We start from the raw sequence: 66,690 nt of genomic DNA, 5'->3' as shown, positions 1-66,690 counted from the left end.
CTCTGGTTTAAGCCATAAATATAAACAAATATTATAAGTCTAAAAGTCTAACTTTAATTTTTAAACAATAATCTTGAAATTATAATAAAGAAACACAAGTCAGAGTTTTAAGTTTTGCTGTTGTTATTCTTTATGTCAGCTAAAAAAAAAATTGGTAGTGAATTCATAACCTATTATAGCCTAATCATATTTTATTAACTTACTGAAAGTTTTTATTGAAGATTCGCAACATAAGTAAATAAATAAAGTATATGCACTGCTTTTGAACTAGAAACTACTATTTTATTGTTTATTAAACGACAAAAAAAAAACTCAAAATTATTGGTCCTAGGACCTGGTGCACGAAAAAATATTTTGGTTATTGAGTCGCACAACACATGTATACCTTTTAACGTCTTGTTAAGGACATGACGTTAAAACTTTAAAGTTAATTGCTAAAGTATAAATACACATACTTACTGGTAGATAATAAATTGTGTGATATTTTTTTGTTTGTTTTAAATTAAATAGCAATTAAAAGTCGGGTTTTATTAAAACAGATTCTTTCACATTTTTTATTATGATATTTCTGTACTACCATTTGATTTTTTTAAAGTTTCAATTCATTTAGTTAAGTAACACTGGCCATGGTATTTTAACTATTTAACCACACACTTTAAATGATAGAAATTTAAACATTTTCTATAAAATACTAGTTAACTAAAAAGGTTTTATGTTGTTTTATTCTTTAAACTTTCATTAATTTTGATAATTGAGTTTTAAACAAAACCACTTATATTTAATAGTGATACTTCAACCAATATAGATGAAATTTATTAAACTTAAATAATTAAAGTGGTTTTAATCAACGTTTAAACGAGCTTAGTTAAAAAATTAATAAAAATTTTCAACATATCTTTAACTCAACAAAAGATATACCCATTTGTTTACTTAAAAACTACTTTTATTAAAACTTGTTTGCGTTAAATGTCATGACTTATAATATAACTTCTAAAAAAAGTGACTAAAACATCACATCCAAAATAAATACAAAATATAACAAACGAAAGTTCACTAATTTATTTTACAAGAATTTTTTTCAAATACTTAAATAACTTATGTGTAGTTTGCACAGTTATAATTTTGAAGTTTTAATATTCAGTCAAACAAGGAGAAAACTTTGTGTAACAGTATTTGAATAATTTAACCTAGAAAAACTGTTTTAAATTAAGTCAAGCTGTTGAGATTCAACAACAGCAAAAGTGAAAGCAAAAGCTAGTTGACAGCCAAAACTATTGCTGTAAAACTTATATGAATAAACATTGATAATAAATTGGTATAAACTTTATAAAGACATAACTTTGTTTTTAATATACAAATGCTTAACCACATGAGTAGACATAAGATAATTTTATAAAGTGTTTTGTTAAAAGCTACTAAAGGAATACACTAATATTGAACAAGTAAGTTTGTGCTACCCCATTTGAAAAAGTCTGGAAACGCCCCTGGTTGAAACAAAATAAAATATAGATTTGTAGTACAATAACCAAAAATTCTTTCTTAACATATTTTAATGTACCAATTTATTGCTGAAAACCAATTTTTTTCCATTAAAAATTTTTATTTTAACCAGTGTTTTCAAAATTTAACTAATTTTTTTTTTAAACAAAATAAATACTCACAAGAGTAGTTAATCAAACAAAATACGAGTATAGTTAAGAAATAATCAATATAAAACTAATCAAATTAATCATAAAAACTAAAAAAGATAATTAGAACAAAAATCGACTATTTAAAAACGTTAAGTGTCATTCTAGATGCTTTATCAGGACCTAGTTGATGATTAATTTGATGGTTTGTCCTGGACATGACTTTAAACTGTATCCTGGTGTATGAATCGATAACCGAAAGGTTTTTCGTACACCATGTCCTTGGACCAAATATTTGAGCGCTTTTTTTTTCGTTCAATAAACAACAGTTTGAGTTTTTTAATCATAATTGCCTTTACTGCTACTGCATACTAAAATTATATTTAAGAATTCAAATCAAAACTTAATCATCAAATAGGTCTCGATAAAGGATCTAGCATTACACTTAATGTTTTTAAGTAGTTGATTTTTGTTCTAATTATCTTTTTTAGTTTACAGATTAATGTGATTAGTTTTATATGGTCGAAGTCAGTGACTATTTCCTATTTAAAAAATTGTACTAAACAAACATATTATAAGTATGTTTATGAAACTTGTCAAGTAGCAATTAAACTAAATCAAGAGCAAACTGTAGTACTAATTTCATGGTCTTATTGTTATACTTTTGGTTTTAGAGAAATTATAAACTTTTTTAATTAAAGTTTTACAAAAGTAAAGCAACCCGCGAATGTCTTAACGCCTATGTCGAACAAAATTGGCCTATTATGTACAAAACGCTACTACATCTTGCCCAATTGTGTCACATTTACACAAACACACTTTTGCACCAACGTCACTTTTGCACGGCGTCACTCTGCACGTATTCATCCTGACCTTGACATTGAAACTAAACCTAACTTCGTGAAAAAGTGACTACTCATGCAAAAGTGACTACTCGTGCAAAACAGACCCCTACTCTGCCCATTGACTAGAGAAAATTAAGAAAATATAAAAAAATTAGTTAAACTTGAGTTAATTTTCTTAATGTTTAAAACTGTACAATAGAAAAATATTGGTGTTTCATTAAAGAAAAGAAATAAAGTTACTATTAATGAATCAATGTGCTTTTATTCATACAATTATGAAAAATATAAGCTAATAAAGTGCAAGTTGAGAAAAATTTTTGTTATAAATTTACTATAAATGTTTTTGAAAGTATAGACTTTTTGTTTTTACAAAAGCAAATTATTATTGTTTATATCAGATTAACGGATCCAACTATTTTTCGAAAAAAGTTTGATGCCCGATTCTGATCTTAATATTAAATGCCGGATCTGGCAGGTTTATAACTTTAACATAAAAATAGGTAGCTTAAGTTTAACTACGCTATGTACACGAATATGATGTGAAAAACATAAAATATTTGTTTTCATTTACAATAGTTAATATAGAATTTATTGTTTATAAAATGTCTGTTAACTTAGTAGCAGTAATAGCTAAAATAAATAAAACACTATTCTGTTAATCAAAATTAATAATATAAAATACTAGCATCTATTTTATAAGTACTTTATTAAATCGCAATCTATAACTAAATTAATATGATAATAATTTTTAGAAAACCTATAATTAATTTTTCCCATAAAACATTTAGAGTGTTTCTAGTGTTTAATTATTACTGTTTAAATTTTGTTTAAACAAAGTTGTCATTAAACTTTATTAAAAAGCTTTATTTTATAAAGTAACTATAAAAAAACATATTCGACCGTAATTTTATTAAAAGTAACTGAGTTTTAATTTTTATTTGGTGTGAAATTGATAAAGTTCACGTCAAAACTGTAAGATATTTATTTTAGATTAACAAAACTAATAAAGAGTCTCTAAAAAATACAATTAAAAGTTTCGTATACAAAACTTTAAAAAAAATATATATTCTATAATAAAAATATTAAAAGATATAGTTTCTTGGATTTATAGTTAAAAAATCCTTACAGTACAAAAAAACATGTAGAATAATTGAGTTCTTCGGAAATCTTCCTATTAAAGTAGCTAAAGACTAAGCTTAATTACCTTATCGTATAGACTAAGAATTGGCAACGAACGACCCGCAACTTAATTTTTAGAACAAAATCAATTTGTGTAAAACTAATTATATTGAGCATTTTTGTAAGAATTTTTTAATTGTTATGATTTTTTTATTCAGAAGACAATATGGTAGTGCTGTCGCTGTGTTAGCTGTTGAATAAAGAAGCAATTGATAATTTATTATACTTTTCTTTGACTTTTACATAATATACATTTTTTTACTACGCCGCCCCGATACATTTTTTTTATAACTGTGGACTGCAAAATACTTTTTCTTTTAAAGATTGATTTATTGACATTTGGTTAAAGGAAGAGCTATTCTTTTGAGATAAGAGTGAATTATTGTTCGGTTAATCGCTGCCGTTTTAAAGTCAGTATGCCAATTGCCATTGTATTGGAGATAAAATTAAAATTTTTAAATATGCATTTAGTGCTTAATTATTAAATAAGTCTAGCCAGAACCAAATAAGTTAAAATAGTTTTTGAAAAGTCGTAATTAAAAGTCATAACTTTAAAAAGTTTGAGCTAGTTGCAAAATCCGATAATTAAAAAGACAGAATTAAAAAACCATTTGAAATAAAAAAACTGTAGTTTTAATTTTCTTAGTTTTTATTAACAACACTTAAGACTTCAAAATTTTGTTGTCGCAATTTTGATTTTAAAAGCTATAAATAAAATTGAACTTAAAATGTTTTAATTTGAACTGTTGGAATTTTGAATTTCGGAAAATATGTTTTAGGAAAGTTTACATTTTAAGGTATTAGTTGCTATGTAACTCAATATAAGTACAATAAAAATAAATAGCTTATACAAATGTTTTAATTTATAATTTAATTATTTTAAAGCTTGCAAAAATATATGAATCTAAAAGGTATAAATTTAGACAAACAATAAGTTTTCTGCTACACTAATTATACTAGTCTGATTTAAAACTAAGTTTGGTTAAATGATAGTATTTGATTTGATTATCTTTCAAGTTTTACTCGAATTAGGGGATTTATGAGGCTAAAACTAACTCCTTACTGATTATCATGAAACAGATTTTTCTTAAACGACATGCATGAGTAAGCACCAATATCTAAATATTATGATTGTAAGAAGTAAATTATAGCATGCTAAACAGAGGATAAATATGTATAAATTATAGACTGTGATGCTACAATTTTATATTGGTGTCTCTTTAGGCTTTACTTTTCTAAATATTTTAGGCTACTATGATTAAAAAATTAAAATATAGGTGAAGTAAAATAGTATCTGCAAAGTTTTAGTTGTGTATGTAAATAAATAAAGTTGTAGTACAGTGCTTACTCTGGACATGTTAGGCAAGACTTTTCTGTAAACATGTCCGGATAAGCAATTTTCCAGATAAGTACAAAACTTTTTTTTTTACTTAAATAGTATAAGTGCTGTGTATTATTCAATGCATAATAAATAACAAATGCTCAGTTTCTCTTTTTCTGCTTAAAACTTTTCTTTACTTTTCAAAATATCGACCTGCCTATGCTAAACTGCTCCATTAATACTTATAAAATACTTTAGCACATTGTTTTTTACCACTTTATAAACTTATAGTTTATTTTCAGCCATTATTGCAACTTGATTTTTTTTTGATGTCTTGTTTTTTTAAAACCTGGTAAGATAAGTATGTCAAACTTATATGATTTATAAAAATAAAAATCATGCATCTCATCTTAAACAAAAAGTGTTTGAATTAACAACATATATAATATACTGTAAATTAGAAATCAAACATAAAACAACTGTTATACATTCATTTTCTAAAAAAATTAGAATTTTATTAAAGATCAAAAACACTTTAAAAAATTTAAATATTCTAAATAACATTGTTTAAAAAAAAATTAAAAACTGACTTACTTAACATACAAATAAATTTTGATAGATAAACTAGTTTGAATATAAGCTTAAGTAGTATTATTATGTCATAATAATGAACTCAATTGCAAAGTTTATAAAATCAATTAATATTTTCTTACAGAATGAAAGCATTTATATCACACAAAAATGTTTGTGTTTAATATTGAATTTTTAAAAAATTTTCTCTTGACTGAAACTGTCTGGATAAGTGAAGTCCAGATAAGTGACAAGTGATAAGCACTGGATTGACAATTGTCATAGTACTTCTATGGGCTTTGAATTGTTATTTTATGTTGAATACTTTATAAAAATATGTTTGTGTAACTTGTTTTTTTTTACAAAATAGTTAGCTTTTCAAAAAAAAGTTGCATAGAAGCACTATGAAAATAATCAATTTAACAAACAATACTAAATAAATATAAACATATTTACTTATTGCTAATTGCCAGTTTTTGCGAATTTAATTATGGGTTTTTTATTGAACAAATTCTATGGCACCAAAAATATTTTATAATTCTTTATAAATCAACAACATTCTCAATAAAAACTTTCAAAATAAGTACTCTTATTATAAGTACCAATTATAAGTACTTTTATATACTTGATATTTTGCTTGTATCTTTTCAGAAAACTTTTTACTACTAGTTTCTAATAATGATTAAAAGAAAGAAGCAAAATTATATAAATCAATCAGCATGCTGATTAAGGCAATCAAATGCTAATAAAGTGTAAGCTGCGATTTTAATTATTGGTTTTTCATTAGACAAATTCTTTAGCACCAAAAATACTTTATAAATTTTTATAAATATACATCATTCTCAATAAAAACTTTCATAAATACCAATTCTAAGTACTTTTATATGCTAGATGTTTTGTTTATATCTTTTCAGAAAACTTTTTAATACTAGCTTCTAATTAATGACTTTTTTAGATGCTTTATTTCTTTAAAAACAATATAATATTGCTCTTTTAAATTTATTGGATCCAAACTAATTTTAAATTGTATGTATATATTTTTGAAATAGGATCAGGTCTTAGCAGAAAATTTAGATTTGCATCTTTGATTTGGTAGACCACTAATTAAAACTTAGAAAGAGTTTTTTCAGTCATCAAGAGACAAAAGCTTTATATATGTTAAAAAACTACACAAATATTAAACATTGTACAAAAAAGGCTCATAAATGAAATGAAATTTGTAAAACTTCATAAAAAAAACATTAAAAAAATTTGAATTTTTAGTTTATTATATAATGTACAACATTTTTTTAATAACATTATACATAAGTTTTTCAAGTTAGATTAAAAGTTGATTTTTTTTATTATAGTTATGTTTTGGCATGCTTAGAAACAAATGCTTAGAAAACTGTTTTTAATAAAATTATTTTGTAAAATTAAAAAAGCTTTAATCTTTAAGTTATTAATAGTTCTTCACTGATTAAAGACACTAGCAATAAGTATTAGTAAATTGTTATTATCCGTAATATACTAACACTAATTTATTAAACAGCTTTAAACATTATAGCTGTTAACATTTAAATGTTGGCTTAGATTAAAAATGAATTCATCAGAACAGGTCTCAACAATAAACAAGTCTTTGTTCAAATATTGCAAAGAGGGAAGTCTAACAAAAGTACAAAGTCTAGTAGAAGACGATGATATAGACTTAAACTTGAGAGATGAGTGGGATTCTACACCTTTATATTATGCGTGTTTATGTGGACACTTTAAAATCGTTGAGTACTTGCTTCAAAAAGGATCTAGATGCCCTGAAAACACTTTTGATGGGGAACGCTGCTTATATGGAGCATTAAGCGGTATTTTTACAATTACATTTAAACACAACTATATATAAAAAAGTTTGTATTATTATGAATAATTTACTTTTATAAATGTTATAAATTTACTTGAATATGCCACATAGTAATAGAGCAAGTTAGATGAAACATGTATACTTTCATTTCAACTATCATTTAAATGAAAAGCTTTTCTACTAATAATATATATATATATATATAAGTCCTTTTTTTAAACTAAGAAAATTTTAAGTACAAAAATAAATAAAGTAAAATAAAGCTTTAATTTAATAAAAGTTTAAGAAAAAGCATATATATAAAAAAAACTCATCTTATCTTGCTTTTATTTATGATTTGCACCAATTGCTTTGTAGTTTTTTGGGTTTCAATCAGTACTTTTTGATTTAATTCAAACTTAACCAATATAAAACTTATTAGAGTATTAATTCTTGATATGTCAAATTTTTTGAATGTTTTAAATGCAGTAATTTAATGAAAAGTATCCACTTTTAGATTATAACTAAAATTGTGAAGAAAATTACCTAAAAAAAAGCAAAATTAAAAAAAAATATTAATATAATTAAGCATACTATTAGTTCACAAATAAAAAAGTTTAATGGCTTAAATTAATGTTTTATTGTAAAAAATACTTTTAAAACAAGGTTATACTTTTATAATTTAAGAACAAATGTTTCTGTGGAAATAAGCATTATGTGTTTTTTAATTTAAATGAATAACTGATTAAAAGACCTTCTAAAATTAGCCTGTGTTTGTTAATTTTCAACATGATTACGCACTAACACATTACCTAGTTTGCAGTCAAGAAGTCCTGGTCTTGAACTTCTTACAAATATTATTGTGAAACAAACTATTCAGCTTTATGAAATGATCAAAAATCATCTAAAATAAATAAATGAATATATATATATATATAATCAAAATACACAAAATAAACTTTTGCTTGGAACAGCTGTTTCTGCGTTCAATAATACGTGTCTTCAGCCAAGTATTTTATTCAATGAAAAGCAAACTTGTAAATACAGCAATAAAATTGTACATAAGTAGGTATTACGTAATAATAGAATAGTTAGTTGATTTCAGACAAAATTATTAACATAGTTTTTAAATAAATAGTTTTTGATAATGTATACAGCCAGTTTGTAATTCATTTCTTTTGTTTAAAGATTCTGATTTTTTAACGTTTAAATTTTGATTTTTTCTGCATTGCATAATTAACGTCCATTTTTTAAACTGTATTTGCTTTTTGTTCTTGTTAATATTTTCCAGTGAATTTTAAAATTAGCTTTGTTATTTCTTAGTTTCCAAATGTACTGTGATAAAGTTGTTGCATTTCTATATTTTTCATGTTTAAAGCTGTACTTGTGTTTTTTGTAGCAACTCATAAACGATAGTCCAGTAGAGCCAACATAAAACTTAGCCTGGTTTTAGTTATGACAGTCTCTTTATATATAATATTTTCCATTAGGCGACTTCCATTTACCGGGCATTCTTGTTTTTTGTAGTCACACAGCCTCTCTTTGTCTTGCGTGTCTGACATCTTTCGATTGTGTGCTGTTATAAGTTGTTTCATGTTTGGCATACAGGAATAAGACACTTTTAGTGTCTTCCTGTTGAAAACTTTACAATATGGATGGTTTTAAGTAAAGTTTTTATCCACAATCTCTAGGAAGCATTTCCCAACCCGTGTTGCCACACTTTTGCAGAATGGAGCATTGAAATATAAAATATTTCTTCTTCTCCTTTTCTTGTTCTTACCCTTCTCGTATTTATGGCTAACTCGTGATTGTACCCACTTGCTGTTATAGCTTCCTGGTATTGTTGGATTGTTTTCTTGAAAATGCTTTAACTGCTAGAAATCTTTTGGAAGAGGTTATTCACTGCGACTGGTAAGTCTTTTAACACATGCTCTGGATGTTTTGACTTGCTATTCACATAGACTGTATGCGCATTTGGTTTTCTATACCCCTTGTGGCTTTCATTTTGTAGATCTTAAGTTACATCTAGGAAGGTAGCATCAAAGCCAATGTTTTTAAAAACCTTTTTTAGCTGTTTAACTTTTTTCTCCATATCTGGTCCCGGTAGAATGTCCACCACTGTTAAACTATTGTCATGGTATATGCCAAAGTTAACATCACTAAAGATCTTTTCCTTCTTTAAGATATCTAAGATATATAGACCATCCAGTTTGGGAATTTCTGCGCAATTGAAGCTTCTTATTTGTACATCAAAGCTGTTCTTGTTATGCTTTTTCAACCATGGTTTACCTTCGTGGAACAGTACTGATTTTTGTAATCTATATTGTTTTGCTACTTATATTATTCTAGAAGAAAAGTTGTCTTCAGCAGAAACAAAAGCTTCTTTTGGTTACAACTAAAGAAAGCTACAATTTACTGCATTTTTATTTGAAGTTTAAAGTATGTATGTACTGTCAGGGTTGCCAAAAAACCGGGTATCCTGGAAAAACCTGGAATTTGAAAATTTAGGTTGAAAAACCTTTAAAAACCTGAAATTTGAGAAATTTTGATAAATACCTGGAACTTTGAACAAAAATCACTAAAAAACCTTTTACATGTTAAGTAAAAAAATTTCGATTTAATACAAAAGATCTATCACATAGATAAAAAAGTTTAGTAGTCATCAAGAGTTTTTTTATTAAAAAAGATATTTAAAGAAGCTTTAAGGTGTCTTTTCAATGTCGTTATACTATTAAACCTAGTTTTTTTTTACCTTAAACTTAATTTTAAACTGAAAATAGACCCTTAAACTTGTAATTTTAAAAACCCAGAAGAAATTTTGAAAACCTGGAGAAAATTTGCAAAAAACCTTTGGCAATCCTGGTACTGTGTCTTAATTAGTATTTTCATATGAATAAAGCTTTTATATTTGTACTAATATTTAAAGTTTTTCTTTTTGTTTATGGTTTAATAAGTATATATGTAAGTGTCAATTACATCGTTTGTTGACCAAAGGGGTTAGCACTAGTGTTCTACCAGATAGAAACACCTGATACAGCTGGATCTGGCTATAGCTTGCCAAGGTATAGATCTAACCAAAACTTTACTTGAATAAAATATTTGTATCTGATCTGGACTTGATCTAGATTTGAAATTAGATTAAAGTTCTGGAGCCTGTATGGCTTATTCTCTGGCAATACAAAAAAAAAGTTCTACTGTTGGTCATACAATGTTTTTTTTACAATAGTATTTTTATTTTATGCAATAAAAATAATATAAAAATTAGAATTTAGTTGCTTAATAGATAGAGGAAATTATAGTTTTGTAATTAAATTTTCTCAGTTTTGTAAAAATTAACAATGAAAATCCTGTTTTCCAAACATTTTTATTTGAAAGTTTTTATAAAACTCGATAGACTAAATATTTAAAGCTAGTTATAATTTTAATTTTTAATCCATATAATATACTTTTAGTATATAATATTAGTTTTTCAAATTAGGGCCTACGTTAACTTTTGTAGAGAATATTTTGAACCCTCGTATGGCCTTAAATGTTTGAAGAATAATACAGAATATTTAACAAAATGCTAATATAAAAAAGCCAGACTACCTTTAAGCCATTCATTTTAAAAACTTTATGTTTATACTTTAGTTGTAGTTTTTAGTTTATTTTAAATGAAAATAGGAAAAACTAATTAATATAAATGTTATTTAATAAAACTTTACTATCAGGTAAGTGGCAAATATATAGAAATTTATCTTAGTTAAATTTTTTGAATAGGAAACAAATGTATAGTTTAAGTTACATTGATAGGTTTGCCACACAGTAAGACTTAATTAAAGCAAAACTTAGGCTAGTTTGATTATTTTTCCTTGATCTTAGGCTAGTTTTTATGACTTTAAATCTTACTTCTTGACTTTTTTTGTCATATATTCAAGCTGTCTTCAGCTATTTCATTGTAACTTAGGATGTCTTTTGTGTGTTAAAAATGGCAACCTGTTTTTTTTCGAGTCATAGTATGCTTTGTTTTTCTCAAATTCTTATTTCAATAACATAAAGTGTTAAATTTTTAATCAATATACATTTAATAGATGTTATCTAGTTGAAATTAGTGATCTTTCAATTTTGGCCTTTTTAGCTAAAATCTAAATTAGGCCAGATCCAATTAATTTAATTAACATAAATTTGTTAACCATATTCTTATTTCAATAACATAAAGTGTTAAATTTTTAATCAATATACATTTAATAGATGTTATCTAGTTGAAATTAGTGATCTTTCAATTTTGGCCTTTTTAGCTAAAATCTAAATTAGGCCAGATCCAATTAATTTAATTAACATAAATTTGTTAACCATAAGCATGACTTTCAATGACTCAACTTCTGGGTCTGAGTCTACTTGAGCTTGTGGTGTGATGGTTGAAATTTTATTATAGAAACTTGTTGTAAATAAAAGCTAATTTTAATAATTGCCAGAAATACTTTAAAATTAGTATTACCAGAGATTCTTGTAGGAGATGCAGAGTTGATCTAAAACAATTATTTTCTTTATTCAGTGATTTAACGTCTATCATCTATTAGTGCTTTATAGTACAAGCTTAAAGTAAATATAATACTTGTAATACTTTTCCAAATTTTATTTTCATTTTTAAGCAGGACATTTTGCTTAGAATATATGTTTTAGAGTTTTTCAATAAAAAATGTGCAGTTAGGTATAGTTGACAGTTTTAAACTAAGTATTTTAAAAGTTGATAAATTTGGGATCAGTATATGTAAAAGTAAATTTTTCTCAATGTAATTCTGACAACTGGGATAAATGACTTTCTATCCAATTAACTACACTAAGTAAGAATTTAGTGGTTGTTGACTTTAGAGCTTTGATAATAAAAACAATGTAAGTTTTAATTTAAAAACTACAAATAAAATCAACTTGTAAAAAACAAGGTGGATCCTAGTATACCCTTAAAAACTTAAATAACTTCTTAACTGTGTTTGTTACAAGCATAAAAAAGTGTATTTTGTAAATATATATTTAAATCAGTATATTTTCTAATGCTGAATAGCTTTTATTAATAAAAACTAGTTTATTATTTAAAAAAATGCTAATCACAAAATTTAGTATTTATTATTTTCAAACAATACAGAGAATTAGATCTACACCAAAAACGTTTAAATATATTTTATATTAGTTATTAAAACATCAAGAAAATTGCTTTGAAAATAATGATACCTGTCTGTTTTTTAATTTTCTTACAGATAAAAACTGCAAAAAAATTTAATTAGATTTATAAGGTTGTTTTTATTATTTTTTATTTTTGTTATAAATCGACAGAGGAAATTAAGAATTTAGTAAGAAACTGGAAGCAAGTAAACAAGTCAGGCTTAAGAAGGAACAAACACTATGAATTGATGACTGATCTGTTAGATAGGCACCCCTTTTCAGATGTCTTGTTTATTGTTCATGGAGATAGATTTTTTCTTCATAAATGTATTTTGGTAGCAAGGTCAGAATATTTTGCAACAGCATTTGCAACTAAGTGGTTAGGAAGAAATACTATAAATATAAAAAGTTCAAGGATTTATAAAGAATCTTTTAGAGCTACCATTCAGTACATTTATACTGGCCGACTTGACATTGATTATGGACTATTAGAAAACTTGAGGAGTGTTGCTAAAAATTGTAAACTATTTACATTATTGGAGGAAATTTCAAAGACTGAGACGAGGTATGACGAGTTGAAAAGATTGAAGCCTCATTTACAGAAAAGGGTAAATTTATTTACTGTTGAAAATTTAACTTGCACCTCCAAGTTACATAGTGACTTAAGAAGTCTTGTTGATCATATTATTCCTCCGTCAGCTAACGACTGGGTAGATCAAGGAGTGTTACCTTTTACTGCTATGGACAATAAAAAGACTTACTATGCTGATGTTTGTTTTATAGTTGAAGAACATAGCTTTTATGCTCATAAAGCTTTTTTAGTTACATATTCTGAGTACTTTCGTGCTAGATGTGATGATCATTTTTGCGAAAATTACCAACATGATACCATTCCTATTGTCTGTTTGAATGATATGTCACTAAATGTTTTTAAATCAATTGTTCTGCATGCTTATGCTGATGCTTTTGAGGTTTGTTGTAGTATTAGATTCATTGTAATTCTTATAATCACTACTAATTAAAAATTTAGTTCTTTAAATCAATTTTAAAAAATGTACATAAAAAAATCAAATTAAAGAAGTTTATAATAGTGATAATAAAGTTAGAATTTGGTATGAATAGTTTATTATAAAAATTGAAATAAAAATAAGATGCATGTTAACTCATTTAAGTGTTTTTTACTAGTAAAAAACTAGATTGTTCAAAATAATTTTTACACTGTGTATACATTTGTTTTTGTATGCCATTTTAACATTGCCTGTAAGTCTTATAAAATTTAAGTATTTGTAATTATAAGTTGGAAATTATGTTTAAATAATAAAATTTAAATATTTTCATATAAAAACCAACCTTTTATTTTTTAACTTTTGTAAAATATAGAGTTGTTATACATTATGTCCTAATGTTATTTTGTATTATTTGGTTCTGTAGTAGCAATTAATTTAAAAGTAGAACAGTCTAAAAAACCTTTTGTAATTTTTATAACTGGAGACATAACCTTTGTATATACAAAATATAAATTTAATCTTTTTTCTACCTGACACAAACACATAACTGAAAACTCTTTAGTATATTAATTAAACTTATAGAAACAAAAAGTAAGTTGCTTTGTGACACATAAAACAATGTTTTTTTACTAAAGACTCACTTTTAATTTTTTAGTACAGCGTTCAAACGCAATCTAAATTAGTTAACTTATATAATAGTCACAAGTTTGATATAAAAGAGTTATTTAAAGGTTCTAGTGCTTCATAGAATATAAAAAGTATTTTTATTTAACATTAGCTCATGTTATTGAAGTTAAATTGTGTTATTTAAATGGGTATTATAAAATTGAAAAAAGCAAAATAATATAGGTTTAAAACAGTTTTAAAGTAGAATATAGACCAGGGTTTCTCTAACTCATTTTCATAATTGCCCTAATTAGCAGAAATTTAAATAAAATTGTTTCCCCTTTATTATTTAAAAACCTAATTCTTTGCTTTTTTAGTAATTATTGCCCACTTTAGGAAACTCTGGTTTAGATAATCTCAACTCAGGATAATATATTAAAAAGCAAACTAAAATTATTAAAATAAGCAAAAGTAAAAACTCCATGGCAGTCCAAAATTTAAACATTTTCCCCTATTTTGCTCTTAGCTATTTATTGCCCTGACTTATTAAAATCGCATTAAAAGAGGTGATATCGTCTCCTCTGGTAAACCCTGATATAGACTTTCATATACTTCAACAGTTATTCAAATATTTTTCCATGCATAATAAAGCAATTTTTTATACAAACAACAAACTTTTTGTGCACAAGTAAAAAAAAAGAAAAAACACTGGTTTAGTTAAAATTATTAACGTAACAATATTAAAAAAAATTAAGTACTTCGTTTGATAAGATAAATGTATTTATGTTATAATAACATACCATATAAGTATTTATTCAATTTTACGATTTAAATAACTTACTACAGCTTAACTTAGCTTAACTACAGTTTTTATAGTTTTGATTAATTACAGTTAAGCATGTTTGATGAAACGCAAGAAGTCTTAGCATACTCCCATATGTTCATGATGTCAGGGCTTAGTAGAAGATGTGGATTGTTTTTGAGTAAACTAATAAACATTAGAAATTTCTACTCAATTTACAAGTAGTTATAGACTTTGTAAAATACATTTAATAATTTTTGAGTTTTAAAGAATATTCAGCTAGGAAACTGTTTAACTGTAAGTTTTATATTTTTAAATATTTTAATGTTTTTATTGGAAATGAAGATATTTTTTTAGCTACATTAGTACTCTACTTTATAAAAGTAATGTACAAATACTGTGTTTTTGTATCAATCAAAACTTTCTTCATAGGCTTTTCGATTTATATCATGTAAATTAAAGTAACAAGTTTAAAACTTTAGTCAAAGTGAGGGTTTAGGAAATACCATAAAATGTGAAAGTTTTGTTAAATTTGACATTTTTATCTAAGACTTAAGTTTTGTATAAATAAAAAAGTTGAAAAGTAGCATATAAAGTTGATTTTACAGTGAAATTTAAAGATAGTCCAGTTTTGATTGTAGATATTTTCCTTTAAAACTTTTCTAACTAAATATTTTAAAATTTTAACAGCTTATATAAATGAAAACACTTGGAGAAATAAACTTTTAAAAAACATTAGCTAACTTTATGATGAGAAAACTTTATTTTTAGTTTAAAAAGGTCTGGTTTTAAATAATTAAAACATTACATAGGTATATTAAGCAAACTAGAAATGTATTAAGTTTAAGTTCCAAACAAGATTAAGTATAAATAATTTTTTGTTTTACTTCATAGTTTTTCTGTTTTTTTAATTAAAAAAAAAAAACCCTTTATTTTGTGATTTAGATTCTAAAACTCTTCTTTATATTGTAAAATTTTAAAGAATCGTAAGTAAGTTGTTATAAATACTTTACAATTTTAGGATCAATTAAGTTTTGAACTTTACCTCAATGTTATAAATAGTATATGTTATAAATAGTTTTAAAATTTTAATAGACTTATTACAAATAAAAGGTTAAATATTAAATTAACTGTGCATATTTAAGTTCGTAGTACTAAACAGATCGTCAAAATACTTCGATTTATCGCGCTTAGAGGCTAAATGCACATGTTTTATGGCAAAAAATTTGGATAAAATAGTCAATAGTGAAGAGTTTTCGTCTCTCGTCCTCGAAGACGCAATGTCAGTAATGGAAAGACAAGAAACTGATTCTGTACCGCTTGTAGATGACATTAGACATCATTTGACTCAGGCAAGTAGCTTAGTTTAAGTTAAAAAATTATTTTAATTTCAAAAGAGAAAAACAATTTTTTGGTTTGATAGGGCTCTTATTAGTGTGTAATTTTCTTAAGAAAATTAAACTTACATTTTTGAAATAAAAAAAGAGTAGAATGTTGTTGAGGTTAAAAACTTGGTTCAGCTAATACAGGAATTAAATAAAATTTTTTTTACATATAATTGTTTTTTCATTGCAGGTTTGTCAGACAATTTCTGAGTATGAAGAAAACAAGTTGAAATTGCAATTGTTAGATGTCCTTATGTCAAGACTTGGGATTGATTGCTAACTTTATAAATAATTGTACTTAAAAATTATGGATATTATTATACAAAAAAGTTTAAACACTTGCCTTGTAAGAGCTAAAAATTTTTCATATTCGTTGACTTAAAAAATACGATACATTGGTTTGTTTATTAACCCAATACACATATATAAAGGTTTAAATAAACTAAGATATCCCTTTTTAAAAGTGTATCAATATTTTTGATTATAATTATTCATGTTTAGTTTTTCAGAGTAAATCTAAAAAGTATTTTTATTTATTAAAGTGTTTGATAATATATAAAGTTGATACTTCAAAAATATTGTTAATATATAATAAAACTTCATTATAAAATTACTTTATTGCCATATGATTAGTAAAAGATTATGCAATTGTTAATTTTTTCTTTGTGTTTCTATTGTCATTTTTTATATAAAAAAATACTTATTTTTTATACTTAACCAAAATAATAAAACTACAGACAATATAAAATAGTATCAATTTTCAGTGAATAATATTTTTTAAGTTTAAAAGGTTACTTAAAAGCTTTAAAGCATATATAGATTTCAGTAAAAAATGTAGTTTTTATTGAGCTCGTTTAAAAATATTTAACTCTTAAATTTTGTATACTTTATTGAAAAGCTTAATGGAAATGTGATTTAAAAGTAAATGATTGCTAGTGTGAATTAGTAACTAAGACCGTCAAAAAAATATAATCTTTCATGGGTTTAAAATAATTTTTTTGTAAATCTAGAATCATTTAGAAAAAATAGTTTTTTTATGACTACACATAATTACTTTTATATGTACTGCATAGCGTAATTGCCAGGCTTTGTTCAGCAAAAGGCCACAGTTACTCAAGTAAAACATAAAATAAACAATTGTTCGATAACAATTCAGTTAGAATTGTGTCATCTGAGCTAAATAGTAGATATTTAAAACAATCTTGAATTAATTTGTCAAGTTTTGTAAAAGCAACTTTTTATTACGAGAGTTACTTTGGCTCGAATAGCTTTTTTTGTATTTTTTTTACCAAACTTTAAAACCCATTATTTTTAATTTCTTTAATGCTAACTTGGAACTTATTTTTTATTCTAAAGAACGTTCTTTTGCTTTGCTTTTCACAAACATTTCCATCGATTTGGGTTTGACTTTAGTAGTGGGGGTCCTTTAAAAATTTAACATTTTTTTCCAATTTTTTATTTGTTTTAGCTTTTCTTTATAAAAAAAAAGAAGAGTTTTTTTTAACTTACTTGTTAAACTGAGTTTTTTTTTTTCAAATTTTTTTATCTTTGATTTTTTTTTTAAGATATCCCCAAATAAAATTAACCAAAATATTAAAATTTATCATGGCTTTACTGCAAGTATATAATATTTTTCACATAGTTTTTATTTTCAATATTCTTATTTAACTAAATTTTATACTAAGAAAATATTAATATTTTTATTGTTATTATATGACCTATGCAAGTTTTACATAAATTCATTTGAGCCAGAAATCCCTCGAATAATATAAATTTATGTAAAACCTGCATAGGTCATATGATAAAAAAAAACTGGAAAAATTAGTATATCCTTGTTATAAAATTTATTTAAACAATAGAATTGAAAATAAAAATTATTTGAAAAATATTATATATTTGCAGTAAAGCCATGATAAATTTTAATATTTTGGAAAACTTTATTTGGGGGCATCTTAAAAAAAATAAATCAAAGATAAAAAAATTTCCATCATGAAAAAAAAACTCAGTTTAACAAGTAAATTAAAAAAAAATATATATAGAGAAAAGCTAAAATAAATTAAAAATTGGAAAAAATGTTAAGTTTTTAAAGGGGCCTAACTACTAAAGTCAAGCCCCAATTCGATGGAAGTTTTTGTGAAAAGCAAAGCAAAAGAACGTTCTATAGAATAGAAAAAAAAGTTCCGAGTTAGCATTAAAGAAATTAAAAATAATGGGTTTCAAAGTTGGGTAAAAAAATTATAAATATTCAATAAATTACCTAGAAAACAACAAACCTATAAAAACATTGACACTAATGAAAAAGTTTTTTTAATTTAACTAACATAAATTGACATATTTTTAGATTTAAAAAGCAGTGGATAATATTATACGAAATTAAGCGGAGTATTGTTTAAATTCTTGATAAAACTCCAGCAGATCGTCTTTTTATTTGTTAAATAAAAAAAGTTTTGTCAAAGTAATATTTATAACACACTAAGTTATGTTATTACATTTAACTTAATGCATTGGAAAGCTTTTAAAATTTCTACCAATAAAAAAATATTTACAACTTAACATTGAAGTTAGTCATCAATGCGTCAGTTTGCGCACAATAATTAAAATGTTCAAACGTGTTCAAATTAATACTGCTTACTATGTAATCAGAAGTGTAAGAAATTTCAAATACAATTTACATACAGCTTACACTAACATACGGTCTTAAAAAAAAGAAAAAAATATTAGACTTCTACAATAAATAGCTTCAAATTTGTTATGTTTTTTTTTCATGTATAGATGTTTTTTAAGTAAGAGTAAATTAAGTACCTAAATTGTCGTTGTAGCGGTGAGCGTACTTACCAAAAACGCTCGAACATGGATTTTAAATTGAAAGAGACAAACGTACTTTTTTTTCTTCTGGCAATTCTGGTCGGTACCGTTTTACTTTTACTTATCTTTTAATACAAAAGTTTAAACTAAATAATTGAAAAATTGTTAAAACTAATTTTTCTTGAAGAGTTAGTGTTTATCTATAAACTTAAATTTAAGCTTCATAAAATTCTGGCGATTACAAGTATTATTTCTCAAAATTTACCTTATAAACGAACAGATGTTGTCAAGTTATTACATATATACTTTAGTGCAAATTTTATACTATTAATTAGTAAATAATTTTACAATGGATCCTGAAGACAAGGGTATTAACAATACAAATAAAAAGTTTATTTTGCTGGGGAGGCTTTACGCTTTTTTGCTTAGGTAGCACAGTCTTCACTTGATCGTAATACAGTATTTACTTTATAACAATTTATAAAGTAAGTATGTGCTTGTTGTTAAGTAAGCACATACTTTGTAGATATATATGTATATATATATACTAATATAAAATAAGGCTATTATTTAAACTTGGACACCTTCTACTGAGTCCACTTGAAGGGCTTTTAAATAATTTATTAGAAAAATAAAAACTTAAAAGTACTGGGACATATGTTTCATCACAAAGTATTTTATAGTCACTTAAATGTTATTTTTGTTAATTTTAGTTGTTTGAAAATTAGATGGTAGATCAATTTTTGTACTGAATTTTTGTAATGCACAATATTACGTCATAATGTTTTTTGTTTTTTTGTATAACTTTTGCATCTATGTTTAGCAAAGTGCTTTTTATTTGAAATTTAACTGGCTGATGATTAAGGCGTCTAGTCTTATGAAACATATGTCCAAGTATTTTTAAGATCTTATTTACATATATATATATATATACATTTGTTTAGTTGAAGATATGTTAAAAAATTAATTTATATAAAGATTTTATTTTCGAAAGAATGTTTTACTCAATCAAACAGATTATTAGTTATGAATGAAACCTAGATTTTTTTTAAACATCAACAAGACATAAAGCTTAAGTTAAATTTAAACTGTCAATAAAGTATGAAAACAAATGAAAACAAAAATTAAAACTAAGTTAAAAAACAAAAATACCTTGTAGTTTAGCAAAAATTTTAAAAGTATTAGTCTTTTTATCAAATTAAACTAATATCAAGGTTAGAAAACTATTAAAATAACTCTTTTAACTATCTGAAAATTTTATAATGATATTTCAATTCCAATTAATCAAACGTGCTTACAAGTTACTGGCTGATAAACTCGTAAAGTACAAATAAATTCTAATAAACTACAGACTAAACTATAAGCTATTAGGCTTAAATTAATACTAGCAGTAAGGTGAAGAAATAAAACAGCTAAATTTACTAGCAAGTTAACAAAAGGCTCAAAACTGTTAGAATGTTTTTCAAAATGATTTCATGTCAATGTTAGTTATATGAAAAGAATTACATAAATGTTAAAAATTTACACCATTCCTTATTTTTATGAAAAAAGGGCCCACTGAGTTTACAAGAAAAAATGCACAAATATGAATGGAAACGTAAAAGTAAATACATTTTATTAGCTTAAAGCATCTAAACATTGATTTAAGAAAGATTAAAGAATATGTGCCGAAGTATATTGAGTCTTAGTATTGTCCTGGCCAAGATTCCAAAAGGATTCCAAGCGGTGTTCGACTCGATAACCGAAAGATTTTTCGTGCACCAGGTCCTAGAATCAATTATTTTGAGCGTTTCTTTTTTCGTTCATTAAAATTAAAATCTTACTTTGTTAATAAACAAAAAAAAAATAAATACTATGAAAAGAGAAGAACATTTAATTAATAAACACGTGAGGGCAAATATAACTTTCAAAAAAAAAATGAAGGCTATATCTAAACACCTTTCATTTAACCAGAATTTTGACTCATTGAATAAAGTTTAAATTAGAAATAGTTTAAACCATGTATTTTTATTTATTTAACTTTCGCACTATCTATAGAAGTTAGCTGTTGATAGTTAAAAATATTTTTTTAATTAGTTTACTTTGTTTACTATTTGTAATTAAAACAATTAGTTTATCAAACTTTTCATGAATATAAGTTTTGTTTTATTGTAAGCTGTTTCAATTGAATTTTCATGAAAAAACTTTAAATAAATGTTTCAGAATAATTACTTAGAAGTTGTTGTTTTTTAAATTACATTTAAAGTTTAGTGACGTGATGTTCAAAAGTTGAAAGTAATTTAGTTATATAACTTAGGAAAAGTGCTTGAAAGCTTATTTAATATATTCAAATTTTTAACTTATGCTAGTAGTAATAACAAAAATATTACAATCCTTAAAGAATGTTTAATTGCAAACATTTTTTTTTCTTTTTTTGTATTTTTTAAATTGATGCATATGAAAAAGAAAGTTTTTCAGTTATTAGAATTTAATACTGTTTTATAGATTACAGTCGGTGCTCATAATATTAGAGTTTAAGAACTATCGGTTTAACTTTCTAAGTAAGGTAGCTTTAACTTTTTAAATACTCGTGTATTTTCTGTAGTAGCTTTTGATACAAAACGTTTTTAAATGAAGTAAGTTGCAACTTTTATGTTATAAAATATGTTTATTATAACTTAAATAAAAGTAAGTAATCACTTAACATTTATTACCTACATTACATAGATTACAACAATATTAATGTTTTCGTTTTCATTTACCTATACTTTAATTTAAAAAAAACATTAATCGTTATTTTCTTTCTCAATGAACTAATTAGTATAAATAATCTTGAAATAACATTAAAAACATGTAAAAGATTAGTAATAACTAATTGCTTTTGGCTAAAACTTAAAAAAAAGTTTTAATCAAGAACTAAAAACTTAAAGTATTTTAATAATTGTAAAACTTGTATTAGTGTTTGTAACTATTAACTAGTGATTAAATTTTTGAATTTAAACAAATTATAAGTTTAAAAAAAAACTAAAAAAACTCTAGGCAACTTCAAGTTAGTAAATTATAACTAATGGTAAAAAGTTTAAAGTTTAATTTAGTTAGTTAAAAAAATTTTATTATTAAAACTCGAAAATTTACTGCAACAAAATTGCTGGTTTTCGCATAAGTAGTAATAAAGTATCTCAAGCAGATAAAAAATAAAGTATTTTTATTTTAATTTTAATCTAAAGAAATGTAGAGTTTAATTTACTGATGTCAGTTGAAAAGTTGAATTGACATGGTTAGTTTTTATTAAACTGTTTAATCAAAACAAAAAAAAAATCAATAAAATTTATTTTAAAAGACATGCCGGAATCTGCTTTAAAATAATCCATATCTCAGTTGCTATATATGAACATAAAATAAAAACACTTTTGCTCATTTAAAAGTGATTGTTGTTAAACTTCAATAATTATATAAAATAAAGTAAACTAGCAATATTTAGTTCAAAAAAAAAGTGCATAACCTTTGCTTTTTTACTTAAACTAGCCATTTGACAACTTATTTAAAAGCTTTATGCAAACTATTTAACAGTTTCAGTTTAGAGTTAAACTCTGACATATTAGAAAAAATTCATAATGTCATAAAGATATTTTAATTTCAACTTTGTTGGAATTATATCAAGGCATAGTAGCCCGAGTTTGTGAGTTGCGTAAATCTAGTTGCTCTAAATACTGTTGTTTCTTAAACTTTAACAATCAGACTTCTAGTATAAATAAGTTAAGGTAAACAAGGTAGAGGTTTTATAGTTGTTAGATTTGAAGAAATACTTACAACTGTAAGATTTATAGTGTTGATAAATAAGATTAAAAAGGGTGGAAGTTGTATAATAGATACACAAAAAAAAAGATAGATATGTCTTAACTAATGTTTACACATTGTTATACCATTTGGTTGATGGTATAAAATAATAAAAAAATAGTAAAAATGCACCAGCAAATCTACTAATTTTAGGTATAGTTTTTGATTAAACAAAGTTTTTATTTATTTTTTCTAATTTTAGTTTTTAGGGGTAGCACAGTTTCTAGGAAACCAGTTTTGAACCACCCCTGATTGGTAGAAAGAATTATTTAAAACTAAATTCAAACTCAGATTTCTGAAAATTAATATACTTTTTCGTTTGGTTTAATGTACATTTTATTTTATAAGAAATTTTAAAGTTATGTATGATAATTTTGAGATTCGTTTTCAATCTAATATATATAAAAAGATTTTTTAATTTGTTTCTGTATAGTACATATAAATTATTTTACGACCCTATTTGCAAAAGCTTATTTTCAAACAGTTGTTTGTTTCAACCAAAACTTTATGTTTGAGCTATCATTGGCTAAAAGATCATCACCACAACAACAATAATGGTCGGCAGCTATTTATATGTAGTGAATTGGATTTCTAATAATAAGGTCACTGGCAAAATTTTATAAAAAATAACCTTTCACGGGTCGTTAGTAAAAGAAAACTTTCTGATCATTTGACTGACTACCATACCAAAAAAAAATCATTGAGTAAATACACGAAACAGTAAAAACAGTCAAGGTAACAAATCTTTAAAAAAATTATTAAAACAGTAATATACTGATTAAGGTTATATTACTCAACATTTGAATAACTTAAATAATAAGAAGTAAATTTTTAAGATATAGTACTAAATTAGAAATTTAGTGATACACGAAGGTTTGATCATACCACTTCAACCATCAGACCACAAGCTTACGATAAACTGAGAACCAGGTTTCGTTCTTATCCAAACTCTTCAGTCAGTATCAACCGAAAAAACTTGCATTCGTTATTCTACAAACGGTTTATGATGTTTTGATTAAAAATGAAGCTACTGTTTGCTGGTATGATCAGTGACGTCCGGTTGCGGCTGACTGACTAGTTTCAATAAGAACCAAACCCGGCTCTCAGTCTACCAAAGGCTTATTGATGGTATAAGTGGTATGATCAAACCTTTACGTAAACTTGAGCTTGCCTCACGGAAAAAGTAAGTCCAGGCTTTGGCAAGATATACTTTCGCCAATGTTTTCATTGAACTTAAAGATACATGTTATTGTTTATTCTTCAAAATAAATAAACTGTTTGCTTGAATAAAAAACATACGTGGAATTTAAGAAATATTGAGTTGATGAGGCAGGTAATTTTCTTTTTTATAGGTCGTATATCTAGAAACTTAAAAGTAATTCGCTGACCGGTCATATTTTCTAGACCATAGTTTAACAAGGCATTTAATTTATACCCTTATCACATATCTTCGTATAAAGTTTCAGTCACCTTTTGACACAAAAAGTGGTTAGCTGAACATTTTTTGCTATAATATGTACTACGTATGTTATAACTAGTATTTATTTCGACAATCATCTACAAAGTTTAGATGTTTCGCGCCATCAATAATAAATAATGAACTTCACCATACAACCAACACCAAAAGTATCCGAGACAAACTACGACATCTCAAATTTGTTGATAATGGCCGAAACAAATACTGGTTACAACTGTTCAAACGAGCGTAGACTTTAACATTGCAATAAGCTGAGAGTTTCTTAGACTTCGAGCTGTGAACGTTTTAACTGTATCATTTTTTTAAAATTTATTACAAACGGTCGCTTCAGTGCTTATGTGGTTTAGCCCACTTGGTTAGATCTCAACACGGTTTCTCACAAATAGGCCAATGAGTCTTTATAAGGACGAAACTGGTCATGGGTTGTCTCGGATACTGTTGTTGTTGTTGGTCGTGTGGAGAAGTTCATTATTTACTACTATATGATATTACAAAGAACATTTAAAACTATCAAGAAATAAAAAAAATGTTGCAAGAAAAAGAATGTGCTTATAAATTAACACGTTTTTCAAAAAATATAAAAACTTGCATATTATACTACTTATAACAATTTTATATTGGTTGTAAATATTACACTCTCAAAAAACGTGGTCAATCAGTTGTGCAATAAATCAAAATACAAAATACTTATACATTTTCGAAAGTTTTGAACTTTAAATAAAGTTTACTTCTGATGATTAATTAGTTTTATAATCATTGCTTAGCACACAGAAACTACAACTAGAAAGTAAACAACTAAGTAAATAAATGTATTTTTTGAAAAGTCAATATTTACACAGTTCTATTAAAGAGAACGGCTAAAAACTTTAAGATACTATAAATTAACAAATGATTATATAAAAGTATTTTGCTTTTGTTTGTTTTTTGAAGACAATAATAAAAGAGTTGATTGTGTATCAGCTAAATACTGCTTTATATATGTCGTTATCAATTAATAGGACTACATAAATTTTTTTTTTGTTATTAGTTAAGTAGTTAAAAAAATAGTAAATGCTTTTTGATTTTATATCTCTATGGATAACAAAACATTTTATAAATAGTACAAAAGTGCTTATTTTAAAAACAATTAAGACATGCTTGACTGAACTAATAAGGTAAACTAAGTTCAACTTATTAGAGACTTTTACGTTGCTTTATTTGCTGCTTTAACTCACAAAAAACTCTAACACTTTTAGGTAGTTTTTAAGATAAACTACTGTAGTGAAATAAAATAAAAATAATTAAATATTTTTTTGGTATATAACACTTTTCTTTTACAAAATACATAGTAATATTTTATACCTAAATTAAGCCTCATCTAATTTTATTAATATGACAAAGGTTTAGAGAAATATTTAAGTTGCAATTTTTTAAAATTGGTGTATAAAAATTTCGGTCCACAACGCAATAATTTTTTTATTGTTTTATTTTACGTGACCAAAAGTTCGATTAACTGCCTTTGTAGCTGAGTGTAATAAAGATTTTTCGTTTGTAATTTGTTAAATACGCTTTCGATTTTGTAAGCTAAAAGTCTCCGGTTTCGAATCTTTCACAACAATAGCTGATTAGTTTTCTCCAAGGAGGCCGCTAATACCATCCTTCTGTTTTCTTTTTCTCTTTCTTTTTTCTAGCATCATTAGCCTTACCAGCTCGTATCTCATTTTTCTTTTGTTATTAGCTGGTACACACAGTTTTTGTTAAGTTTTATTGAAGCTTGAGAGTAATTTGTTTATAGCTCATTAATATTTTTACTAAAAAACTTATATTTTATTCATAAAACAAATAAGTTTATAAGTTTATTATTATTATTATATAATTAGTTGTAGGAGTTACTTTATACTACTCATACTTACTCCCCAACAGATTCTTGAGTAAAAAATGTTATTAGCTTGTAATATTTGATTTAAAAAATATTAAATAAACTTCATATACTTGTTTGTTAAAGTTTAGTTTTAGATTATATTGAGAAATTTTAAGTTATATTTTTAGTTTACTTTCAAAGATTAAGTTTCAAACTGTCAAGCTTTAAAGTTTATTTACAAGTAATTAAAAACTTACTATTTTAAAAGTTAATTAAACAAGTCATGTAAGTTAACATTTAATTAAAAGATTTAATCATTTCTGAGTAATTAAATTTAGTAAAAATACTAGCTTTAAGTTAGTTTATTTTTACATAAAATTAAGTAACTCATGCTGCCGACAACTATCAAAAGCTTACGTTACTTTATTTAAATAAGTTTATGTTGAGTACAATGAAATGCTGCCTATAATAGTAGTGCTATAGTATTTATTTGAATAAATCTAAATATATTTATTAAAAAAAAAATTGAAAAGTATAATGCTAATTTGTCTGCTAAAAAAATACCGGGTAAAGCACCTTTACCTTTAGTACACAAATCGACTTTGTTGATGAAGTTAAGGAAATCTAACAGAATTTAATTTTATAACAGATTTATCGAAACGGTAATTTTTTTATATCTGAACAAATTATAAAAAAGTACTTACAATTTTTTTTTTTGTCAAAACTTTAACTTTTAATATTAAAAATTGAATAACTATCAATTATATACTTAGTTAGTTTAGAAGGTCATTTGTATTTTGTTGCTTTAAATTGACGTTAAAGTATTTTTATCATTAAATATTGTTTTATGATATTACTACAAAAAAATCAATAACATAAAGCCATAGCTCAAAAATGTTCGATTTATTCTCTCATATATAACATTAATAAAAATTGACATGCTTTCAAAGTTTTAATAGACATTACTTACAACGTACTAAATCGATAACTTCCAAAATATTTTATAAGCACTTAGAATTCTTAAGTTTTATAGCGTAATTTGCCTTAGGCAGGTAAACAATCGTTCTTTTTGATTGGTATGAATGTAAACATCGTCGAAGATAAAACAAGTTACAACTGTTTTACATTTTAAATATTTTGTATTCTAAAACAGACTTATTAATCCATTTGCTTAAAGTATACTTGATGATGAAATAAGCTCTCTAAATGAACAACATTGTTATGAAGCTTTTTTTGACTATACTGGTCACAGCGTGTATTGGTTAGTTTCATTAATTTATATATACTTTTTCTTATAAATTTGGAATTATTTTAAATAATAGCTAAAAGAATAAATATTTATTTATGAATCAAATCACTTGTTTATGTTTGAATATATTTAAACTGCAATCATTTAAAAGTATATATACTACATTTTTTAGGATCGTTTGGTATGAATGACCAGGAAAAGTTTCAAAAAGAAAAGAGAGATGGAACAAAAAAAAGTATATTTTAGTTTTAATGTATAATTCATAAATCAGAAAACTAATTAGTATATTTTTTTTATTGTAGACAAAGTATTGAAAAACAAGTTTAACTACCTTTTGATAGTGATAAAGTGTTTTTATAGAAAACTATTTTATTTGAAGAAAACTTCCGAATATTCAAATAAAATCAATGTAAAAAGTACCACTGCTAAACTAATTTACTACTCAGAGTTTATATTACAACGTTCAATCAGATCGTTATATTTTAAACTCTTGAATAACTGTGAACACTTAAAAATACTGATTAAAAATATTTGTGTGTATTTACAAAATTAATCTTTCTACTATATTTTAGACAGACAAACACAAAAATTAAACTGAGTTTTAAATGTTAATCTATACACCTAATTTTATGAAATAAATAAACTATTGTAGTTTATTTCTATTAGATTAGATATTAATGTTTCTTCAACAGTCTGCAAATCTTTGAAACACTATAAATAAAGAAATGTAAAATATTTTTTTTTGAAAACAAACGCTAATTAAAAGTAAAAACTATAAAGTCAAACAAACTTAAATATAAAAGTTTTGGTTTGTGTAAAAATTAAAACAGTTTTCTGTGCTTTAATTGGTTAATATACTTTAGTACTAAAAATCATTCATGTGTAAAAAGTTTAAAACTTCTATAGAAGTTATGTTTACTTTTTTGTTAAACAAACTTCTGCCAAATGAAAACCTAAAACTAATATAAAAAATTTAAATGCAAACTACATTAGAAGTATGTATATAAAATCAAAACAAAGTTAAATATATCAATTATTAGTGTATACCACTATGATTTTTGATATGCTTCGTTTATAAAATTGATAAAATTTAAACGACCTAGTTAAATATAAAATAACTAAAAATTTAAAGGAAGAAAGTATGCTTATATAAAACTAATTTTTAGTTAAAAAATTGTTGTAACTGTTTTAGTTGTATAAAATAGTTTTAAAAAAAGCGTTAATAGTACTTGTTTATTTTGCAGTTTTCAATAAACTGTACAGCGTATTTTCTACAAATTTAAATTTTACATTAAAATAGAAATAGTGCAGTTATAACTTCTTAACGTTGATTACTTTAAAGAAACAAAAGAAATAAAATAAAGTTGTAGTTTCTTACTTTAATTTGGAAAGTAAAATGATAAAGTGATTATTTTGTCGTTATATATTAGTTTGTAGGTCATTGTTTTACGATGAACATTTGTTTAGTTTACATAAAAAAAGTTAACTACAATTACAAATGTTGATTTACGTTTAATTAAAAACCTTGAAATAACTCTAATTTCAGCTGTTAATATACTACTCAGAGGTTTTATTACTACGTTCACTCAGATCGTTATATTTTAAACTCTTGAATAACTGTGAACACTTAAAAATACTGATTAAAAATATTTGTGTATATTTACAAAATTAATCTTTCTACTATATTTTAGACAGACAAACACAAAATTTAAACTGAGTTTTAAATGTTAATCTGTACACCTAATTTTATGAAACAAATAAACTATTGTTGTTTAGTTCTATATCATTAAAATTCTTAAAACTAAAATTAAATCTATTTGAAAAGTAAAAATTGAAGGTAACTATGCTATTAAATAACTTTTTAAATATTTTTTTATAGCTGTAATGATTAAAATAATCACAAATTTAAGTTATGTAAATTCGTAAAAAATGTTTTAATTGTTGTAATTACACATAGCTATAAAAAAGTTTTTATGCTAGGTATTAAGAGACATAAAACACAAGAATACTTTAAACAAGTTTTTAAATTAAATAGTTCTAGAAAAAGCAAAAAACGTTTATGTATAATGTTGTGCAAACTCCGAGATGCACTAGCTGAAAGCTTTTATTTTATTTTTTTAGTTGTATACATACTACGCTTAATTAACTGTAAAGTTGTTATAAAATAAAATAAAACGTGATAGACCTTTAAAGTATTTTAATAAACTAAGAAAGTACATTTTTTTTACTCTGCTTAGATGCTTAGAGTATAAACTGTGTTGCTTAAAAACAAAAATAATAAAGTTATCTTTTAAACATAATAAACATTTACATTAACACTTTAGGACACTAAAAATAATATTTAGCACTTTAAAATATTTTATGTGATATTTTCATTTTCTAATAAAAGTAAAAGTAATCTTTTAATTTATTTTTAAAGATATGTTTATAACAGTTTTGTTACAGATAATAAAGTACCAAAAGGATTTTGTTAACTAATTATTTTTTTATTTAGTGTTAATCCAGTCGGACTTGTTGTACTATTTTGCTTGAAGGTTTTATGTTTTAAAAAGACAATGAAAAGTAAAGGCTAAAATTTTTGATAGAGGTAAAAAACACTCTTGCGTGTCCTTTCCTTATAAGTACATAGGTGTAAAATAAACTAGTTTTTTTAGTTTCTAATAAAATTTGCGCAATAAAATAAACTTTTTAAACCTAAGAACACTAGTGTTCAAAATAAATTACAAGAGTGATTTCATAAAAAATTTAAAGTAATTTCTATTAGTAACAAAAAAAAGTGATCAATTTTCTTTTTCTGTATATAAATTTTTAACTAAATGTACAAACTTTAATAAAAGACAAAAGATAAAAAGTTTTACTTTGAAAGTTTTTATTATGATAACGAAGTTTATTTCTACATGTATTATTTTTTAAACTAATTTTCAAAATATTCAATAATTCTTCCAATAAACTTATAAAATTTTATCTAAACTTAAAAAACAGTGGTAAAATAAATAAAATACATGTATACAATTTGTATTAATCCAATAATGGAACTTGAAAACTTGTTTTTTTCTGTATACTTTTTCTGTTTATTAATTTTGCATATACCTTGAATGTTTAAGTTATTTTTAGTAAAATTATTGTAATATATTCAATTCTTAGAGTCAATATTAACAAACTGTAAAAGGTGATGTTTAAAGAACAAAGCTATTTTTGTAATAGTTTTATATATTTTAACAGTTAACTTAACCTTGTTTTCATGTTTTTTTTTGTCAACTTTAATCTGTATTTTCATTTAAAACCTCATACATGAGCTTTTTAGTTTTTGATTTAATAAGTAAAAAGTAAATGTTGCATAAACTTGAATTAACTGTTTGCATTCGACGTAAATATTTTTTACTGTTATTAAAACTTCATAATATACTTATTCTAATAGGAGTAATGTAAATGCAGAACATTTATACAAATGACAACATTATTTTTTTAAATTAAACTTCTCAGGTAAACTGTTAAAAAAATATTTCGTAAATTATAACATGGAAGGAGTGTATTAATAAACAAGTAACAAATCTCTACTTTAAAAGTCTTTTGTATTTAAAAAATGAATTTTGTTTTAAAGTAGGTTCGCGGGCATTTGGTGGTCGTACGCCAAACTTCAAAATTACAGTTCTGGCCATATTTTTAGTTTTTGTAGTTTATACTTTTAATTTGAAACCGCAGAATATCTACTGCAAGTTTTTAACTTTCCGCAAACTTACGACCTTTTTTATTTTTTGTTTTTTGCTTTCCATTTTGAACCTAGGAATATATAGTTAAAGTTTTCATTTTTTTTGCGGGCTAAACTTGCTGTTCGCTGGCCCAAGTTTTACCTTTAATTAGCCGCATTAAAAAAAAAAAAAGTACGCTTGCGGGAAGCAATTTGCTTACCCCTTGTTCTTAAGGTTGTAAATGAAAATAACACAATATTGTTAACAAAAAGCTATTTTAATATTATTCTATAAATCAAAATGTTCCACTTAATTAATGTTATTTAATTAATACAACAAAATGTTAAAATTTAAGTTGTATTATATCTATACTTTGTTATATTTACACTATCTGTTTTTAATTTTTTCTTTAAGTTTAAAAAAAACTTTCACTTTTTAAGGTTTTTTTCAGGTTTAATTTCAGCTCTAATTTTTTTTGAAGTTTTTAGCAAGAAGTACTCATAACTCTGCTTAAAAATGAAAATTAAAAGAGTATATATACATAAAAAATTTAAAAAAAGTTGAGCGAAAGCCGTTTAAATTGTATCTAAAATTAAGTTAAGCGAAAAACTATAAGCTTTAATTGTCAGAATTAAAAATTTTGAACAAATTGGTAAATTCACCAAAAAGTAGCTAAACGATACTGAGTTAAACAAGTAAAAATTTAAAATGTAGTTAATAAAGATCAAGTAAAATAAACTTATCAACTTGTAAAAGTAGAAGTTTTAAAAGATCAAGTTAGATAAGTAAAGTTTGAAATTAACTCAAAATAAAAAAAAACTAGAAACGTAACAGTAAGAAGTTGTAGTTTTTATTTGGTTTTATTATGTTTAAAAATTAGAACTAAATTTTAAAAGAAAACAGACTGTTTTTAATCATTTTAAAAGACAAAACCATACTAACTTATTAAAAAAGATATACTTTTTATTCAGAAACAAACTTCAGATTGGAAAAAATGAATGACCAAATACTTACTTCTGGTGATAGAGCAACATTCAAATGTAAAGTCGACCTTTACGAAAAACATCCTGTCAAAAATTTCACTTTTATATGGTAATTTTAGAGATTGATATTTATTTAAAGGAAGTTAAGTAATAGTTTTAGTTTAAATTAATAATTGTATTGGTAACTATAGTTATCAAATACAAGTTCATATATGTGTGTGTATTTCTTATTGAAATTAGAACTAACAATGCTAGTTGTTAAATGGTGTAAAAATGAGAATCCAAATGTTACATAAAACTTTTAGCTATATTTATTAATTATGTGTATTATGATTATGTATTAGTTTTTGTAATATACTTGCTTTGAGTTCAAAAAGTGAAATGAGCTGTAAAGCAATCTTTTCTACTATATATATAAAGCTTAATGTGGTGTACGACTAAATTATCAAGAAATCTTTTCGTACACCCATATCCTTAGACCAGAATTTTTGAGCATCCTCTTTTTTTTTTCAACTAACTTTTTGTTCAAAGCTGTTGTTCAACTAGCTTACTTAATTTATTTTATATTAATACTTTTATAAATAAAAATAAATTTTTATCTTAGAAGTTTAGCATTCATAAAAAAGTTTTTCAAAATCAAAAGTTGTAAAAGTACGCTAAACAACTAGTACTTATTTGGCATAAAACAGAAAGTCGAGTGAATAAACGTATTTTAAAATTACCGTTATTTCTGTATATAACATTTTAGTTTAAGTTTATGTAAACCATGAATTAAATAAAAAACATGATTCTTTAAAACTTACTTGTTTTTAGGTACAAGGATAATACTTTGATAGAGTCTGATTATGATAGGCTGACAATAAAGCAGAAAGTATGGGGCTCACAAATGAGAATTAGCGATGTCTACTCATCAGACAGTGGAAGTTACGCATGTGAAGCTTCTTATGGAAGTACAAGAGCTAATGTCAATTCAAAACTTAATGTTGGATTTAGTTAGTTTAGTTGATAAAGTGCTTTAACAGTTGTTTTTGTGAGTCAAAAGCTAATAAATTATGAATTTATTTATGAAAATTTAAGAATTTATTATAAATGACTTTGGACGTCGAAGAAGTTCAATCACTGTACAAATGCATGCAAACGATTTTAAAACTTTAGTAGAAACTATAAACTATTTAAGAGGTTTAAATGTCGATTTATTTATGTTGTACAATCAAACATTAATAGCTGAAAATATTAGTTTTTAGCAAATAGTTAAAATTGATTTATTAATTTAAAATAGATTTAAACTTTGAATTATTCAACATTAAACAATTAAAGCATTACACTACTAATTGTGCAGGTATCTATTTTATACAACTGAAGTTGTTATAAGTTTTTTAAAATAAGTTTATAATTATAGTATTTCATATTTACAGATCTTGTACCAGAGGATGCCAAAAAGACCGAAGTTGATAAGTAAGTAGTTTAAAAAAGATAAGTATTTTTATAACGTTAACTTAAAACTTTTATAGAGATAGACTTAAAGGAACGTGCGAAATATATAAGGGAAATGCTTGTGATAAGTATTTTGGAGGCAAATACGTTTATATTGAAGCGTTTAGCGATCAAATAGGGTTAGATGAAAGTGTAAACCGACTACCCGGAGTACTACGTTAGTTATGTTTCAAATTTTTGATAAAAGTTTTTTTTACACAAATTAGTTTTAATTCTTTAGCGCTTTATACCAAAAGAAACTAAGTAGTTTTATTATCAATTAGCTTAAAACATTAAAAAACTGTACTTTTTTTCCGTCTCAAAGTATTAAAGTACTTAATTAAAGTATAAACAAAGTGAAAACTTTTTAGATATGAAATAACAAAATATTTAGATAATAAAGCCTCTAGAGTTTCAGGTTTTGAATTTTCGATTTAGCTACCGCATTTTAATTGTCAGTTATGCTTATTTTTTGTAAAGTAAAACAGAGAGTTTTAAATAAACTTAAATGTTAGCTTTTTATATTTGTAGAAAATTGGCTATTTTATTTTTCTATTTTAGTTTTTATTTTAATTTTATCCTTAATAACTTCTTTTTATTGAATTTAGAAATGATAAAAATTAAGTTACAGCATTTATTTTTTTGTACTTGTTTTTAATTTTTTTAGTGAAGAGTTTTAAAAGGTTTTTCAGTTTATTAAAACACATATTCTATAATTCTTATATTTAATTGGTTTTCAATATAGTTGTTTTTAATATCAACTCTTTTTTAAACAAAAGTAATTGTTTTTTAATTTGAACCGCCCTTCTAGTCTTTGTACTTTCAAGATCACAAAACAACTGCATACTTTTTATTTGTTAAAATTCTTGTTTACTTATGTAGTTCTTAATGCAAGTTTCAAAGAACTTTCTTTATAAAAATGATGAAGAAAAATAAATTAACTTACATTTGTTCTTAATCTATATTTTATACAAAACACTTTGAGGTTTAAAAAAGAAAGTTAAACAAAATAAAGTTAAAAAGTTTTGAGTGTTTTACCTTATCTAAGAATTCTTTTAGAACATTATAATTATAAAATAATAAATGTTTTATTCGTAATTGATCTTTATATTAATATTTAATACCTATTATTGTAGAGGTGTTATTAAGTTATGTTAAACATTAAGTATATTTTTCAAAAACATGTTTATATGACATTAAGCTGTTGGTACATGAACATCAGAGTAGAAATAAATATTGTAGTTTATTTGTAATTTTTGATGTTAAAGTAAAAACTTTAAACACTTAGGAAACATGATTAGTTTTAGTTAGAAATTAAGAAAAGCTAACCACGTTGTTTAAACAATATCAATATAGTTTGATTTTTGTGCACGCAATCACGGATAAGCTTAACTGAAAATGATTGTTTTAGTCAAACAACAATGAAAATAAACAAAAATAATGATTTATATTTTTACCTGTATATCTTAACGTTTTTAAATTTTAAAAGCTATTAACGCTTATACTCTTTAAATAGAATCAATACTTTTTATCAAAACTAGTTTATCAAAACATAATAATAAATAATAAAAGGCCCGCTATCAGCCGGGATCGGCTGTGCGTAATTGTGCATAGAGAATAAAAATACATGATAATAATAAGTTAAAAAAACACAGTGATGTAAAAAAATACAAACAGATAATAAAAAAAGATACAAAAAAAAAAATAAATAAAAGTAAATAAAATTCATTCTGCTTCTTATTTCTTCATCTTTATCGGTTTCTTAAAGTATCCTTTTTCTCTTTTTTTCAATCTTTTGTTTACAGTAGATCTCCATTTGGCGCGGTCATTTGCAAGCAACTCTAACTCATCAGTTCTTATATTCAAGCTTTTTAGATCGCGCTTGCATACGTACTTAAAACGTAATTTTGGACGACCTCGGTTGCGTTTGCCAACGACCAATTCGCCAGTCAACAGATACTTTGGTATTTGCTCAGCACCCACCCTCAGATCATGACCGAGTCAGCGAAACCTGGGCTGACTGAGGGTAAAGTACATGGTGGTAAGACTAGTACGTCTCAACACTTCTTCGTTGGCGATTTTTTGTTGTCTTATAATTCTACGGATGCGACGAAACCATCGTCGGTGAAAGGTATTAATTTTCTTCTTCTGCACGCTAGACACTCCATGCTTCACTACCGTATAGCAGAGTACTGCATACTAAGGAACAATAAACGTTAGCTTTTGTGCGATTTCTTAATTTTTTATTATCCAAAATCTTGCAGTCAAACGAGCGAAAGTACCTGAGGCATTACCAATGCGACTATTTATTTCTTTGTCCAATGATGCGCTGGACACAACATTTGAGCCAAGATATACAAAGTTTTTTACACTTTTAAAATCCTTGCCAGTAATTTTGATTGATGGTAAGTTATATGTTCCTTGCCTTAGAACTTTAGTCTTCTTAAGACTTATAGTAAGGCCGAAATCAGAGCATGCCGATCAGACTGACTAAGTAGTGTCTGCAGGTCTTGGGCAGAGTAAGCCACGAGTGCAGCATCATCAGTAAAGAGAAGATCACGTATTGTGACAATCTTCAGATTTCGATTTGCTCTTAGATTTGCAAGAACGTCCATCAGTTCTTGTATGGAGCTTAATACCAAATGTTGATAAACCGTAGTTAGAGCAAGTAAGCAGCCTTGCTTACCACACTTCTAATTTCAAATGTGTCAGAAACACTACCATCATATTGGATGGTTGCCTTTGTGTTTGTGTTGAAAGACTTTACAACGTTTAATAAACTTGGAAGACGTCCAATCTTCAGCAGTACAGCAAACAGTCCTTCTCTACTCACTAAGTCAAAGGCTTTAGTAAGGTCAATAAAAGCGCTGTATAAAGGCATGTTCCATTCATTACATTTCTCTTGTAACTGGCGTACAGAGAATATCATGTTAGTGGTAGATCGTTTAGACCTAAATCCACATTGAGACTCTGGGTGAACTCTTTTAGCCAGCTTCTGGAATCGAGGAAGAATTAACAAAATATATACTATTACAAAAAACTCTATGCTTTTTTAATTGATATATGTAATTGTAATATATAAATTTTAATAAACTATTTAGAGTTTTTACTTTTTGATTATTAGATAATTATGATTTTACTGTAGAATAAATACTTATAAACTAGAATTTTATAAATTTTATATATTTTGTTTAAAAACTATTTATTTAACTTTATTTATACTTACTGCTACTTTTCAAGATACTTTAAAACTTTTAAAAAGTTCAAGCTTAATTAACTTAAGCTAACTATGACAATTCATTATTTTATTAAAGCAAGATTATTATACTTTATGGAACGACAAAAAAAAAGACGCTTAAAATAATTGGTCCTAGGACCTGGTGCATGAAGAACCTTTTGCTTATCGAGTCGCACACCACGGATACCTTTTAACGTCTTCTCCAGGACAAGACTTAGTATGCATACAAAAACATTTATATATTTTTATACTATAGTGTTTAAAACAAGCCAGGTAGTTGTTTTAATTCTTACCACTAGTTTTACATAATTAGTTAGATGTTTAAAAATGGTCACATGGCAATTCAATTCGAAAAAATCAAATTCTGACAGTTCAGATTAAAAAAGTTTTTTAAGGGCCACGACTCAAAAAGTGATACGTATTAACAAAAAATGGTTGTAAGTCTAATTGATAAGATCATGAAAGTAAAAAAAAAACTTGAAAAAAAAACTAAAACATAATTTTAAAACCTAATAAAGTATACGATATTTTAAAACAATTTGCACAGTAATTTTTTTATTGAACTACTATCTTTCGCACGTTGCTTGTGGTTGGTCTGATGGACCAGGTTGGCTACGGCGCGAAGAGTGTGGGTCAACACCCCTTTTGTTGATCCCTCTGTCAATGTTTCGCTGGCTACAGCGAGTTTCGGGGTTGTTGACCTTGTCTAAAGTATGATGTATGTTCTCTTTAGAGAACATACTATCCTTTTTGGGGGGCTTGGATCTATTACTCATTATGCTATACCAAGAGTTAGGTGTGGCCCACTAGTTATTTAATTAAATTTAGATATTTTAGATATTTAGATATTTTCAAACATTTAAATTAATCAAATTTGATTTGTAAATTTCAGAGATTATTAAGAGCACCAAAAAGCAGCTTGCTTCTTAATTAATCATCCACAACAAAGCTTATTTATTCAATTTTATGGAACCAAATTACAGATAACTTCAATATAATTAACTATTAACACCAAAGTTTATTTATTTAAATTTATGCAAAATCAAAAGTACAATTAACTTCAATTTAATTTTATCAACAGCAGAGTTTATTTATTCAAATTTATGCAAACCAAAAGTACAATTAACTTCAATTTAATTTTATCAACAGCAGAGTTTAGTTATTCAAATTTATGCAAACCACAGTAAAATTAACTTCAATTTAACTTTATTAGAAATTCAATTTAAGAGACAGAACTAGAAAATAAGAGATTAATGACAATACTCACAATTTAGCACATAGGAAGTTCAGCTTGAGCTTTTACAAATCTAATAATTCAAAACTAAGACGGCAATTTAGAAAGTTAACAAATTAATACAAAAAACCCCTAATTAGAGAAAACTCTTTTGCTGAATTTAATTTAAAGCCAGAGGCGTTACATTTTCCCCTCTTATTAAACATTTTTAGAATTTTAACTTAGGTTTTTTTAGATAAATATTAGTTTTAAGGTGTTAAACGTTTGTTAAACTGAAAAAAACTTTAAATATAGTCCAGGTGAAAACCATTATACACTAAAGCACTCAACTTAGAGATATATAAGCATGCAACATAAGTTTATAACTTTCTTTTTGTAATTTACATGTAATAATCAGAAATAATATTTTAAGAGATACTTATGATCATCAACTTTATGTGCTAAAAGGTACTTGCATATAACAACATTTTTGAGCTAATTCAAAATCTGGATTTAAACACTCTACTAGCTATTTTTAAAGTAAAATTAAAACTATAAGTATTTAAATGTAGTAAATGCTTAAGACACTTTTTAAGTGTGGTAAAAATGCTTTTTTTAACAAAATAAAAAAGAAATTCTAAAGAAATTGTAAAGAAAAGACTTTTTTTAATATAAATTTACAAATTCCTAATTACAATCATGAGTCAAAAGTTTGTTTAAAAGTCAATGTTTACCGTTCATGATGATGGTTCCTTACTCTTACACTGGAGGTTGAGGCTCGGCCTCTTCTTACTCGCCTTCTCCTCCTCTTCTCTGGTTGCTCCAGCTGCGGCCGCTCTTCTTGTAGTGGTTCTCCCGGAACTCTGGCGGGAAGTTTGGCTCCACTGACGTCCTTCTCCGCGAATTAATCGCTGGCGACCTGGCGTTGTTCACCATCGTCATCAACGCCAACGGATTTGAGGGTCTGCTTGACATCATCAGCAGACGGGTTGGCATTGCCCCCATGGGATCCGAAGGTGTGCTGCCATGTATGCATTTCCAGACGAATCGACATCGTCACTACCATTCTGCTGTACGTAGTGGCAGCTTGTTCTTATTAGAATGGTTCATTCTGAGGTCTCTGGGGTGTGGCAGTTCGACTTACCCCACCAAACTAGATGAGTGAAAGTTATTGAGCCATGATTTTTACAATTTGCTTGGCAAGCTTTCCCAGTGCTAAACAGGAGACAACCAAAACTCAATGCAATATAGAAAATTTTAGATTTTTATATAAAATATCACACAGTACCTATTTTAGCTAAGATAATTACAAAAAAAAAAAACATGTCTATAAGATACCAACTTTTAATGGTTGTACAAATAAATATAAAATCAAAAACCCCATTAATTTTAAAATTAAAAAATTTAAAGTTAAGTCATTTAACAGTAATATAAAAAATGCAAGCAGCTTCTAGGTGTTGTACAAAATAATCAGTGAAAATCAACTGTTGCTTATTTGAATAAGCCCTTAAGCAGTATTCATCTAAAAAGTACCAAATATCTTTCTATGCTTGTACAAAAAAACACCAGGTCTCCTGGCTTTGACCATGGCAGGCTTGTAATTATCCCATATTATCTCGAGCTCGTAGTTGTGTTTTGGCTTTGCGTGGTAGGTTGGCTTCCTGGTAATTTCAGGGAAGTCCATTAATAGTCTTTTGCATTTTTCTTCTAACGGAGTCGTATTCTTACCACCCAGATTGATGTGGTTGACTGAAGCGACTATAGGGGTGGGCAACTCAGCAGGTGCGAACAGTCTAGCTGATTCGTTTGACCCCATCTTGCATAGTTGAGAGGTAGATGGCAGGATCGCTAGTTCGTTCTTTCTTAACAGGTCCATGCCAATAATGCCAAAGTGGCGTGATTCTTGAATAACCCAGAACGAGTGGTTGATGGGTTCTAAATTCCCCAATTGAAGTTCGACATCCGCGCTACCAATAGGGTGGGTTGTTTTGTTACCAAACCCTTGGATTGTTCTACTTTGTTTAGGAAAATATTTGTCTATACCGTTAGTCAATTCCTTCGGCAGGATTGAAATTTCGGATCCGCTGTCAACCAAAAAGATAACATTTGTGTTTGAATCCGCTAAAAATAGTAGGCCCTGAGGGAGGTTCTTCGGTTTGGGTGCAGGGAATTTATTCAGTTGAAATGTCCATTTTTCTACACTTTTATCTTTGTTGTGATTGGTAGTGTCGAGAGATTTTTGTTGTGGTTCTGGCTGCGGTTGCGCTGACCGTTGGGACTGCCCGTTGTGGTGCTGGCTAAGGTAGCTCGGATCGTTGGCGCTTGTCGTGGAGGTGCTGGCTTCGGTGGCGCTGACCGTTGACGCTGGCCCTGGTGATGCTGGCTGTGTTTGCGCTGACCGTTGGGACTGCCCGTTGTGGTGCTGGCTAAGGTAGCTCGGATCGTTGGCGCTTGTCGTGGAGGTGCTGGCTTCGGTGGCGCTGACCGTTGACGCTGGCCCTGGTGATGCTGGCTGTGTTTGCGCAGACCGTTGGGACTGCCCGTTGTGGTGCTGGCTAAGGTAGCTCGGATCGTTGGCGCTTGTCGTGGAGGTGCTGGCTAAGGTGGCGCTGACCGTTGACGCTGGCCCTGGTGATGCTGGCTGTGTTTGCGCTGACCGTTGGGACTGCCCGTTGTGGTGCTGGCTAAAGTAGCTCGGATCGTTGGCGCTTGTCGTGGAGGTGCTGGCTTCGGCGGCGCTGACCGTTGACGCTGGCCCTGGTGATGCTGGCTGTGTTTGCGCAGACCGTTGGGACTGCCCGTTGTGGTGCTGGCTAAGGTAGCTCGGATCGTTGACGCTGGTCGTGGAGGTGCTGGCTTTGGTGACGCTGACCGTTGACGCTGGCCCTGTTGATGCTGGCTGCGGTTGCTCAGAACTTTGGTTCTCATCAGGTGTTTCTGCTGCACTACGTGAGGCTGTTTGCTTTATATGAAAAGTCATCTTTGGTTTGTTTGAAGGTGTGGACACTTCATTTCCTGGATGACTTATAGTGCAGTTTGAGGCATTTCTGGTTGATCTCGGTTGAGATGGGGGTTGCTGTCGAGGGGCGGTTTTATTTACAAACTGGACAGCTTGGGTGTGAGATAGTGTAGCCCCAATCACTCTCCCTCTCACTGCGGAGAGTTTGGGAGCTCGTTTTTTGCATGAGGCGGAGATATCACCCGGCTCCTTGGTAGGTCTTGAGCCTTTGAGGTGTGTGAAACCTGGTGGGGAACCTGGATTTGAGGATCCATGTATGTATTCTGTCTAACCTGAGTTGAGATGTCGTGATTTGTCCTTGTGGATGGATTTAGACTTCTCAATTCATGTAATTCTTCTTGTAATTTTCGAAATTCCTCTAGAAGTTTAGCCCGTCGAATTTGTTCCTTCAAATCTTTGATCCCCTGTACTAACTCCTCGGCACCCAGTTCTTGAGGTGGCACTTGAATAGGGGGTCTCCTGTTGTTTTGGAGGGAATAGTCCATGTTTAAGTGGTTAGGTTGGAGTTGTTGTTGGAATGGCAAAGGTGAAGTTCTTGCTGGAGGAATGGAGCTGTTGCTAGGTGGTCCTGTCACCCTTGGTGGAGGCCCATAGTTGCTAGGTGTAGAATTTTGTTGGGGTGGGTAGCTTTGTCTTGGCAGACCACTTGGATTAGGCTGGTCTCTAGGTTGTTGATAACTGCCCATTGCTGCCTGGGGCTCTTCCCCCTTTTGGTTATTTCCTGACTGATCCCCCCCTACGTTCATGTCAATCTCGGCACTGATTTCTATACTCTGTGTATCAATTAAAGCGTGTTCACTCACGTCGTGGTCACCATATCTTTCGCACGTTGCTTGTGGTTGGTCTGATGGACCAGGTTGGCTACGGCGCGAAGAGTGTGGGTCAACACCCCTTTTGTTGATCCCTCTGTCAATGTTTCGCTGGCTACAGCGAGTTTCGGGGTTGTTGACCTTGTCTAAAGTATGATGTATGTTCTCTTTAGAGAACATACTATCCTTTTTGGGGGGCTTGGATCTATTACTCATTATGCTATACCAAGAGTTAGGTGTGGCCCACTAGTTATTTAATTAAATTTAGATATTTTAGATATTTAGATATTTTCAAACATTTAAATTAATCAAATTTGATTTGTAAATTTCAGAGATTATTAAGAGCACCAAAAAGCAGCTTGCTTCTTAATTAATCATCCACAACAAAGCTTATTTATTCAATTTTATGGAACCAAATTACAGATAACTTCAATATAATTAACTATTAACACCAAAGTTTATTTATTTAAATTTATGCAAAATCAAAAGTACAATTAACTTCAATTTAATTTTATCAACAGCAGAGTTTATTTATTCAAATTTATGCAAACCAAAAGTACAATTAACTTCAATTTAATTTTATCAACAGCAGAGTTTAGTTATTCAAATTTATGCAAACCACAGTAAAATTAACTTCAATTTAACTTTATTAGAAATTCAATTTAAGAGACAGAACTAGAAAATAAGAGATTAATGACAATACTCACAATTTAGCACATAGGAAGTTCAGCTTGAGCTTTTACAAATCTAATAATTCAAAACTAAGGCGGCAATTTAGAAAGTTAACAAATTAATACAAAAAACCCCTAATTAGAGAAAACTCTTTTGCTGAATTTAATTTAAAGCCAGAGGCGTTACACTACTATGTAGTTATAGTTTATTTTAAGCTAAATAAATGCTTAAAACATTTGGTCCAAGGACCTGGTGAATGAAGAACCTTTCGGTTATCGAGTCGCAATCCACTGATACCTTTTAATGTCTTATCCAGGACACGTTTTTCTGTGTTTACAAGTTAACACAGTTCCACGGATTCCTGAAAAAATAAGTACTGCGAAAGAAGAACAGAAAAGCTTTAAATATTTATACTTAAAATAAGCCATAATTAATATGTATTAATAGATAACTATGCATCTAATATTGACTATTAATAAATAGTAATAGTGGTTTATTTTTAGTAAATACACATTAACTCTACTTTATTTTTTATTCTTTTCTGCAGTACTTTTTTTTACAGGACTTCGTGGAACTGTGTTAACTTGACAGTTCAGTAAAGTAAAATACGGTGCAAAATGTTTTTATTGTATATTACATCGAACTTGCTTCGCTAGGATCTTTGTTAACAAACGATTTGCTTAAAATTTTCACTATTTATGTTTTATTGTTTTACTTGCAATGATTTGTTCTGTGTATTTACTTTTTTTAAATTAACTGTATTGACAAAACTATAGTATATAAAGAAAATTAAGAAGAGAAACTATACAAAATTAAAATTTTACAATATCAGATGTTCTTTAAGTATGTCAACAGAGAAAATATTTTTAATAAGGTTACTTTATTTTTCTAACCAATTACTTGATATCATAATTCAGATTCTTACGAGTTATTCAATTTTTATTATAAAATTCTAGGTTTAAGTTTTTTATAAAAACGAGTCTTTCGAGCATTAAAGCAAAACTTTACCACCACAATGAAAAAAAAAGTGGTAAACGTTTATTCCAAAAATATAAAAAATTTTAGTATTTTAACTTTGACCTATTAGAATAGGGGTGGGCGACGTAAGTAAATTTTTTCACAGATGTACTTTTGTTTGAAAACTATTTGTGTATACAAACAAAACTGAGATTTTCTTTAACGATTATTTCAAATATGATATCAAACTAAACTTCAATACACATCAACGTTGGCTAAGTTATTATTGCGTTACAATACTACTCGTAAAGTTTCTTTTGAAAATTTTATGTGGTCTGCAAAGAATTTTTAAACAACTTCGGTCAGCAAAATATTTTTTTAAGTAAATCAAGCAGCCTAATAGAAATTTTTCCACCCCTGTATTAAAACAACATTGGTTTTCTTTTTTATTTGTATGATAGATATTTTTATAACTATTTTATCAAGAGTATCTTTTATATTTCTTAAAAATTCCCTATTTTGAATACAACGTCTACTTAAGTTAAACCCTACTAAAATAAAAGTTTATTCAAACAGATAACGCAAAGGTATCGTCAAGATGCAGCGAAGAGTTTATTCGAACTTCATGTTACTTTCTTTTCGCTATGTGTGATCCAAGTGTGGATGAACCACTTCCATTATGCAGAGAAGACTGTGAAATTCTTAAGTACGATATTTGCAGAAAAGAATTAGAAGCTGCAAAAAGCAACGATCTACTCAATGTAAGTTTAAATATACTATCAACCGTTAAAATAGATAAATACCGAAAATATTTTATAGATTAAATACTTTGTTTATACTAACTTTATGACTAGAAAAAAGCGAATTAGCAATAGTTACTTGTATAACTTCATTTTTTGTCAAGAACAATTCGTGATGTTTCTTTTATCTTTGATTATAATTTTTAAACAAAAATTTTTGATAGTTTTTCTGAAACTGAAACCTACAAATTATCTTAACTATGATCTGTTATTAATTTTTTGTTATAAAAAAATTACCTGATATATGTAAATTAAAAACTTGTTAAACTAGTGTATAGTATATTTCACTTGTAAGGTGCACTAACTTTGAAAACCTTTTGCAAATGCACATTGTATAAAAATATAAACTTATTCAGTTACGAACTTCTAATTAAAATAAAAGATTTAGTTATTAAAAACTAATTTCAAAACATGACTTAAAAGAAAAAAAAGTGTGTTTTATTCAGTGTACTGACAATTTGTTTTTATATAATTTAGTACAGCTTTAAGTATATCTATCAAAAAAATTTTATTCGGACGGTTTATTAAATAAAACTTATTAAAAACATTGTTTTTATCTCAGTATTTGTGATTACGTTGTTGGTTAGTAATCAGTAGCTACTCAAAACTTTAATAAAAGTATATTTTGAGGGATAGATAACTAAAATAAACTAATTTAAAAAGTTTAAAACATTAATCTAAAATTACAGCTCAAATTGGTTTTTTGTAGTAACAGATTACACAATTAAAATAAAAACCGTTTCTAACTCGAAATAGCTAATATAAATTGTGTAGTATAAAAGGCTTATCTACAAAGTATGTTGTGCTATATTTAAGATTAAACTTTAGTAGAGACATCCAATTAATTAAAATTGTTAACTTAAGTAATAGTATGTTTTATTAATTGTTTTTTAACGAATTCAATATACAAAAAAAAACTTGTTTATTGCCCACTTACTTAATATCGCTACCGTCTTTGCCTATATGCTACTTACGGCTCAGTGACCTGTTAAAATTGTCTAAAAAAAAGCGTTATCGCCTAATTAAGCCAACGCTGGTTTAAAGCGTGCTTTTTTGGTCACTAAGTTAAACTAATTTTGTTATTATAAAAAAACTAAAATACATAATAATACTAACATAAAATAAGTTTGAATTATTTAAAAATACTCTAAACTATAATAATTTCTAAAGCATAACAATTTCGAATACATTTTTAGAAATTTCATTAAATAAGGTACATAATTCTTTCTATTTATCTATGTTTTTTTTCATTTGTTTTCAAATTTGTGAAATTAAAACTTAAGCAGTTTTTGTATAACATTGACTATGACTTTTAAGTTTAAGCTTTCTATAACGAACTTTTATAACCAAGCAAAAAAACCAAATTGTGAACAAAATTTGTAAAACTATTTCTAAAATTCTGAACTACTTTTGAATTTACTCCACAACTATTCAACTTTTAGACTTTTCTTTGAAATTATAACTTTAAATAAGGGTCATAAAAAAAGTTAAAATTATATCTTATATGCATAATGCTTAAGTAATTAGTAAGTATTTAAGTTTAATGAACAAGTTATTAACACTAATTTACTCAATAATACTTATAACAATGTGATGTCTTTATTTTTTTAAATCCAATAGTTTTAAACTGTGTCATAGATCTATCAGGTTGAAAAATATTATGTTTTAATAATTGTTTGTGTAGACTTCGTTAGTTGAAAAAATTAAAAACATATATATAAATTGATATATTCCATGCTTATTAAGTACTTTATTGTTAGAAAAACTTGTTAGAAAAACTTGTTAGAAAAACAATAATTAAAAACATTGTTAATAAGTATATTTAAAATTAAAACTAACTAGTTATAAAAATTAACCTTTTTGATGTTACGATAATATGCATCCTTTTATTAGTTAATAGATTACAAACAGTTAAATCAAGTCAAACATGAATACTCCTGATTAACTTAATCATTCAAACAAATAAAAAGTTAAAAATGTTAGTTAGTTTTCTAAGCTAAAAAACAAAAACACAAACAGGAAGCTTTTCAAACGGACTGTACTAATTTACCTCCAACTTATTCTCCCCGGAGTGATAAATGCACAAAAATACATGAAAGCAGAGCAGTAGTAGGAAGACATAAATGCTACAATGAGACAGGTGAAGGATACAAAGGTACATTGTCTATTACTAGTTCTGGAGAAACTTGCAGTATTTGGCCAAATGACATGCTTCAGAAAGTAAATTTTGTTGTTTTTTAGTTTATATCTTCGTATGGCAGTTTTAACAAACTTAAATTTAGTTTATAGTTAAATTTAAACTAATACTTGATATTTTTATTTTATTGGTAATTAATGTTATAGATTAATTGAGCTAAAACATTTTTTTAAATAAAAAACATCTTTTCATGGTAGAAGTAGCTAATTGCTTTATCTATAGTCTGTTAAAGGACATTCAGAATAAAATAATTTTTTTAAATTCATCACAGCTTTAAAAAGTATTAAGTTTAGATTAAGTTTTTCTAAATGAAACAAAATCAACAAAACTTTGTTGTATGTATAACATAATAACATAAGACCCGCTATCAGCCGAAATCGGCTATGCGTATATGCACAGAAAAAAAAGGAAAGTAATAGTTATGTACAGAATACGCAGCAGTAATACCAATTATAAAGACCTTGATGCAAAAAAAATAAACAATAGATAAAAATAAACTAACTAAATAATTAAAATTCATTTTGCATCTAATTTCTAAATTTGCTTTGGTTTCTTTTTTTTTTTCTTTCATTCTTTTGTGCTTATTAGATCGCAATTTTTTGCTTTCACTTGCAAGCAACTCTCATCATCAATTCTGAGATCCAAGCTTTTTAGGTTGCGCTTGCATACGTCCTTAAAACATAGTCTTGGACGACCCCGGTCGCGTTTTCCAACATTGAACTTTCTAATAACAGAGACTTTTTGCTCTTTACTCATCCTTATAACATGACCAAGCTAGTGAAGACTTCGTTAATAAAGTACATGGTGGTGAGACCAGTACGTCTCAACACTTCTTCGTTGGTGATCTTTTGTTGCCATGCATTTCTAAGGATACGACGGAGGCAGTTGATTTTTTTTTCATGCAAGCTAGACAGATACCTTTTAGCAGAGTACTGCATACAAAAACACAACAAACTCTTACAGACAAACGAGTAAAAGTGCCGGTGGTTTTACCAATACGACTATTGATTTCTAAATCCAATGATGCATTTGATGCAACATTTTAGCCAAGGTACACGAAGTTTTTTTCATTTTTGATATCCTTGGTTTGATCTTGATTGATGTAGAATATATATATCTTGCTTAGGACTTGAATTTTAATTTTTCAGTCTAATAGTAAGGCCAAATTCTGAGCATGCTGATGAAAACTGGCTCAGTAGTGACATGATTATTAAAAGGAGAAAAATTAAGACATTTTTTTGTTTCCAAGAATCTGTTGCTCTAAATAAGACACTAATTAATGATAAACAAAATTTTCAACAAATTTTTAACTTTGCTGTTCAGAAGTAAAAAATTTATGCCAGCGTTTTACAATAAAATACAAACGTACGCTTGCTTTTACAATTTTAAGAATTACTATTTTTACAGCTATAATCTTTATTTTTGTTTATAAATTATCTGACAAATATCCGTTTGAAGACAAGTTGATAAGGTTTTGAAAATGAAAAAAAAAAGTTCAACTTTGTGAATAGGTTTTCAACAAAACTGATAGTTTTGTAAAAAATATTTCAAACAAAGTATATTTTATATTTTTAAAAGAGTCATAATGTATGTAAAAAGTTTTGAAAGTTTGCAGTAAAAAACATATTTTTAAGTTTTATGTAGTTCCTGACTGCTTTATTCTTAAAAAAATTAAACTTTTTAAGAGCTAAGGTTGACTTGATAGAATTTTAAAGTTTATTAGTGTGGTTAATGTACTTTTATAAAACAAACTTTAAAACTTATCTAAAATATCTAAAAAACTAAAATGAACAAATAAGTAAAAATTTAATTGCTAAATTTTAAAGCTACAAAACTATAAAAAGGTGAACTTATTAAATTTAATTATTTTAATAAAAACATTTCTAAAATAAACTTTATTAATAAAGTTAAATAAAAAATTTAATGATGAAATATAGTTTAAAAGTTTAAACTTTTGGTTTTTTAGTATCCAACTTTAGCTGGAGGTCACAATTTCTGCAGAAACCCAAACAAAAAAAGTAGTTCTCCATGGTGTTATGTTGATAATAGAATTGAAAACTGTCAAGTTCCTAAGTGTGGTTAGTTTTTACATATATATTTTACGACTTTTACTATTTTCGTTTTATATATAAGTACGATACACTTTTACTATGTTTTAGATTAATTAGATCATTAAAATAAAATAAAATAAACAAAACAAATTAAATTAAAGTTTTAAAATGCATTTATCAGAAGAAAATTTAAACTGCTATACACCTACAATAGATAATGTCACATATATAAAATTGTACTAAATATACAACTAAAATATATTCTTCCACAGCTCTATAAAAACTTTATAAAGTAATTTGAACGTCAAAAATCAGTTTAAAGTCTCACAAACCTAAAGTTTACTTAAGGAAGATCGGTTGATATTATACTTTCAGAGCTTTAAAACTTAAATTTTATAATCTAATTTAGTTACATAACATTCGATAAAGTTTTAAGTTCTTATCTAACTTTTTACTAACGTATAATTAAGTTTTTATACGGATAAACTTTAACAGATGAAGGAAAAAATGATCTTTTAAAAATAATAATTCCCGCTGTAAGTTTACCTCTTTTGATAGCCTGCTTAGTTTTTATATTTTGCAACGTTTGTCGGCATAAAAACAAGCAAAAACAACAACCGACAAAGGGAGTGATAGTGAAACATACAAATTCAATAATACCAAAAAAGGTGAATTAAAATGCTGATTTGATTATTATCTAATGCTATAAATTCAAGCTTTAATTGCTAACTTTTTTAATGATTTTTTTAATGAAATCATGCACAACAAAGATAATAAGAAAATTTAATTAATTAAATTTAAAAAAATTATTTTAAATCGAAGTCTGTTGGAGTTTTTTTAATCGTTTATACTTTACAAATTTTTTTATTTGTAAAAAAACTTAAAGCTTTACAAAGTTTTTTAATATTTACAAATTAATAATTTAAGTAATAGTTTTATAATTACTTAAGCAAATTTATTTCTGAACAAAAGAAAGTTTCAGTTGTATAAACAATAAGTATCATTTAAATTATCACTTTTATTATAATTTTTAATTTTTGACATTACCACGTATCTAAAGAATCAATCGTATTGTATCGTAACTACAAATCTATAAATCGTACTACCGGCTAACAGGTATCGGTTCCTGAGCTAATGCCAAGCAACATTCTTGTTATAAACGAGATTGGAGAAGGTAAACTCGGAAAGATATTTAAAGCGCAGATGGTTGGAAACTATAACTTTGGAACAAGCGATCCTGTAAGTATAAGTTAAAAATATCATTCTTATTTTAAAACTATAGCTAAAGTTTAATGCATTAATTTGCGGCTCTCGACAATGCAAAATAGCAAAATATCTATTTTCTTTTACAAGTGTGCTGCTTGTTAAACTTTGAGTAAGTAAGAGTCATGTTGCTAGCTTTTTACATATTTAAAAAAGACTAGTTGTACGTAAATAACAGATTTTGATTAAAAAAAAAAAAGGTTTTATTTTAGGTACACAATTCGAATATATGAAAACCAGCAAAAGACTTTGTTTTTAAAATTAAGCCTGTTATTTATAAAAAGAAACTGATCACCTTAACATACTATTAATTTGTTTTCTTAAACCAGGGCTCGGCTAACTGCGGCCCGCGTTAAGCTTTTCTGCTTATAAAAACACTTATTTTAAAATACTAAAGATTTTTTTTGTGATAAAAGCTTACAATTAAAATTATAGTTTAATTGTTAGTAGTTTCTAGTGTTTTAATATTTTTTACTTTATCACATTATTTAATAGAATAATTTTTTATATTAATGACTATTTAACTATTTCTTTAATAACTGCGGCCCAAGAAACTTTTTCTAAGGAAGCTAGCCTACAACTTGTAAAAGGCTATCGACCCCTTATTTATATAATGAACTGTGAAATACATGATTATTTTGTTTATTTTTCAAAAAGTAGCAAAATTTTTGGCTATAAATAGTAAGACTGATATATAACGCCATATAAGCAATGCGCTGCATCGCACGACCATCAACAACAAGACTATCCACAACCGGTTTTGTTCCTATTAAAACAATCATTGAAAGAGATTCAGTACTGCCGTGCTCATGCCTTTGTTTGTAGATACTGTATAAAAAATGACAAAAGTAAGTCGTCAAAAACTCTACGTTTTTACAACTATGGTAAAACAAAATAATAAATCTTAAATTTAAACTGTTTTCTTAATTTTTTTTAATTAAAGCTCATGTATTTTGTTTTTAATACTTTTCGTATTCGTAAAATCTTAATAAAAACCGAAAACTAACCTAGTGATAGTGAAAATAATTAAGATTATTTCCAAAATATACAGTTAGATTAAATAGAATCTGTTAAAATTATAAATGCTTAAGCACTCAAACATAACTTTTTTTCTCAATGTAAAACTGTTTGAGTAAAGTTGTAACTTCTAAAATCTAAACTAAAACATTTATTAGTACTGTTTTGATAAAAAGATAGTAAATAGTATGGATCCGTATATATATAAATAGCCTATTTGTTTTTATGTAAAAAAAAAAGTGTGAAATTTTTATAACGTGCAAATTTAACCAATAAAAATCCTGATTAAGTTATGTTTTTCCATTTTATTTGTATGTCTATGATGTTAGGTTATTTTAATAAGTCATTAAAAAAGTATATTTAGCATAGGTAAGAATAAAAGAATAAGTTACGTTTTTTAAAACAATTATTTGCGTAAATATTATCTTGATTAAGTTATTAAAGTAAGTTAACTCAATGAAAACTTAGCGGAATAAGGCTTTAATTACTGAAGAATTTATTAGTAAAATCTAATGAGTAATACTTTTATTTTTAAAATCATTTTGTAAATTATTTGTGACATTTTCTCACAAATAAAGCTAAGTTGTTAGTGAAAACTACTAAAACTTACTGAATTTCTGAATAACAACTTTATTTTTAATTAATAATTGTGTATCTCACTTTTTTAATATTTTTAGATTAATGGCTTATCTTAAAAATATTAAACAGGTTGCTGTTAAAACTTTAAGAATTGGTTTAGAAAATGAGTTTATGGACGAATTTCAAAAGGAAATCGAAATTTTCTGCGATTTGCAACACCCAAATATAGCATCATTAAAAGTAAGTGCTTTACTTTTAACATATTACAGTACAACAACACAGTACTGTTTTATTAGGTTTTTTTTAACCTTAACAAAATTCAAAGTTAAAAAATTTTAGGATGCTTATTTCAAGATTGGCTGCTTAGTAAATAAAAAATGTAGTACAACTTAATTCTTTGAAAAAAAAAATACAGTTTTTAGACAAGTATATTTATAGTTGTATTAAAACTCAATTCAAAATAACTCTGTATAAAATAAAATATTCTACGTTTGCATTTTATAATCCTTTTACTGAATACTTAAAATAAGTTAAATTTTTAAGGTCTTAAGACTAATTCTGTTTAGTATCAATATTAAGTTTGATAAACTTTTTAGAAATTAATTTAAAAATTTATCCATATAACCTACAAGCCTAATTTTCTTTCAATTATTTTAAACTTTTTAAATCCACTTTTTGTTAACTTGTAGTTGTCAAAAAAAAGCCAGTTAATAACTTACAAATATAAACTAATTTTTTTTATTACTACATGTTCAAAAAGTAGAGTTAGAAACAATAAGCGAAACCGAATGGTTGAAAGTTAAGTAATTGTTGTTTGTTAAAAACCATTGTAAAGATGATTTACTAAAAAACATAAGATAAAATAAAAAGGGTAACTTTAAACAATTTACTTTTAAACCAACACTGACTGTGTAATAAATGACAAAAAGTACTAGAAATCCAGATTTTACTTATTAACATACAAAAAAAAAGTATTTGAAAAAGTTTTTGGTCAAGCAACATGCTTTTATATGTTTAAGCTAGGACATAATGTTTTCTTTTTTTATAAAGTAACGTTAACTACTATAAATTCTTAAACTACGGGTGTCTCTGTACTATTTTTTAATATTCAAAAGGATTTACAAACTCTAACCTATTTTTGCTACGGAAGTTTCTCTGGTTTTCAGAAAAAAAAAGTAAAAAAATTTAAAACTTAGTTATAAAAACTAGCAGTATATTATTACTAGTTTTTGTAATAATGCTATACTTTTCTCAAAGGTTGTATGAGATGAAACAAATTTAAAGACTTTTTTAAACATAAAAATTATTGTATACTGAATACAATAATAGCTCATAATAATGCAAAGCACAAAAATTTGTATTTAACCAGCTTAAACGGTATTAAAAACATATTCTAATAATTTATAGGGAATGATTATGCAGCCCTCTCTTAGATGTATGATATTTGAATATACAGCTGTCACTGATCTTCACGAGTACCTAACTATGCATAACCCAAATGGAGACTTTTCTTCAAACTTAAGTCAATTTTCATCAAGCTTTGATACTAACTACTTTATAAGGATGATTTCAGAGGTGAGAAAATTTCAGCACTAAAAAATTGAATTTAACGATAATAAATACTTTAGATTTTGTTATTAAAATAATTTATCTTATATGTAACCCATTTCTTTCTAAACACAGATTCGTAAAAATTTACAACATATGCTTAAAAAAATTACAATCTTACAATTTTTCTTAAAAAACGAATCGACTAAATACGTAGCATTAAAAAAAGAAGATAGTTAAGGCCATCTGAAAAGATACTTTTCTACTAGTTTCTAAAGTTTTACTTGTTTTTATCAGAATGTAAAAACTAATATTTACTTCGTCTTTTGTATTTAAGTTACACTTTCAAAAAAATTTTTCAATGTTTTTTCAATATACTCAATAAAAATGAAAATAATTCCAAGCCTTTAAATATACATTTATATGAATAAAAAATATATAATTGTTCTATGTAAACATAAAAGGTTATTTTATTACTTTTAAACTTTTAAAGTAACAATTAAGGTTTAAGTTACGTTAAAACTTTAACGATTTTTATTTTTAAAATGTACAAGAATTTGTTTGGGAAAAAATTAGCTTTCAACTACTAAAAGAAAACCAAATAAATATTTTTCAGATATTTAGTTTTAATAAAATTACCTTTAGGTTTTGTTGGAAAAAAAATTAAATAACAATCATAAACAGATTTCAGCAGGAATGGAATACTTATCAAGCAAAAGTTTCATTCATAGAGATCTCGCAGCTCGAAATATCCTTGTTTGCTCAAACATGACTATTAAAATTTCCAACTTGGGTTTTATTCAAGATTCAAGCTTGTCAAACTATTATAGGTCTCCACAAGGGGGGCAAATGTTACCTATAAGGTATTTCATGATTCTTAAAATTCTTTTATAGTTTTATTTTTCTACTATTATTTTTTTAAACTCAAGTACAACTAAAATAAGCATTTAGAATTTTTTTCATTTAAAACATGATTTTATTTTTAAACATAATAATTGACTTAATTTTTGAACAGTTGTTCATCATAATCTCTATAAAATTTGTTATACCAGACTTTTATTACCTCTTGAAATAAATTTCAAACTTTTAATTTGTTTTTCTAATGATATTAAAATTCAAAAAATAATAAACAAATAGAAAAAAAAAATCTTCAGATGGATGTCACCAGAATCACTTCACTCTTGGCAATTTAGCAACAAATCGGCAGTTTGGTCTTTTGGAGTTGTGTTGTGGGAAATGTACTCATTCGGTTTGCAACCTTATTGCGGGTACTCAAACCACGAAGTTTTAGCAATGATAGGAAGAAGAAGATTGCTAAGTTGCCCTGATCAATGTCCTTCAAAAATTTACTCATTGATGATGGAATGCTGGTACGAAAATGCTACCAATAGACCGTCTTTTAAAGTAAGACATGTAAACAACTTTAAGAATACTAATTTAAAGAACTTATTTTAATTTGTTTTATACAAAGAGAAAACTACAAAGTCTAAAGCGTATGCCAGGTCCGATAAGTATTACAAAGCTATTAGACATAATACTTTTTATTTTAAATTAGATTTGAACAGCAAAAAAAAATGTTCCCGTTACGTGCTTTGAAGTTTACAGAAACCTGTTGTTTTTAGAGATCATAGTAAAAAAGCGTTTGTTTAAAATTAATGGTTATTTAAATAATATACATTTGTGGCTGCTAAAACTTTAATTTGTGTGTACTTATTTTATACATACAAAAATGGCTTGGTTTTCTTATTAAAGCATATCTAGGTTGACACTAAAAAAAGTTCCAAGAGTTAAACTAAAAATTTTATTTACTTACGCTAATCTACATTTACTAATATATGTAATTGTTTAATTTTTAAAGTAAATAAATAGTGAAATATTGTTTATAAGTGTCTATTTAAAAATCAAAATAAGGTACTAATTGTAAGTAATTTTATTATAAACTAGCTTTTAAAACTTTTGTTATTTTAAAAACTGGTACAAACTTCGCACTCTTCATTTTTCTAAAAATCTAGAAGCTTCATCTTAACAACGACAGTACAAATTTGGCTTCTAGAGTTTTTCTATTTTTCTATAAATAGTTTTTTGGTTTACTAAGAAACTAAATAAAGCTAAATTTGATTTAATTTAAATTTCATAAATTTGTTTTGTAATCGTAAAAAATATTTTGAGTGTTAGTTTTTATAGCAAAAACATAAACAAGTATTTTCGCTGCCTAAAATCCAGCATCGTAGTAAATATATGTTTTAATAACCTATTGTTATTTTTAACACTAAAAGCACTATTACATTTACTTATTTTCTCCTCTAACCTCAAAACACTACTTCTAAAAGCCTGAATACTGCTTTTTTTAAGATAAAATTAGGCTCTTCATTGTCAAAATTTAACTTCTACGACCTATGCTAGAGCAACAATACTATTTTATAATTCATTTTCTAATAATCTTACTTATAAATTATACTATAAGTTATTGACTGTTGACGATATACTAGAACTATAGAATATAAAAATTGAATAAACTTTGCTAAACTTCTTTCATGTGTTATTAATTTCGAATTTGTGTTAAAAAAAAAGAGAATTAAATGAATGCTTTTTTTACTTTAACATGTGTAAAAGTATTACTTCTTAAATATTTATTAAATGTGGACTTTTAATAAAATGAATAAAATAAAAAATTTCAGGAAATAGGCTTAAAGCTTGTAGGTTGGGAATCAATTAGCAATACTCGAGTGACTTCGCAGTTAGCTCAAGGAATTCACCGACAATTGGACCAATTAAAACAAGGAGATGCTGTTACCAGACAAATGCAGTCTAACAATCAAAATATGTCAGTTTAAGATTTGTTTAAAAAGTGATCCACTATTTGATTGAATTTTTAAAAATTATTTAATGAATTTTTTTAATATCAGAATAAATTAATTACTATAGCCTTTAACTTAGTGGTGGGAAGTATCTAAAATAAGTAAAACATGATTAAGTATTGTTCTTCTATACAAACAATTTGTGGTAAATTTTAGTGTAGGTTTATAATGACAAAAGTAAAAAGAAGTTGTTCTAAAATACTCTAACACTATAAATTACCTACAAGATTAGTTGTAAAAAAAATTATACTCAACATAAAAGTAAAAAGAATCTTTAAACCTACACTAATATTTGTAAACATGTTTTTCAAAGTAGTATTTAGTAACTTTTTGTTTAAGTAGGAACTTTTAAATTCGTTAAATAGATCAAAAAAGTTATACTTTTTATAAGTTTACTTGTAAAATATATTCTAATTTTCAATTATATAACTTGTTTCTGTTGATGTTTTTACAAACTCTCTAAATTGACTATACATAGTCAATAAGCTGATTTCAAGCCAGTTATGGTCGTTTTATAAACGATTGTTAGTTAATTTTTCACATAGTTTACCACTTTAGATTTGAATTTAAAAAAAAGGAAGAAATACTTTAGACTTTCACAAAACAAATTTGAATATTTTCAAAATTGAGACATAAAAGTTTGATTCATTAATCTTCGGAATTTACCTTAATGTTAAAATTACTAAAACTATCAATTATATTAGTTTTAATACTCCGTATTTATCCCGTTAGAGAGTTTTAAATTATATATTTATTGAAGCCGTATATGTATCTGTAACAACTTTACAATAGGAAAGAAGTTAATTTTAACTAAGACGAATTACTTTGGTTAGGGCTAAAGTAAAATTTAAGCATAAGTTTAAAGTGTTAGCTAACGCAAGTATTAAAACAGTTTAACTTTTTTATTAGTATTGAAAATGTTTTTTTTAAATAATGTAATGCTATTTTTGTAATGCTATGTTGCGTTATAAACCAGGCCCCTAACATTCTATAAGTAGCTCACCCCTCGTTAGGGATAATAACATTTGAAAAAAAAAACAAATCAAAGTAATTTTTTTATTTTAAGTTCTTAAGTTAGCAGTAGAATCTACTGATAAAACTAAATCGTATGAATTTTTAAAACTTTGAAAGATTTTGCTATTTTAACTTGACACATCTAGTCAAAGTATATAAAAGTTACATTTACAAATCTGTTAAAACAGATCAGGTTTTAAATTGGATTTAAAAAACTATTGATCACTAAGACAAAAAAACAAATCTACTTTTTAAATAAAACTTAATAAAAATATTATGAAATTTTTTTTTGGAAAGGTTTGCATTTTTTTACATTAAAAAGTTTTACTTCATAAGTATACGTATGTTTTTTGCTACAACTTTACTTAAACACCTAAAATATTATTTAAAAGATAAAAGCAAAATATACAGTAATCTTCCTTTATTGTACCAACATATGTTTGTGTGTATTAACGAATCAACACACTACAACTGAGTTCTGCAAAAAAATAATTACTGTAATGTAAGAATAGAGTCATAGAATAAAGTAGGTGTGTGTTTTCATTAGAATTAAAATAAAATAAGATAATTTCTACAAATTCTACAGGTTTATAGTTAATATTAGGTAAAATACTTAATGTTATATCCGACTGTTATAAAACTTTATAATATTTGTAATTATTAAGTCTAAACTGAATAAAGTAAACTAAAATACACAACAAAATAACAAATCATTGTATAAACAAACCACTTACTTTAATAGAAAGATTAAACTAATTCAAATTTTATCGTTGTAAACGAATGAAAAAAATACATCCAATAATTACGTCACAATATATATGAAGATAAAGACATTTGTTTAATTTGTATTATAAAGTTAATGAATTTAGTCTTTATGTTTGGGAAAAAAGTAAAGCGTTTAATATAAAAAAAGTAGTATGTAATCTATTTTGAATAAAAATGAAACAACAACCATTAATTTATGAATCAATAAAATTTAACAACGGTAAAGACAATAAAGTGCAGAACCCAGTTGAAATGTGTTGATTCGTTAACACACAGAAAGATATGTTGTTACAATAAAGAAAGATTACTGTATAATTTGTTTTTATTTATATTCAAGTGAATTTGTTTCACTAGGATCTTTTATTAGCAAACGATTAAATCTATACTTTGAACAGTTATTAAAAAAAGATGTATATTAAATTTGAATTGCGATAAAAATGTAGAAAAATTATTTTTTGTGAAAAAAAATTTACTTAGGTTTTCAAAATGATTATCAGGTATACTTTTAAGTTAAAATAATTTATTAAAAACTATTATTTTTACATGATATAATTTTATTGATTTTCAGCTCATTTAAGACATTTATTCAATAAGTTTTACGATTATAAAAGCATCCTACAAAAACTTATAAGTTGTATTATTACTTTTATGAAACTGAAAACTTAATTGAATGTAAAGAAATTTTGTTGACAAGCTTCGTAAGTTATATATATATATATATATAGAACTAAAATACACAAAATAAATTTGCTTGGGACAGCTGTTTCTGCGTTTTATACGCGTCCTCAGCCAAGTTTTATATACACGTGTATATATATATATATGTACGTGTATTAATTTGTTAGTTTATAATCACTTTGAACTGAAGAAAAAAAACAGGTTGTCGTTATATTTGTAAAATTTAAATAACGCAATCAATATTCATTTTTTCAAACTTTATTTTCTGTACTAAACTTACAGAAACAATCAAAACATCAGACTACCACCAATGCTACGTCAAAACATTGTTTCGGGAAATGACTCATCTGTTGAAAGCTCATCAAACGCTTTTGTTTCTTTGAAAAACTACCCCAGCTATCACGTTAATAATCAAAGTATCCCAGTTAATAATTTTAATTATCAAAGCAATAATTTTAACTATCCAGGTAATAAAATTTAATAATTATTCAATGTGTCTATTTCGCTGAAATTTATGATTACACAGCTAACAATAAGGACTATCAAGTAATGAATCAACCTAACTACAATGGATATCAGCAAAGAAATATGAATGAAAACTTGTAAGTTCTAAATTTTCTAAATAAAAAACTTTTATCAATTTTTATTTAGATTATAAAACAAAAACTACTTAAGACTTTGGGAGGTTTTAAACATATTTTTACTAAGTTAAATACCAGCTATTAGTATTTTTGTATGCTTTTTTTATCGCTATCTTTAAATTGTATCGATTATTTTAAATGTAGGGGTAGAAAAAGATAATGAGTAAAAAATTCTTTCCCTTTTAATCTTAAACCATCTCTCATTTTGTACCTGCTTTTAGAAAAATAAATAAAATTTTGTTAAATCTATATACACTTTTGATTTATCATTACTTATTTAGGCCTGACTATCAAAGCTCACGGCAAAGTAGCAGTGTTTACAGTAAGAGCAATGAGGGAAGTGTAAAGTCACAAATCAAGGAGCCTAGTCAAAACAAGCAAGGCTACACGGTAAACGCTTCTTTGCTAACAAACTATTCTAGACAAGAAAACACAAACAACCAAAACATGCAGCCAACCGAATGTAACAAAGTCGTATTTTCTCCTGCAAATAGTCACAGAAAGCAAATAAAGCTATTAGAAAACAGTGAAGGAGAGAAGAAAACTACATCTTGCGATTCAGGGTTACCAGTTGAAGGTGAGTTTGGATCAGACGGTGCTGATAGTGCAAAACCTCTCATTAACAAAAACACTGGTTAAATTAAGACTTCACCAAAGCAAAGAAAAATGCTGAAACACTTTAGAACTATCAAGGTTAATAAAAGTTTTAAGCTTTACTTTAAAAGTTTTAGGCCAAAAATATATCACATTAATCTATAACAACGTTTTATAAATTTCTTTAGGCTGCATTATAAAGTTATTTTAGCCCTTAAAATTGTAACAAATGTAATTTTGTATGTTAATTTTATAGGTTACTTACAAGCATTAAAATTACAATATTTGCAAAAATGAGTAGAATTCCATGAACTCTTTGTTTTTATGACCAAAAATTTGTTTTGCAGTCTTATTTTTTAAACTTATATTTAAAACACTCTAAAAATCACACAATATTAGATCAATTTTTGAAACTCTATTGCACTTTTTCGTTTAAACGGTCTTTTTTGCTTTTAATTTTTTTGAATGTCTAAAATTTGATTTCATTCATATGAAACCTGGTTTTTGAAACCAAGTATGTTCATATCGCCTGTTAGAAATAATTTCTGGTACATTTAAATCAACTATTTATGTAATACCTCTACTTTTAATTGTACGAATTAGTGTAAGCTTTTTTTTCGTAAGTTTGTTAAATAAGAATAGGTAAGTTTAAATATCCACTTCTCAGATTTGAACTTAAGCTTGAGTTGGCATTGTTTACAGCCTTTCTTACTTCTGCTTTTAGAATTAAATTTTGGTAAGATGTTAACTAATTGTATAGTTTTGTAATATTTCGTTTATAAAGTTTAAAGTAGTATACTTGTCGTTTAACTTTTTGTTCTACAAAAAAAAATTATAAAAGTACCTCTTTTTAATATTTTAAAACTTATAGTTTTAAAAATATAAGTTGTTTATTTTCAGAAACTTAAATAAGCATTTATGTTTTTCCATTTCACATTTATGTTTATTGTTGCATACAATAGCTTTAAACTTAAATCATCATTCAATTAATTTATTTTATGTTCATTTCTGTTATCATAAAGTATGAGTAATTTAAAATAGAACTGTTTTCGTAGTCTTTTGTTATCAAAACCGTTTTTATATTAAAATAATATTCTTTGTCTTTATTGTTTCTGTAATTGTTGTTGATTTAAGACATTATAAATAGTTATCAAATGAATTAGAAAAATGTTTTAATGTTGTTTAGACAATCATTGCTAACATTTTGAATAGCCTATCATCCTGATACAAACTTGTTATTACTACTATTTTTAATCTAAAGCATATAGAAATTTTAGGACATTAACATGTATCTGTAATAATGTATCTTATCTACAAGCAAAAGTGAAGTTTAATTTAAAATTAGATTTAAAATATTTTTTATAACTACTTTTTAGCTTAATAGAGCTGACCTTAAACTGTTTACATATATTGACAAATGTATATGGTAAAACGTAACTGTTTATTTCAACTTATGTAAATTATGAACACTTGCTTTCTAAAGTAATAAAACTGTAAAAATATTGTAATAGTCAAAGTATTATCATAAACAATACTTTGAAATTAACTTTTCTTAAACATTGAAGCAACGTTAAGAAAAGGAATTAAGCTTTTATTATGATTATTAATATTTAGAGATTTTTAAGAAAATAATTAAACTTCCTTGCTCTACAGTAGTGATCTAACAGATTGATGAATGCGGTTAGATCTTAATTATAAAATGTTTAGATCCAGTAGATAGAAAGAACGTTTAGTCGAGTTTTTAGAAACATTGTAGGAAGAAAAGTCTACTTCAAAGAAAATCACTTACTTTATCTAACTTACAATTTTTAAGATTTAGACAACTTATAATTTCTATTTTTATAAAGCACACAAAGTTTATTCTTTTTTACAACCACATTTCAATAATTTTTATTAGTAAACATACAACTTAAACGCAAAAAAAAAAGTTATATAACTGAAATTAAGACAAGAGGATTTTCATAAATCAATTGTAAAATATTTTCAAAAAAAAGAAATTAAAAATATAACAAAAATGCCTAAACTGAATAACGAAACTTCATAATCAAATATTTTTGTTTAAAAGTATTAAGTGTATAAATTGAACAAGAAGTCCTTCAATCTTAGTTAACTAAAAATGTTAGTATGCTAAAAATAAATCAAAACCGTATAAAAAATAAAATTGTTTGTAATGAAAAGCTGAATTTTTTTTTGGAGTTTGTTATCTTTTTCTAGTGTTTAGATATCTCAAGGTCTTTTCTGTACCGCTACTTGCGCAACATTAAATATGTACAATGCAACTATAACCTACATAAAATTATATATATGGTTATAGCGTAGTGTACAACCACACTATAAACCATTATCAGTAATAAGATTAACTTAACTAATACTATTATTAAATGTTACTTAGGACTACTCTATATAAAACAAGATATGACAAATAAATGAAGATACTGAATTAAAGAACAACTGCAAACACTAACAAACAGTATACTAGTATAAATATATAAAAAACATTAACTTTAGAAGTTACTTTAAATGGAATAAAATATTTTTAACTATAATCAAATTTATAAGGAATCTACTTTTAAATGTATATATTAAATTGAAAACTATTTACTTGGAATTTAAGTTAAAAAATACTTATGTAGAAATAACATTGTTTAAAAATAGAACTTTACATTAATCAACAAAAAATGCAAATGTCAGTTTGGACGTTTTAACAGCTGTAAGGTGGTCTAGAATGATCTCCTCTCCAACTATTGAGTATTTATAAATAGCTGTAGTATTCAAATTCAAACTTGCATCAGTAAAACACATGACCTTGCAAGCTTTCTTTCAAACGCTTGGATAAACAAAAACTTTAGCTCAAAACTTTTCATTAAATTTAGATAGTTATCAAATGCAGTTTGATATCCTGTAACACAATTTCTATTTATAGGATATTTTGTCCTCAACCCCTGGAATCCGAACGAAGTTAAAAAAATTGCCCTAAGTTTAGTAGTAATCTTTGAACACAAATGTTAATTACATCAATTAAAATAGGGATTTTTAAACAGGGGTAAATTTACCCCTAGAGGTAAACTTCTTTGTTTTAGATGGTAACTTTTCTTTATTACAAGTTATAAAATTAATTTTCATTAATCACTTTTTAATTTATAAGTTAGTATTTGGTTCTAATTTTTTAAGTTAAATAAACTCTTTAAATTTTACAATTTTTTACATTAATAAACCTCAAGTTTAATTTTTTTCCTCAAAACTAAACACTATTTTCTAGATTGGGGGTAAATTTGGTAATATTCTTCCAAAAAGGGGTAAAATATGAAAAATAAGTTAAGTACCGCTGATTTAAAACTACACAGGTGAAAAGGCTTTGAACATCAAAAGGTGCAAGATGTGTGTAAAGCATTGATTTTTTATTTCGTTTTTACAAGAAAAATATTTTAGTAAAACTGTTTTAAAAGTTTAATCGCTTCAAGTGAGTGCACTGCACAGCAGTGGCGTCGCGTGGTATTTTTCTTAGGTGGTGCAGAAAAAAAAATCCGAGTTGCCAAAGCTTAAACTACCCCTACTCGAGTTGTCCCTGCTCGAGTTGTCCCTGCTCGAGTTGTCCCTACTCGAGATGTATCTGCTCGAGTTGTACCTGCTCGAGATGTATCTGCTCGAGTTGTACCTGCTCGAATTGCCTCTGCTCGAGTTGTCTCTGGTGGAGTTGCCTCTGCTCGAGTTATCCCTGCTCGATTTGCCTCTGCTCGAGTTGCTTCTGCTCAAGTTGCTTCTGCTCAAGTTGTCTCTGATTAGCTTTATTTTCATTTTTTGTTTACAGCCGCTTGTGGAATGATACTTAAACCTGTACTGTTTTAGGGAATTTTCAACTTAGCTTACTTATCGCAAAATATTGATTCTGCGGTAATTCTTCAAGAAATTTTGCTTTTTTGATTTCATTTGCGGCAGTCAGCTAAGAGTTTGCGGCAGTGTAGTGAGTAAAATGGTCGTTGCCTAAATTGGAGTTTTTTAAGAAATTTTGTTCTAAAAAATAAATAAAACATTGTCGATACTTAATTTTATCTTACTAAATTTTAAGGTGGTGCAATTGCTGCAGTGCAACACCCCACGCGACGCCCCTGCTGCACAGTATTTCAAGTTGTAAAAGTTCAAAACTTAAAATTTCAAGCTCTAGCGTTTCTGATGCTAATAATATCTTTTTAGATAAATTTTATCATCGTAACTTTAATCAAGTAGACTATTTAATAAGTTTTTATTGTTTTTAAACTTTTAATGTTTTTTGATATATTGACCCTTTTAAATTATCATAAGAACTTAAATTGTCGTGTAAAATGTTTCGTACACTATTTAATATACTGTTTAATATACTTTTGGTTTCAGTTGGGTTTTTTTAATTAGTTTTTGAATTTGTATAAGTTTGGGTTAGTTTTTTTATAGTTGCAGTTGTATTTGCACTTATAAAAACTATTTAAATATATCAGTACAAAAAATAAAATTTTGCATGACTTGTATTAATTAAATTTGATTACTCGGTGATGATTAATAATAGGAGATAAACTTTAAACAAAGTAATATTGTAGTTTAAACTAGCATCAACTGTTTTAAAACGTTTAAATTATTTGGATCGAGTGGATCTTTACTCTTTAATGTTTTTAACTATTTTTTTTGCAAAACTTAATACACTTTTATTAAGTTTATTTTTTATTTGTTTAAGTAGAACAGGGGTCGGCAGGCATTGGTGCTCGCGTGCCAAATTTCAAGTTTCTAAACTCTTCGCGGTCCGCAGTTTTAGATTTAGTGACGTTTAAGTAATCTTTTGGTTTTAGTTTTAGTCACACTAGAGATAGTTTACTATTATTCTCTTTATCATTTTAAATGACGTATAGCTACACATAGATTGCGTATATAAATTATAAATACTTATTGGAATAAAATTAACATTGATTAACATACTTAATTCTTATTAACTAGGTACTTTCTGAAACACTTAATAAGTTAAACTTAATATTTCTATTATTATAATTACAACCTAAATCTTTGTAAAAACCGAGCTTAAAAAATACTTATAGGTCACCTTTATACATTTTTTATATTAAAAACCACTATTTCATACTTTAGGAAATATTAACGTTTAAAAATAATTTTTCTGTCTTAAATAGCTTGAACTCTTTGAAAATTTTAGTTATTGTTTAAATAAATAAAATAAAAACATATTTTTATTGTAGAAAAGGTAAAACAAATTTTAACATAATTAGTGCTTGAATACTTAAAAAAAAAAATATTAGTAGTTAATTATTTTTTTACATAGTTGCCACTTTAAAAGCAAAAATGTCTGAGTTAAATCAAACCAGCCTAGATTTATTAAAAGTTAAAAAAAGCTATAATTGCTGTTAATCAAGCTTAAATACTTAACTAAAATATCATCATTGTAAACAAGTGAACAATATGTAAGTAGACAATAAAAAAATCACAATCAGTAAACTACACTTTAAAATTCTTAAAAAATTTTTTACAAAAGGTTATTTAACTATTCAGTGTGAAATATTTTTATTTTTCAACTTAAATTATCAAATAAAATAAAAATTACCTTTTTAGCACAAAATACTTTTTTTTTCGTAAAAATATTTCAGCGTATTAGATTTTACTTTCTTTTTAGAGGTTGTAACCTATAATTCAAATATCAACACGTATGCTATTAGTGTTGTTGTATCTCCTTTTAAAGTTAATTAAAGTTATATTTATTTTCTTTTGTTCTTATGTTACTGAACAAGATTCATAGTACATTATTAAATACAAAATTCAGTTAGTTTTCGTTCAGTTTTATTTTAATTTATTCTTTTTATTTTTTTTTCATTTTTTATTTTGTTTAATTGATTGTTTTATTAGTAATTGAACTGGACATGACTTTAAACTGTATCCTGGTGTATGACTCGATAACCGATAGGTTTTTTCGTACACCAGGTCCTTGGACCAAATATTTGAGCGCTTTTTTTCGTTCAATAAACAGTTCTACACTACAGTTATAAAAACTATTCTGAGAATTCAAAAATTTATTCATAAAGTTTGAAATAAAAGTTTCACACACACCTGAGTTTTAGAAATCTCTTAAACAGGTTTAACCTAATATGAGTTTTTAAAGTTTTTAAACTAGCCTGTTTGTTTGGCAATCGTGTTTTAAATAAAGTTCACAAAATAAAGAAATAACGAAGTTTATTAACAATGAATTTAATATAAAACAAAAAAATTATTATTATAAGTCAACTTGAATGGACAATTAAGTTTCTTAAATTTTTTTAACAAAAGTATAACAATTTATCAAACCATTAACGAAGTGTAAATACTTATTTCTAATTGAGCATTAAAGCAGCTCTTTACCTGCAATAAAAATATTGCATTTAAAATGAGTAAATGTGAAATATAAGAGCTAAAAGAATTTTAAAGAAATAGTTAGGAGATATTGCAAGAAACGATAACAAAAATAAATCGCTTAAAGCAGTTTAAACAAAGCACATAACTATTTCAGTAACTAAAGACTGATTAGAAAATTTTTTTAGGGCAAGTTATAAAGTAGCAAAAGTAATTACTAAAATGGAGATCCCGTTAAGAATTGAAAACTTTTTTAAAGAATTTGTGTTGGCGGTAGTAAAATATTGTTGTTTATTTCTTCAATGACAACTAATGACAATTTAAAGTCGTGTTTAGGAAATGTCTGAAGATTATAAAACCGCATAAATCAAATGAGGACTTTAATCAATCTGTTAAGATGAGAGCACTTATACAATAAACATTGCTTATCTGAGAGTTTTTAATTGAAGTTTTTTTAATAATTTAAACATTTTAGGATAATTTCTCGTTTTAGTTCCAATGCAAAACACAACAATAGGTAAAAAAAATTTAGGTACAATGCATCAATTTAAAGTTTTTGAAAATACAATTTTTTGCTTTAATTTTTAATATAAAATTAAGTTAAAGGTAAAAAAAGTGTCTTAAATAATAGAGCAACATTAAAATGGTACTGTTGAGCTACTTTAAATGTGTTTTTTTAGTTAAAAAGTATTTATATGGTAGATTTTTTGTGTTAAATCGTAATTTTATTACATGTAAAAATTGTTTAAAGCTACAGGTTTTTTTTTTAATTCTCAAATTCAAAAATTTTAGATAT

The 66,690-nt window shown here is 26.1% G+C and overlaps 2 protein-coding genes across 3 annotated transcripts; both read left to right on the top strand.

Moving 5' to 3' along the window:
* The first annotated feature begins 7,078 nt into the window (after positions 1 to 7,078).
* On the top strand, positions 7,079 to 16,943 carry LOC145830346 (ankyrin repeat and BTB/POZ domain-containing protein 1-like). Its single transcript, XM_082938260.1, has 5 exons — positions 7,079 to 7,381; positions 12,667 to 13,466; positions 15,001 to 15,131; positions 16,073 to 16,262; positions 16,486 to 16,943. Exons 1-5 carry the CDS (start codon positions 7,123 to 7,125, stop codon positions 16,573 to 16,575), a joined length of 1,470 nt encoding a protein of 489 aa, XP_082794386.1. The 5' UTR covers positions 7,079 to 7,122; the 3' UTR covers positions 16,576 to 16,943.
* Positions 16,944 to 27,384: 10,441 nt separating this feature from the next.
* On the top strand, positions 27,385 to 60,409 carry LOC145849195 (tyrosine-protein kinase transmembrane receptor ROR2-like). Of its 2 annotated transcripts, XM_082954307.1 has the most exons (20): positions 27,385 to 27,494; positions 27,655 to 27,717; positions 32,143 to 32,263; positions 32,968 to 33,146; positions 33,570 to 33,609; positions 33,666 to 33,805; positions 44,112 to 44,296; positions 46,355 to 46,555; positions 48,499 to 48,610; positions 49,079 to 49,251; positions 49,700 to 49,822; positions 51,572 to 51,682; positions 52,850 to 53,017; positions 53,675 to 53,853; positions 54,145 to 54,394; positions 55,669 to 55,814; positions 58,588 to 58,772; positions 58,832 to 58,907; positions 59,228 to 59,336; positions 59,400 to 60,409. In XM_082954307.1, exons 1-20 carry the CDS (start codon positions 27,440 to 27,442, stop codon positions 59,583 to 59,585), a joined length of 2,802 nt encoding a protein of 933 aa, XP_082810433.1. In that variant the 5' UTR covers positions 27,385 to 27,439; the 3' UTR covers positions 59,586 to 60,409. The 2 variants fall into 2 exon arrangements, with proteins under 2 accessions (XP_082810433.1, XP_082810432.1); XM_082954306.1 differs by having other exon boundaries at positions 59,228 to 60,409.
* The last annotated feature ends 6,281 nt before the right edge of the window (positions 60,410 to 66,690 follow it).

The sequence above is a fragment of the Thalia democratica genome, chromosome 1 (genome assembly GCF_965202585.1).
Source record: "Thalia democratica chromosome 1, ktThaDemo2.hap1.1, whole genome shotgun sequence".
Classification (NCBI taxonomy): domain Eukaryota; kingdom Metazoa; phylum Chordata; class Thaliacea; order Salpida; family Salpidae; genus Thalia; species Thalia democratica.
Note: the sequence above shows the minus strand (reverse complement) of the source record. Positions and strands in the feature narration are given on the sequence as shown.

What these genes read in the sequence shown, in the direction of transcription:
- LOC145849195 (XM_082954306.1), top strand. Translation starts at nt 27,440, where the DNA reads ATGAACAACATTGTTATGAAGCTTTTTTTGACTATACTGGTCACAGCG. An exon ending in AAAACTTAATGTTGGATTTA is followed by an intron (nt 33,147 to 33,569) that starts GTTAGTTTAGTT and finishes TCATATTTACAG; the next exon opens with ATCTTGTACCAGAGGATGCC. An exon ending in AAAAAGACCGAAGTTGATAA is followed by an intron (nt 33,610 to 33,665) that starts GTAAGTAGTTTA and finishes AAACTTTTATAG; the next exon opens with AGATAGACTTAAAGGAACGT.
- LOC145830346 (XM_082938260.1), top strand. Translation starts at nt 7,123, where the DNA reads ATGAATTCATCAGAACAGGTCTCAACAATAAACAAGTCTTTGTTCAAA. An exon ending in CTTATGCTGATGCTTTTGAG is followed by an intron (nt 13,467 to 15,000) that starts GTTTGTTGTAGT and finishes GATTAATTACAG; the next exon opens with TTAAGCATGTTTGATGAAAC. An exon ending in AATTTCTACTCAATTTACAA is followed by an intron (nt 15,132 to 16,072) that starts GTAGTTATAGAC and finishes AGTACTAAACAG; the next exon opens with ATCGTCAAAATACTTCGATT.